Source organism: Biomphalaria glabrata, chromosome 6, assembly GCF_947242115.1.
Source record: "Biomphalaria glabrata chromosome 6, xgBioGlab47.1, whole genome shotgun sequence".
NCBI lineage: Eukaryota > Metazoa > Mollusca > Gastropoda > Planorbidae > Biomphalaria > Biomphalaria glabrata.
The window spans coordinates 54,533,220-54,594,167 of NC_074716.1; the positions used below are offsets into that span (position 1 = coordinate 54,533,220).

Below are 60,948 nucleotides of genomic sequence, written 5' to 3' on the forward strand. Positions count from 1 at the left end.
AGCAATTAATGAAGGAAAATTATATTATATCTTAAGTATTCATTCAAAGATACACACATTAATAAAACTAATAGCGTAACTCTGCGTAACATGAAGGCGCTACAATGGTATAGATAAAATATTGGGCACACTGTCCACAACTAGTAAGGCCTATGCAAAGCCTACAGAGCATCTCTACACAGTGGTCTACACCCAGATCAAGCCTGACAAAGTCCAAAGCCTGAGCCCATACAAGAGACAAATATGAACTCCTTATAATCACCACTTCACAGAAACTCTAATGGCAAACCAATAATGAGCAACTACATAAAGATAAAGTATAAATATCATTAGACATAGGTATAGACATTAGACTCTATAATGGGGAACAACAAAAAGGCAACAAAAAGAAACAGTAAGGCAAAAGCATCATAAACAATGACTGAAGTGTCCTTTGGTAACAGAGACTTCCTTTGCCCAATGTGTCAATAAAATACCCAATGAAACTTTCTTCATCTGCACACGACATCTTAATATATTTTTTTTGTCTTGGCTTTCTACTCTTCTAGTTAGTTAGTGACATATTCTTTTTTCGTTAGTTCACAGGGTAATTTTTATACACAGAATCTAATCCCCTACTACAGCAATTAACAAATATAAAAACCTTTTAAGAATCTTCAAATGTCAATATTCATGTTTTCTTACAGTCAGACATAGTCACATCATCACCACAACTTCTTCTTGAATCTACCAGCAAAGTTTGCATTTTGTTTGAGAAGCTAGATAAAATGAATCCCAAATCTGCAGAAAGACTACTCTCTGCCTTACAACCACTGCTAAAGCTTAGCCCATTCTTAAAAGATACGCTTATTTTAAACCTGAGAAAAGCCATGTTTTCAAGGTAAACATTTTATGACTTTATTTATAAGCTATTCATTTTAGCCTCCTACTCCACCATAACCCAACCCATGGATATTGTATTTCTGTTCTTTTCCATCTATGTTAATCTCTAAAAAAAAAAACTAACTAAAATACTATTAATAAGATGATACACAAACTGATAGGCAGCCTCAGTCATACTCTCACATTATATCATGAAGAAGCTCATCCACAACAGAGACTTGAACTAATGTGAGACCATTAAAAACATTAACAGATTTTATTGAGTGAAAATGGCGATCTTTGTCAACTTTTTTGAAATCTTTCTTTAGAATAAGCTCCTTAAAATGTAGATGAATCCATACATAGCAATCTTTTAGAGGTATGTTGTGTACAGATTACAGAAGAAGTGATAAACATAACATTTTTAAAACCAAATAAAACATTTTCACTTTTTTAGCTCTGTAGAGTCCAATCAAAATGTTATCAAAGAGCAGAATAACCTTTTAGTGTGAGATCTTCCCCAAAGCTTCAGAAAGCTTTTTTATTATTCTTTATATGTGCATGTGAAATAAACTTGTTTGATGTGTCCATTTAGTTTTATAAGAAATATTTTCCATCTATTTTTTTTTTAGATTAGTATACATGGCTCTTTATTTAGTTTTAGATCATCATTAAAGCTTATCTTAATTTATTTAGTATGTTCTTATCTTTGATTCAAAGACCTTTAGATTCACGCAAGATAGGTGCATTAGGATTTCTCATGATTTTGAAACATTTTCGTGTCGTTGGAGCACTTCCATCTAGTCAGATAAGTCAGCCAATCTCATTGAGTCAAGTAATTCATTCTTAATGCATTTATTTTATAGTTTAAGTTTTATTTTATAAATAAAGGTTTCTTTTTTGTATTATTATCTAATTGGTTCTCAACAAAAAAATATTTTGTTTATTCATTAGCTGACTCTAATTTATTGTCAATTATGTTGAAATTGTTAGATACAGGCAGATGTCCATTCAAGTTATAGCCCTGCCAGCAATGAAGCCTTGTGTTTGGAGATCATTGGTAACCTCTCCAGATGTTTGACTCAACATGTGGATGTCCGGTTAAATATATATCAGGTTAGTAGTGTCTTTAAATAAACAAATAGGCACTCTCTCTTTGCTTAGGAATTATACACAAATTTTTAAAATGGGAAATAGGAGATATCATTCTCATTATTGGTTGAGTTGTAAGCATTTCATTTTAGCTTTTCAATTAGCTGTTTATGCTTAATGGTATTGTTTTAATTTGTACAATTTTGTGTGTACTACAGCTTACAATTGTTTGCAATGATGGGCAATGAAAAATACTTTCTTATGTTTTTTTTTAACATTTTGTGAATTGTTGTTGCTCTGTCAGAGGAATTAAGATTTACCAATCTAGCTTTCTTCTTCTCTCTTTTAAAAAAAAGCAATCTTTATTGACCAAATAATTAAATAATGTTTCTCTTTTAAAATAAATTTTTCAAATTAATACTTTTTTTAACAAGTAAACAACAAAAAAATGTCCTTACTAATTTTGTTGATCAACTATTTTTTTTTACTTCAAACTTGAAATATTCACTTTTAAGATTTATATCATAATTGACAATTTAGGGTCTGTGTGAAGTTCTGCATAGGAATTCTGAGTTGATGAATCCAGTACTGGACTTGTTGTTTTTTCAGGTAAAATTAATGTCAGTGCATTTGTATAATATTTCTATCCTATGAAGCAATGAGAGACTTAAGTGTTCCTCACAGAATGCTATGTAGGTTTGAAAGACAAAAAGAGAAGCTCTGCCAATAAAACTTGATATTTAACTAGCATGAACACAGAAAGTAAAATAAGAATATTTTTTGACTCAACTGAATCTCTTTATATTAATTAGTTTTTTTTTATAAACAATAATTATAAACAATATACATAAAAATCAACTAAAAACATTCTTGAGTGCATTTTAAAATGTATTATTCAGCTGAAGAAATATGAATTCAATGAAGATGTAAAGCCACCACTACGATTAGAACCCTGCATTATTACCCATGGAGACAAAGTTTATTTAGCAGAGCCTTTGGTGAGTTAAAGTATCACAAATCTTAGTATATAACAGCACTTATGTCTAAAGCCTTTATACATAATAATAAAAATATGCATTGCTATTGCGTATTAGTGAATATTCATGTTAACCTTAGCTAAAAAGAACCTTTTGGAACATTTTTAATTATACTTTTATTTAGTGAGTCTTAGGCAGTGCCCACTACTCCAATGGTATTTGTGATCTGCTCTTAAAAACACAGCTTTGATCCAGTTAAAGCCATAATATAACATTCCTAGCATCCATCAGGATATTTAGACATTCCAGTAAGCAGACCATGTCCTACAAAGTAATTAGGTTTCTTTCATTGATGCAAAATTTCTTGTTTTGATGTTTTTGCAGTCATCATAAGGAAATTATTTTGAACAAAATGAAATTAAATTATTGCATTCTGTTGATTACAGGCCCATTTGGTTGGCTGTGCTCAACAATGCCTTAGAAAGTCTCAGGACATCCAGAGCCAAAAGAAGTCAACTGAAACTGAAGATGATGACCAAGATGGCTGTGAGGAGACATTCCAGAAACTTCAAAACTTGTTAGTTACTTTGACTAAGAGAGTTATTGAAGCAGAAATGGAAGATTTTGAATTGGTAAGTTGTGGTGGAATAGGCTTCTTCACTTAACAAAAATCAATGTTTATAAAGCAGGCTTCTTTACAGAACGTTTTCAGTAAAGGTGCCTTTGCTCCATAATGGGCATATAACCTTACAAATAACCATGTTCTGCTGGAGATCAATGTGGGCAGTAGGGAAGAAATACTTACCATTTGACTGCTGCACTTGGTCAGATATTTATCCCGCATGGGGGATGACCACATGCCAAAGGTGATCTTTCTTATGCGAGCTTAAAGGAGGACAGCTGCCCCCCCCCACACACACACACACATACACACAAATTTGAGGCCTAAAGAAAAAGCCTTATTATAGAAGACTGGTGCAGAAGATGTCCAAAAAAAAAAAAAAAAAAGACTTAAATAGACTCCTTACAGTTTTGTCTGCATCAGATGTGGGAAAATATGCAGGTTGCAACTGGATTTGCATACTCATGTGAAACACTGCACTCATTTTTAATGTTTGGAATCAAAGACATTGCCATTATAATAATGACTTGTTTATTGCTATCTGTAAGTTGGACAATTATCATTGCTGGAAAACTTGTTTCTTTTCTCCATCTCTGATGTTAAAATTCTGTTCTAGTCATTTACCATCCTGGACTATAATCAGGCCTGGATTATTTGGGCATATCATTTTGAAGACTCTTAAAGAGCATATGCTAATAGCAGATGAGCATTCCATGCATATTTTTTGTGAAATAGAGGTATTGAAATATCTAATCAAGGGGTAAAGGGTACAAAAAAAATGAGATGTGACAATCTATCTACACAAAGTATGAAGAATGATCTTTGCTTTGAAACTTGTATTTTGATTGGGTACATCAAAAAAGTATAAGATGTCAAATAAAAATTGCCACATTATTTTCTTTCAATAAAACAATTTTTTTTTCTTTAGGATTGGATTGGATGATAAAAATGTTAAATTAAATTACATTGCAAACTATAGAAATATTTTAGCACAGTTTGAAGATCTGCAAAAATATTATAACCTACTCAAGAGTTTCATATTCAATATTAATGCTTTTTTTTTCCCCTATAAACAGAATGTTACTTGTATAGATAACATTGTTGAACTGTAATAGAAATCACTTTTAGATCTACATTTACTATGAACAAATAATCTAGAAATGTAATCGTGACTTGCATTTTTATAAGCAATAGTAATAATTAAATAGCATTGAATTATGTAGAGTAAGAAGATTTTCATTGGTTTTCTGAAAATAAATGGTCTAGAAATATGATATCCAATCACACATTTTCCATTATCTACTAAAGGATATTGAACTTTAAAAAAAAATATAATTTATGTCTTTTTTTTAGGACAAGAGTGCTGATTTTTCACTAGCCACAGGTGTAGGTGTTAAAAATAATATCAATGCAATATTGCTTTTAGGACTTTATGAAGTTTTAATGGAATTTACCTTTGAAATGGGAAAATACAGGTGAGAGACTGTTCAGAAATAAGAAATGAAAATGATATTTCTACTTTTCTATTTTTATTTAAAAAAAAAATAGTATTCTAGTTTTGCAATCTTGTATTTAATGAGCTTGTCTGTGTAACAGCATTGAAAGTTGCAAGGAAGTGCTTCAGCTTTTCACCAAGCATGCTCAACTTAGTACAGTAGTGAAAGAAAAGTCTGCAGCATCTTCTGGCAAGAAAAACAAAACTTCCACAACCAAAACACCAAACAGTCTTATAGCTTTAAAATTTCTCACTGTCATTATATGGTAAACTTTTACATTAGTTCTTATTTTATTTTTAGAATCTGATAATGATCAAGTACTATTAATCTGATAATGATCAACATTTCATGAAAAATAATTTTTAGAAGTCTCATTGAACTAGAACAAATATTGCTCCATTTCATAAGGGCACATTTTGATGTTTGCCAGTTGACATGAAAACTTCAGAAAACATTTTGTTCATGCTTCTTGTGTTTACACTCTATATTGTCAATGACCTTATAATAGAACATTAATTAAATCTTCCTCCCAGTAGGCTTTGTTGTACACATGTACTTGAAACAATGAAATGCAAATTTTTTTTTTAATGAACAACTTTCCTTAAATATTTGAAATTCTACATCTGTAACATCATTGTTAATCACACTTATTCAAAATACATTATGTTATTACAGTGATGAGAGACCAGAACTGGAAGAAAATGGAATAGATCAGCTGATACAGAACAAAGATTTCCTGACCTATATATTAAGTATTGCTGTTCAAAAGCTAGGCCAAGTGGCAAGTAAGGGAACATGTGAGGGAGAAACTCAAAGCAAAGAAAAACTTTTAAAAGTGTGTTTTAATATTGGAAGGTGCGTTACTTTAACATTTGTTTTTTTAGAAACAGTGGTCCTTTTTTTTAAAAAATTATATGTAGATGTTAATATTAATTTGACTAATGTCATTAAATAGTAAGACTTTTGCATTGCACAAATATGTTTGGATTTTTCAGACTACTTTACATCAGTTATATTGATAACCAACAAAAAGGAGATAGCACAGATCAAAAAGAGAGAAAATTAAACAGCCAAATATTAGAAGGATTGAACTTGGTTATTGAAATGGCTTGTAAAAATGGGCAGAATGCAGTTCTTCAGTGTTTGTCCAGTTTAGGTGATTTAGTGTTGTTTTTTTACTTATTGATAAATAAAATAGAAATTACACTTGATTATGAATATTAAAAACAATGAAGCATTTTGTAATAATTTATGATCTATGTTATAATTTATAAGCTTTTGTTCAGTTCAGTTCATTGTGACATTTGTTTCCCTTTGTGTAGAGAAGGAAACAGAAATGAAAGAACGTTTAAGGACATCACAAAAAAATGAAAAGATTCACAATCACATTAAGAAGTTTCAGGTATTTAACATTAATGGTACAAATGTTATTCTTATGGTTTTAAGATAGATAAAATACTTGCTAATATTAGAGATAAGTCCATGGATGCTCAAAACATGCAAATTTATTAAAATTAAATTTTGAATATATATATATGAAAGTAATTTTTTTCACAATGCCTATATCAACTCACTCTGTCTGGTAAAATGTTTGTACTCATTATTTCTCCCACACCCAATCTCAGATCAAGTTGAAATTTCGCACAATTATTTCTAGTACCTGACAAACCAAGAATCAATAAAAAAAGAACCAATTAGTTAAATAACTATTGGTAATTATTTTGTTTGGTATTGAACAAGCGAAAGAAATCATACTTGACATGTGGTGGTATAAGTTGAATTAGTCCCCTTTGAGGAGGCTTGAACCCTGAGTGAACAAGTTGTTTCTTTTTAAATGCATTTAAAGAAGCGATCACAAAAAATTTCGCCCAGATACTCCTTTTTCTCCTCCTTTTTTTACTGGTCCAGACAAGTGATGGGATCATAGTGCATTGAGAGAAATAAAGCATGAAATTATGCTAAGCAAAAACAATTAGTACAAAGATTTCTAGATCTATTATAAATGTAATCACATGACTGATCGAAACTAATTGATACAATTGCACTTAATATAAGCTTTGTTGGTTGTTTTTTTAAAGTATTTTTTATGTATTCTTGTTTCATTGTGATATTGTAAAATGTATCAAAATTGAGTTCAGAGTTCAGGCTTAGGGTCTAGAAAGAATGAAAGTTACTGAAAATATAAAAGCAATTTTTTATCACAGAAAAAAACAGAGTAAGCGTGTAAGCAGTAAGAGTACCAAACATAATAAACAGAATTAACTTAGAAGTGAAAGATTTAGGAGGAGATATAACCGATACCACAAATCTTCATACAGTAATATGGCATGTATTGTTAAAACAACTTTTAACTGCTTTAATTTCATTTAATATATTCAGTTATTTTACCATTACATTTCTTTTCAACATTTAGAGATTGGTGGTCACTATTTTAAATGAAAATAAAAACTCACAGAATCTGAAGGAGGTCTTCACATTATTCTCTATCATTGCTCATTTAGTTCATCATCTGCCAAGTCATGGGGAGGAATACCAACAGACATTTAACTGGCTTCAAAAAGTTGCTATTGAGCACCCCATAGGTTAGTATATGATTATATTGTGTCAGTTACTGAATACCTGACTGGTTAATACTTGACTGTATATTATCCTTCCTATTATATAGCTGGTAATTACCAGCTTGTAGATTAAAATCAAAGTCTTATTGTAACTTTTTTGTGTGTGTTCCTATTTAGATGATGCAGCTACCTGTCGTCATTTAATTTCTTTAATGTTGCAACTCTCCAAACAGACTAAGTCTTTACCACAAATATTGTTAAGTCTTTGTCAAGATATTCACAGTCAATTAGGGGATATTGATCAGGTGAGTTACTGTTATTTCACACAATCCTTAAATAATCTCCTATAGATATATCTACAAATAATTTTTATTTACTTTATTGCTTATTAGGTATGTCAAGAAACCCAATACTTTTCAATTTCTTTTTTTCTTTGCTAATAGAATCCTTAGCCAAAATCTTTTTTGTTTTAGTCCTTTTTTTTCCAGTTAGTTCTTTTTTTTAGTCCAAGTTGTTTTAATATTTGAATAATTTAACTTTTTAGAATTGAGCTCCTGTGGTAATTTATACAAGGACTTTGTTTTTAAGGATTGTGAAGTTGAACAGAATACTCATTTCGCAGTAACTAAAGCCAACATTTGTCCCATCTCTGGCATACTGATTTTGACCTTGACATATCTGGAAGCTGATTTAGATGACATTGACAGTGTTATTAAATGTCACAAGGCAAATATGTTGGCTGCTAACACCTGTGTAGAGGAAGGTAAAATAAACTGATTTTTAAAACATTAGCCTGTAGATATATTTTTTTTTAAAATTATAATCTTGATTGTTAATTAATATTATCTTTTTAATCGTTCAAATGCTAAGGCCTATAGGCTTGTGAAACACAGGTTGGAATTCACAAATCGAAGTCAATGACTTACTAGAATGCAACAAAAAAAAAAAAAGATTTAACACTTTTCACTGACCAAAAAAAAATTCATAAAGGTATATTATTAAATTGATTGTTAATAAATAGATAAAAGACATACATATATGTCAAGTTCATGTTTTCATAGCCCGCATCATGTATCTAAGTAAATGTGTTCATAATATCCTGTCATTATTTCTGTGGGCTTATTACTTCCGTACCAAATGAGTCTCTAAATAATTTTTTTTTTTAAATGCAGAAACAGCAACCCAAGTTGAAACATTGGACAGATCTATCTGCATTAGACTTGGGCTGTTAATCAACAGTTTCATTGAGCTGACACACTCTGCAGTGACTACCAGCCCATGTATACATGCCATGTTAAAGACTGTTGACAAAACTCTTCAATGTTCTCACTTCACTTACCAAACATGTAAGTCATTGAGGCGAGCATGAATTTTTTCTGCATGTTTTCAGAACTTACTGTCATACACACACACACATTTAAGATCTTATAACATACAGCATGTTCATTTATGGAATTTTATTTTATTTTTAAAAAATTGTTCTTTTATTTGAATAAACAAGATTAGCCTCACACCATGTTTTGTGATCTCATTATAAGCAACTATGCACAAGTTTGATTGGTAAAATGTATGAAATATCGACATATCAAAGATACTTTTGTTTTTTTAAGTTATGATGATATATCTCTTAAATATATCAGTGCATAAAGACTCATTATTTATTTCTTGCCAGTATATTAGCTTGTATACTAACAAAGCCGGCCATCTTGGTAGTAGGTTTGAAAAATTAGTTCGACTTGTGAGTCAGCAACTTACACCCCAGACTTACAACATGATCATCTATGTCCAGGTGAGTCACTTAAATACTGACCATATGGCCACAAGATAGAACACTTGGCACATGCACTTCAGTCAAACTTAACATTAATAGTAAGACTTCAATTTGTAGTTTAATTTTTGTGTCTATAATTCAATGTGGTGAATGACATAGAACTTTTTTGAGCTTGACAAAAATCCAAAGACAAACAGTTGTATACAAATTTTACAGTAAAAAGTTATTGATGTTCAATATGTTATGTTCAAAATCTCAGTGGAAATAGACAGCTTTTTTGCCTAGAAGAAAATTAGTGCAAAAATTTGTGTTTATTGTGGGAAATATTTTTTAGCATTTCACTTTTATCAAGAGCCATAAACAAGTCCTTCTTTATCAGAAATATCCAAATTAAAATAGTTTTCTTAGTAGTAGATATTCATGTAATATTTTTTAGATATAGTAAATTAATTCATTTATGGTATATGAGGACCAGTTTTGTTATTCATGTGGGCCGTTTGGCACTGACACTGACTGTACTAGCAGTGCATGTGGCTTACAATGCCTCTTAATCAGGCTGCATTCTAAGTAAGGGAAAGATAGGGGATAAATAAGATAAGTGCTTCAGCAGCTCCTTTTCTGTTTCATTTCTGCTACAAGGGATCAGTTGTTGTTTTTAACTGAGTCATGGGCCAGATAGCTGCAGTATTTTTAATTAAGGGCTACATGTCAGAAACTGTATAAACTTGTGTAATATTGCAGATTATTAGACTCACTTCACTAATTCTCCTATCAGGAAGGTGATTTTAAAAAATACTAAATTTGAACCTGTTATAACTTATAATGCACTTCATGTCAAAACAACCTGCAATCAATTTTCTCAAATGTTTGTTTTAATGTAAAAAATGCAAAATAATACTTTTTTTTAAATCACTGCCTTGCAATTGTAAATATGTGTGAATACTGAGCTAGCTGAATATCTTCTTTTAATGGAGGTTGAAAAAATTAACTTTTGATAGAAACAAATTGATTTTTTTCCATGTATAAAATGGCTGTATGAAGGCGTGTGTTAATGTCCAGACAAAAAAGCTCTGGTCAAAATAAATAAAAATTTTCAGTGAAGTGTAGCACATGTATTTTCTACAACTAATGGATACAATTACAAATATTTTTTTTTTAAATGCTTACATAAGGGGTGTCCCTGCCTGTTTAATGGTTGAACAAAAAAACAACAAAGGGCTATAGAAATCCATTCCTGAAAGTGTGTGAATTATAATGTGAATTTTGAAGGTTGAAATAAAAACCTTGATATTATCTAGTTTTAAATCATGTTGAAAACTGCTTTGGAAAATGTTCACTTTTGCCAACTTATATATTGTTTTTTGGACATTACATTATTATACTCTATGTTATTTTCCTAATTTAACTGTTGTTTGAAGTCATAGATATTTTCTAATATCATGTGAAATAATTTTTAATTACGTACTTGCTTTCTTTTCTAAAACACTTTTTTTGTGTGTTTTATTTGTATGGAACATAAGCTTTCATTTATACGTACATTGCTACAAAAAATATAATTAATTTGTATGTTTTAGAATCAGATGTCTCTGAAGATAGTGAGAAAAAAGGAAAGAAAAAAAATACAACACATCAGAAAGGAATAGTTAAGTGACTTGTTACTCATTTAAAATTGTTGCATTAGTGAAATCCCCTATGAAAACATTTCTAAATTAACGTTGTGGTTTGTAGTTGTAAGATGATAGTGTTCTTGTTCTCAAATCTTGAGTTTGTAATTCTTTGGTACCCAGTCTCATTTGCACTATAGAGCTACTGGAAAAAATTCTTAATTCAACTGAGCAAAAAGTCCAAGGTATAGTTCTTAAAGAAATATCTTTATAATCTACATCTTGTATTGTCTCCAACTTTTGAGTTTAATCAAAACATTAGATCTACCTATACACTTAGATTACCACAGTAATTCATTGTTTATAAAGAATTAGCTTATAGCTAATACATCAAAACATAAACATTCATATTGCACCTATGTTTGTACCTTGTTTTTTACTACTATGCTTTTGCAAAAGAATCAGAGAATAACATTTCTTATATTGTCAGGTCAATTTAGCAGAGAATTTTAAAAGATCAACATCTCGAGATTTTCGCATCAATACAGAAACTGTGCATACAGCAGTTGAGCAGGGAATTTCTGATGACAGTGAAACTGAGGAAAATAATTCTAAAGAGCCAGAAGAAAATGAAGTTCAGGTCAGTTCTTATTTGAAGTAGTTTGGAAATAGCCCTGTAAAATAATTTTTTTACTCCCTTGAATATTTTATTGTGGTTTACTTCATATTTGGTTGGGGAAAAGTAAAGGCAGTTGGTGGTTACGCTGGCCATGACACCCTCGTTAACCACAGGCCGAAGAAACAGATGACCATTACATCATCTGCCCTATAGACCACAGGGTCTGAAAGGGGAACTTTACTTTTTTTTTGTACTTCCTATTTGCAATGTATTTCTTTGCACTATTCACTTCTCTTTGAGAAAGACAAGTCTGAATCAAAATGATCTAAATTATTTAGCCTTAGTGTATTAAATGTTTAAACTAAAAACATAAACATTCATATTACTTTTGTTGTTAGGACTTGCACCTAAGTTTTAGACTGAGCAAGTACCTTAAAACAGTGCCTTTATAAACTAATCCTGTGACATTAAATGTTGACAGGAGTCAAATGAGGATGATGATGATGATGAAGAAAACAAGAGACCAGTTGAAGAAGAGAAAAGTGAACATCAACCACCACAGAAAAAGAAAAAGACAACCAGAAACATTTAGCTATAGCTCATTTTTTTTTTTACTCTCTTCTGACTTTATTGTTGGTAAATAAATCAAATATCAAAATATATAAAAATATCAAAATTTGTGTTCAGTAAACATTATTTAATATTACATAGAGACACCTTCCAGAGATGTAATCAATGTTTGCCTACATTTGTATTTCCTTTGCTAACTTTAAAAGTGATGTATGGAGACATAACATGATTTTGTCAGCTTTGTTTATTCCATCATTTTAGTTGAACATTTGGAGTAATGGAAGTACTCTCAGTTTGGATCCTGTACATGACATTGACTTCACAGCAATTGGTGGTAAAGGTTTTTTCTGTAAACTGAAAAAGACAAAAGACTCAACCCTATTTACATGAATGTTGTTTTTTTTCTTACTAGACAACAAACTCACAGCAGTTCTATCTGAAAGTCAGATAGAACCTTGACCTACTTACTTGAGATATTTTCTTTGTTGTACAACTTTAGCTTTGCTTTTATCCAGTTCTTGTTGTTTCTTATTGCATTCAATGTCTTTTTGTTCTAAATCATAAATATTCATGTTGATCTCAGCTGTAAGTGCCTAGCATAAAAAGTTTTGCTTAATTAAATTTTACTGATTTAATCAAAAACTGTATCAATTCTTAGTTATCTTAAAAGCTTTATTATAAATAACTGACAGTTAAATGAAATGACAAAACTAATGCACAAGTATGATTTTGTAAAGATTTGAAATTCTTATTGTATTTGATTATATCAGAATTTTTGAGTTAGAAAAATATATTCTTTATCGTGGCTAAATAAAAAAAATACTATAAGCATCATTGAAATCTACTATAATTTTTCACAAATTTTTTTTCTAATTTCGGCCCTGTTCATAAAAATCTTATTAAATTTATAAAACTTTTATGAAATGCAGCTTTCTTCACAAACAGAAATTAAGGATTTTTTTTTGTAAAACTAAGCATTTTCTCTGCACTTTATGAACCTTTGAATTTCCTCTAACTAATAACTCTTTAAAAACAAATGATTACTTGGAAGTTTGATTTTGAATTTGGGATAAAATAACCAATTATCAATACAGAATTGACCTGCTAATAACAGAATCTCTAGAGCGAAGTGAGGCTAATTAGTAGTATTTTCCTAAATAAATGTATATTATGATTATTTATAAGTCTAAGCCAACCATTTTGCTGGGAATGTGTCTTCCCAATTCTGAAAAAAAAAGTCTGATTTTGTAAGTTTTCTAGTCCTTCCACTTTGAAGCTAATCCAATCAATGGTATTTTATAGATCCATAGCTCTTTGCAACATCATGTATGTATTTTTTTTTATGGCCTCACTATATTTAAAGTATAGAAATCTAGGAATGACTTACTTGCATTTGCTTACGTTGTTTTCTAATTATGGCTTTAGCCAGGGACATTTCAGCAGTCAGATTAGGATCTAAACGGCGCTCTAAAAGGGCTCGAAGCTCAAAAAAGCAAAGATCTTTTTTATGGATCATTTGTTCCTTCTCAACAACTTCAGTAGTTTTGTTAATGAGCCTTTAAGTGAGTCTGTTGATTTTGACATGAAGTTCATACTTGGATGGATCTGCAGCCTGGTCATAAAAAGTGGAAAGAAACTTTACATTTGACTATGATTTAAATGTCTTACTTGAATGTCATTTCTGGCGAGCTTTTTTTTTTTACACTTTATAAAGATTTTTTTTTCTCTAACTGAATGAAAGTTAAGGATACATTTTATTGTCTTTGCTCTATTAAATGACTAATCTGCTCACCAGCAGTGCTCTCCATCTGTGAACTATTGGTTCCTTAGTGGCCACTAGAGCAACATTTCTAGCTTTTTCTAGTTCTAATAACTTGGCAGTTTTGGAAAGCTCTTGTCTGTTGACAAGTTGAGAAAATAAAAAGTCTTAAGTCATCTGAGTTTTTGTAAGGAAATAAAATAAAATTCAACCTTTTAGCTACAGTGCATATTAATTTTTTTTTTGTTTAAAAAAAACAAAAACAGTATAGTTCTTAAAGTCAAGATTTAGAGTATGTTTTTGTGAAAAAAAATTTATTTAAAATTATTTACCTCAATGTAGTGATTGTGAATTCACACATCTCATGATTCTTCAGTTTTCTTCTCAAATTTTTTATTTCAAGTTTAAGCATATAAGAATCATTGTTCATATTAAGGTAGTCAGAGGCAGATGTCTTCATGACTTTTTCAATCCTATCAATTTTTCTTTTGAATAAACCAACATGAATGTTTGATTCTATTAGTCGGGCTCCAAAGAGATCTCTCTTTCTTCTCAGCTGAAAATTAAAGTCACAGTCTTCTGTTTCACTTATTCTATGAACAGCCAGGTTACACAATTATTGTTTTTAAAACAGTAATTTTGAATAAGTTTTGATACATAGATATGTACTGTAAGTTCGATAATGGACAAAATTGAGGATTCTACTAAAAAAATTGTAATGGCATTGTATCTTGAATACATTTTAATTGGTTGAAATTATACTTTTTAATGTATTGTAAATATGTAAAAGTTGAATATATTGGCAAAATGCAATGTTGGAAAGTATTTTTTTTTTCTCATAACTAAGTAAACATCCTTTTACTAATAACCATATTATCAACAAGTTTTTTACCATCAATTTTGAACTACATCTATAGAATAATTTGTTTCACATTATTGTACCTTTAGAGGTATAAAATATATATTTAAAAAAAGTAACTATATTAGGTCATTGCAGTTACTGTGTTAATTCTAAGCAACATGATTTATAAATTGCAATTATAATAAAATTACCATGTCAATGTAACACCTATATTCCTTTATAGTGGCCAGAGCTTTTCGTAATTGAGAAATCATAATTCTTATTTCTTCTGTCATAACCAATATTTTGGATTTTTTATCTTCCATAAGAGCTTTCAATTTATTACTTTCAGATTTCCTACATTAATTGGGTTAACCTTACTTTGAATGAAAAAATATATGAAAGTGTTAAAAAATCAATGATAATCACTGTTCATGAACCAGAAGTAAGTCCTAATCATTCTTCATTGTATTACTCAGGGTCTGTTCCATCACATCCAGTCAATAAAGGAATAATATCTATGATGTCAGACAACAATAAAGACCCATTTCTGTAGAAGAAGATCTCACTACCTTGAACACTCTAGGGCTAGGGTGAGTTGTGATAAAGACCTAAACAAACATTGCAAGGAGATGCTTAGTGTTAGGGTTGTGTTTTTACATATTAATGATCTCTTGGGGTTAGGCCTAGGCCCCCTGAAAGATGAGTTCACACAATATCAGGATAGCTCTAAACGGTAAACTTAAAAAAATATTAAATGCAATAATTTACAATAATGAGGATTAAATAGCAAAGTCATTTTAAAAAATGTTATACAAGCCATTAACTATGGTTGAGAGTTTGCACTCATGCATAAATCTATTTCAAATTAAGAACCATGCATATGTCAGCGTTAAGTGTGTGTTGACGTAGTATTATAATATTACACATAAGACTGGTTACTATTAATGCGAATGTCATGGAATACTAGTTAAGTGCTTCCTGGAGTCACACATGACAAACATAGATATGACAGACTGACTTAAATCCACTTTGGCAGACAAAATATAAAGTTTATTTGATGACAATAATTATACTCCACTCCTTGATATCACATTCACCAGATCCAGAAAAAAAACACTTCATGATGAATTTATGTCTAGTATTAGAATGTAGTGAGACAAGGACCTCCGTCTGGTGTAGTGCAATCCAGACCTCCGTCAAAAAGCACCTGGGGGGGGGGGAAGGTCCACTATTATTCACTTAGTGAAATGCAAGTGGAAAGGCAGTGGGGTAATTTGTGACTCCCTTGTTTTGTTTTGGAAGTTCCTTTAGAAATAAAGATTATTACGTTCGAGTCCAAACCTCCCACAGGAGTTGGAGGATGGCAGCGGGATGAGTTCAAACTTGTAATCATCATGATGACAGTCCACATCAACAAATAGCATCCATAGGTTTTTTGAATATTTTGAAAATACTGCTAAGGAAAAGATTATTTTGTATTAGCAACTAATTATCACTAGCAGTATTATTTAGGACACCTAAAAACCCCAGGATGGTCTGCCTAGTCGTGTGGTTTGTACGCTGGACTGTCGTTCAGATTTATTGATGATCCTGGGTTCAAACCCTACCCGCTCCCATTCCCCATCGTCCTGCAGGAGGTTTGGACTAGGAAGTAATTATCTTCAACTCTGAAAATATTTTACTTGTCATTATTTTATTATAATCTTGTTGAATATAATGAATACTTTTGACAATGGTAATAATCTGACAGCACAGAAATAACAATGGGAATCTTGTAATTGTCTCCAATGACCAAGTAGATTTTTTACTACTACTTCAAAGACTTGAAAATATTTGATAGATTTTGATGAAATGAACATGGGAATCATTGGATTACGACCAGAGGGATTTTTTTTCAAATAGTGACCTTGATCATTGGGATTGAGCTGAAATTAATTTCTTTTTTTATTTCCCCAGGGACATGATGCCAGTAAAATGAGAAAATAGAGTGGAAGAGAGTCCAAAGTTTGTTTTGCTCCCTATTCAATAGAGAACAAAGTTAAGATTAGCGATGGAGATAAAAGGAATCTCTAAAACAATAATTCTTATCAAAATCCAACAATCTCTATTCAAAATATTAATCTAAGAAGTAACATGACAACTAGTAAGTGGCTTCTTTTTTTTATGTACAATTTAAGAGATATTTCAATAAATGATTTTAATAAAACTCCATTAAGCTTTTTAAAGTAAGTATGGCAGGATCACTATGGAACAACCAGTTAACTCTCACCCTAAGATCAATGTTAGTCAACAGTCACAAAGAGGAGTGGTTCTGCCAATGGGCATCAGGAAACACAGGCAGAGCCATGTACAAAGAAATGACCATTCCAAACTAACTGAACAATATTAACTTCCTCCCCTGCAAAGAGCAATCTACAACCTTCCAACTAAGAACAGGACAAACACCTCTGTTAAATAAATCCCACTCCCCTACCTCTTTGTAGCCACTGCACCCACCCTTATGAAACTGTAAAACACATCCTCTTTGAATGCCCCTTCCTAATCCACCTTAGGCAGACCCTACTACCATTTCAAACCAACACCCTGTATGGCAGTGCTGAACAACTGAAGACAACAAAGCACTATTTTTCCTTGGCACAGTCTGCAAAAGAGCTCTGAGCTCAGCAGCAAAAAGCTGGCTAGAAAGAAGAAGTAGTATGTAAGTATAAATAAAAGTTCATTTAAGGAAAATGTACTAATCTGATGTAAGTTTATTTATAATGTTATAGTTTGAACCAAAGAGTGAAGGTCACGTGAGGACAGTTTTCAACATTAGAGTTACAGTACTAGTCCTCGGTGGAATCAAGGAGTCATTAAAGAATCATTCTGGAAGATCAAATCAATACAAGCACTGAACAGCAGGTGAAACCTTTGACATCTGATAACTACCATGTCAATAGCAAGTTATTTTTATTAAAGACTTCTTTAGTTATCCAAAACATTGATGCTTCTTTGAACCACTTTCTGGGTAAACAAAACTACATAAATAATTAGACTTTACATTTCTTATGTGTCAAAGTGCTCTATGCATTACTTTACCTTTACCTATCCCTTAGTCTATTGGACCATTGGGACACCATGCAAGACTCGTCGACCATTTTTCTCCATTCCTCTCTGTCTTTTGCCTTAGAACCTCTTTCAATGGCAGGCCTGTTCATTCTTTTATGTTATCCTCCCATCACTTTCTCTGTCTGCCTCTTCTTCTTTTTCCTGGTACTGTTCCCTGAAGGAAGTTCTTTGTGAGCCCCGAAGATCTTGTAATATGGCCATAGATTTTAAGCTTGCATTTTCTTACGATAGTTAGCAGGTCATCATGGGGTCCAATCACTGCAGTAACCCTGTCTTTAATCACTTGGTTTGTGATGCGGTCTCTGAATGTAATACCTAGGATTCTTCTGTTGTAATACCTAGGATTCTTCTGTAGCATCTCAATTCCATTGCTAGGATCCTCCTCTCTAGCTCTGCAGTCAGCGTCCAAGACTCACAAGCATATAAAAATGTGGCTATGACCAGAGAGCGCATCAGTCTGATTTTGGTGCCGAGGGCTAAGCCTTTGTCTTTCCATATTATTTTAAGTTTTGAAAGGGCTGCTGTGGACTGTCAGTAGTTTAGGTTTCGTTCCCTCATCTGAGACAATAGCTCCTAGGTATTTGAAGTGGGCCAAAATGCTCTTTTGAATTTAATAAAGACAAGCTACAGGTTTAATTATTGTTAACTGCATTTGTCAACTGGTTGTCAGTAAAACCAAGACTTGGTAGAATTTAAGATTCTATATATATTGTTACATGGTGCAGCTTTAGTGAAATCATTAATTGTAAATGTTTTTCAGATAATGATGCAGAGAATTTCCTGGTGATCAAGAATTAGGAGCTGCACACAGTTTAATGAAACCATATTTTAGGAACAGATAGAAAACAAAGAACTGCAGCAAAGATGGCCTGTTTTTATTCTTCTTCATGGCAAGTAGATTTTTTAAAGCATTATGATATAGTTTCCCTTTCAGACCTTGTGGTCCAAAGGGCAAATAATATAAAGTCATCTCTGTTTCTGTGGCCTACGGTTATGGTATAGCTATTTTAAATAGAACTTTCTATCTTTGAATGAATGCATAATAAAAAAAAAAAAAGGCAACATAAGAAATTAGATAGAGCCGCATCTGTGCTTTACATTCTGACTCTGTTCTGGGCTATTCCCCATCCATTTCCATCCTGCCAACTTTCCTTCTTGGTCTGCAGGTTTGATCTATGTTTGTGTCACAGATTCCCTATTATATTTATAATAATAACTCTATAGAATCTACCTTAGTTCTCGATATGTCTAGGTGTCCCTGGTTCAGTTCTAGTTAACGAAATAAAACAATGAAAGCACTAGATCAAACACATAAACTTTAATCAGCTTTACTGCATATCACACATGCTGGTCTCTGTCTAACAACCAACACACTTACGGTCATTCGCGCAGATTGTAAAAATAGATTATACATACATACACACATTCATCAGTGATAGTTTGCATGGGTCTACCAGACTTTCTCTTCCTCTCTGGGTTCCAGTCCAGTCTTGCAATGTTGTCTGCTGTTCTTCACATTGTGTGCCCAAAGCATCCCCATGTGCCTCATTTGATTTCTTGTTCTATCTCTGTTTACTTTTTTGTTTCCCATAGGCTGTAGTTTGATATTTTGGCTCAATGAATAAGGTTTATACCGTAATAATTTCAGTATTCTTCTCAAAAAGTTGGCTGATTGTTATCACAGATAATCCCAAACTAACTTATTTTATCATCAATATCATCAGCCAGGTGCTCCTGTGTATATGAAGACTGCTCCAAGTTAGCCACCCTTCCAAATCAGTCAATATTCTTGGCCCCAATATGTGTACTCCTCAAAAGTTTTATATGAAATAATTTGTTTTTAAAACAAAGCTAGACATTAAATTTCAGTTTTGATTGATTTCAGCCCACCGACACAAGGGACATACTTTTAGACTTAGATCCTCCCCCTCTGGCACATTGGGTAGCAAGCTGTCTCCAAAAAGATCTGTCATTGGCAGAAGCCTCTTCCCTCATACTTATAGAAATATAAAAATATGCTGACTTCTAGAAAAGAGAAAAATGGAAAGACAAACTAAACTTTGTCAATGTATTTAAAAAAAAACAATGTTGAACCAGCTAATAGTTTATGATGAGAAATGTCATCAGCCAGCCACCTTGGCATCAGTACCAAGATTGACTGCTATCCAAAAAACTGCCAAACCAAATGTTAGGCACTATCATCTTTGTCTTGTAGATGGCATTCAAAGAGGATGCAGTTTAAAGTTTCATAAGGGTAGCTGACAAAACATTAATGGGGAAGTGGACTCAAGATATGGATACCATCATTTATATTTATTTAACTTCTGCATTATACTTTTTATATTTTGCATTTAAAATGTAATTTTTATTTTTATTTTATCATTATTTTTTTTAGTTCAAAGGAATGTACATGCTGCTGATATAGAACAAGTTTCTGACTGCTTCCAGATCAGTGTTCTTAGTTCCGCTAATGATCTACTATTGCACGATAAATAAGCAAAGTCATGAAAAGCCTGCAGAATCTTGAAGCACACTTTAGTTAATAAGCAGGGTGTCATATGGCCTGCACAATGATCAACAGTTAGCAGTAAAGACATCCTTCAATGAAGCAGCCCTATTTACGCCAAGATAACAATGTCTTTTTTAGTACTGTATTGTATATTATTTTACACCTTAATTTTTAGTCTTAACTATTGGTCACTGTAAAAAAAAACTAAGTAAAATATTTTTAGAGCTATAGCGAGTATAATTTGTTTTTTTTTAAATCCAATGTAGATAGTTTTTTTTTTAATGGGATTGTTCATGTAAATATTTTTCACAGAGTTAAAGTAAAGGCATTTTCTGCATGGATAATAAAGGTGTTATTATTAATAGTAGTAATAGTATTATGAAATAAAAACTAAAGAATTATGTTAAGACATATTTTATATGGAAGCTCTTTAATAGCATTCAACAAATTACATAATTTACTAGTAGGAATACTATAAGTGTGCAGTATATTTGCTACACTGTAGCAAATAAAGGCCTACCATTATCTCTAATATTAAAAACAAAAATTTAAAAAAAAATGCCTTATAATATTAATAGCATTGTAACTAACTAAAAGCAATTAAACTATTATTGAATACACAACAACAGTATTGACCATCACTGTATTAGTTCACATTGTCACATTTTTAAGCTTAATTGAATACTATCAACTATTAATGCTTAACAGACATCATCATATTAAATTTTACATCCATAATAAAGAAAAGCAATTACACAAAATATTTTCCAAGACACACACAACACATAAGATTGTCAATAAAATGTATGGTTCTTATTTTTCTTAAAGACTTCTCTTTAAAGTTACAAATAGCTACATTGGAACCATTGGTTACTTTTAATAAACAATTACAAGCCACTTAGGTTAACACCATTTTTAAAGATAATTCTATCAATTACAAAATGATTAATCATTACTGACATCTCAAGATAAAATAAAACATCTAACTTCATAAATTGGTTTATTTTTGTTAAAGCTTATATCAACTCACTGTGATAAAAAGTTTGCACACTTATTTGTTGCACACCCTATCTTGGATCAAGTTGAAACTTTGCACAATTATTTATTGTACCTGAAATCAAGAATCAATTTTGTAAACTTTTGGAAATTAAATATTTTGTGTGGTATCAAACTAGGGAAAGAAATTGTACTTGATACATTTTTTTTAATTAAAAGCATTTTAAAAGCAACCATGGTAACATTCATAAGATACCCCCTATCTAACTGGTTCAGACAAGTGATAGGATCATAACCTTGAGAAAGCATGAAATTACACTAAATAAAAACAATTGTTAAAATTTCTAATAGCAGATGTATTGATGTTAGTCTAGAAAAGTGATGCTCAACTTAATTCAACCTGCAGGCCATTTTAATTTCCAACACTTGTGTCACGGGTCATATGATCTAAAAGGTAATAAAATAAAATTTAACTGAAACTTTTTTATTAGATACCAGTGGATCTAGTACTTACATTAATCAATATTTTTACACATCAGAAAATGGCTTCATTTATCTACTTAAAATATGAGCAACATTGTAGCTAACCTGACCACCTATTCATTTTATGGTCTCTTTTGATTAAATATTCCCATCGGTCCTCCAATCTATAGGCATAGTTTAACCATATTATATTCATGGCTCAAGCCAAAAATGTTGTCATGTTTGTTTTATAATGCCATTTATAGGTTGCTTTTTTTAAAAAAGAGACAATTTTTCTATACAAATTCAATTTGTTGGCTTATTATCTTGTAGGCCTACTGTGTCATTGACACAGGAAAAAATCCATAAAAATCAATTTGGGTCATCATGTATTTAAAGAAATATTTAGCAAGGCTTGCTTATTTAAAAAGCAGATGAAAGAAAGCATTTTAAATACGACTTCAGAAATTGAAAAAAAAGTAAATGTTCTTTCATTTTCAATAGAATTATTGGTCTGGTCTGTGAAGCATTACCCAAAAGTGCCACTTAATGTTTGCTCTAGACAATATTTTCAATTTATAATTAAGATTTACAACTTTTTTTATTTAATTGTGATTTAATTCAATCTGTGATTGTTATCCTGGTCAGAGCTCATCATTGAATATTAGGAGCATTTTTGGCACAGAGCTTAAAAATATATTTTTTTCAATTTCGACCTTTACAATGTGTGATGCACACAGGTTCTTGTTGGCACTGGATAGATCCACATGGAGAGAGAGCATAAAGGAAGGGTCTCGGATTGCAGATGCCATACACAACAGCAGCAGGAAGAAAGGTGACAATGCAATGGTGCCTGGTGATTACATGTGCTCAACCTGTGACTACAGCTGTGTATCAAGGATTGGCCTCTTTAGCCACACAAGAAGTTGCAAAGAGAAAAGATCTTTTCTCGAGAAGTAAAATTCCACAGACATGAAATCTTCAGGCAGCATCTAGAATCTAAATGATGTTGTCAGCATTAGAATCTATGTAGTAAATGTAAAGGCTGTTAGGGTTATTTTTCTTTCAGCAGCACTTGCAGGTAGTATTATTGGAGTTTCAGAAGTTGTTGATCTAGTTGTATTCAAAACAGGGCTGCAATCAAGAAAAAGAAATACAAAATGTTAATAAAAGAAATAATTCATTTTTCTGAAAGTAAACTTCTAAATATAATGTTCTTAAAAAAAATTATAGAATCTAGATCTAACATCAAGTCAGTTTTTAGTCAGTACATGAGTCATACTCTAGAAAATAGATCTAAGCCTAGAGTCGACTAAACACCTAATCTAGGCAAAAGACAAGAATGGAGAAAGACGTTCGATGAATCTTGCATGGTGCCCCAACGGTCCATTAGACTTACTGTAGTTCTTTAAAAACTATTGTTTATGCGTGAAGATATTTGACATTTCTACAAGTCTATAGATTGCATTTTAAGAATTATGTTTTATAATAATAATCAAATTAGAAAAGTCTAGATTTAGAATTAATAGATAGAGATATAGAATCTAGATCTAGCAAGTGAAAATGTAGGATACTAAACAAAAAAAGTTCAAGTCAGTTTTAGTCAGTGCAACATGAGTCATACTCTAGAAAATAGATTTTAAAAAAGCCTAGATTCGACTAAACGCCTAATCTGGGCAAAAGTCAGAGAGGAATGGAGAAAGAAGGTCGACGAATCTTGCATGGTGCCCCAACGGTCAATTAGACTAAGTGATAGGTAAAGGTATAAAGATCTTATATTATGTTGCTTGATAACATTGACTTCAACAACATCAAAGTTTCATAACTTATGATAATCTATGGATTCGTCTCTGTAATAGGTCAACTTATGATAATCTATGGATTCGTCTCTGTAATAGGTAGGCCTACTATAGAAACTGTCTACGAACATAAATCATGATAGCAGCATACAAGGACTGTCGTTAACTTCCAACCAACAATACAGACAATTAAAGATGCTGACAACAATGTTCAGGGTAGTATCAGAATCCACAGTATTGAACCAACGATGAAATAAAAAAAAAAAAAAACAGTGAAACCCTATTGAAATAAATAACAGATTCCAACGTCTAAAAGTACAAAGACGAACGAATCCGTTCAAAGAGTATCGTACAATATAAAATACAACTCACCCTAAACAGGAGTCAAATAGTCCTAACAAGAATTAATAGGCTAAAATCCAAGGCAGTTTGCTCAGGCTGGCCAGTAGTAAAAAAGACATGAATCATTCAGGACCACAAAAAAAAAGTACAACTTGTCTATCAATTACAATATGACGAAAATGCTCTCAAAATAAGAGCTGATAAATTACGTCACAACAAGACTATGCGACAAGGAAAAAAATACATAAAATATTAATACAACGAATGACGTCATCGCCTATTTGATTGTGTTCATTTTTACAAAAATACTCAACAACATTACTAACTGCGACAAGCTTAATGGACCTCATTCACCAATCGTAAACAAACAACATTTAGCCACTTGGTGCTTTATCTCTTCTATATAATTTACGATCTCATGTTTAATTCATGATGGTTGTCACGCGACAGTTTTTTTCATTGTTTTATCAATAAGATCACGTGACTAAATGTTGTTTGTTTACGATTGGTGAATGAGGTTCATTGGACAAAGTCTTAACTACATTGAATCACATATGTGTATGAGCTACTGTACGTAAGCGTTTATAGTGTATATTGTCTTCTCAAGTAGATCTGTAATGAAACTTGTAGAAGGTAGATATCTCCACAAAAGTCCTGCGTAGGACCTCCTGGCTCCACTAACACAAATCTTATCTGTAGGTTCTGCGCTAGCGTTTTAGTCAAGCATTCATACAAGAAGTTTTCGTCGAGCTGACTTTGGAAGCGACTCTGACCTTGTTATAATGACCTTCAACTTACACACACACACACACACACACACAAAAGGTAACAAAAACAAGGATCTACGAGGATACAATTTACATTAAACTAATACATTGAAAGACTCCTGAATAAATTTGAGGCACACATATAGGACGCTTTGCAGACCTCAATATGACGGACTCCAATGACCAGGGTGTCGACACACAAATCGATAAGCTTAAATATAGCTGGACGCCGTAAATGAATTCTGCTATCTGGGATCAACAATTAAAGATGACCTGTCTCTAGAAGAGGAGATAAAAAAAACGCATAGGGAAGGCTGCCTCGACCTTCGCTAGACTCAGACCAAGACTTTGGGAAAACAATAAGCTAACTACGGTGACCAAAATGGAAGTCTACAAGGCATGCGTTATGAGTACACTGCTGTATGGCAGTGAATCATGGACTACCTACGCAAAGCAAGAGAGAAAACTGAACTCCTTCCATTTGAGATGTCTCCGTAGGATCTTGAATGTTACATGGAAAGAAAAAGTGTGCAATACTGAGATCCTTGTGTGATCAGGTATTCGCAGCATCTTTACAGCCCTCAGACAAGGCAGTTTGCGCTGGCTTGGACATGTTCGCCGGATGGAGGACAAGCGCATCTCGAAAGTCATCCTGTATGGTCAACTCGCGACTGGCACAAGAAAAACTGGTCGCCCCCACCTCAGTTACATAGATATAATAAAACGTGACCTCAAATCAATGAACATCAATACTGACAATTGGGAAGACATAGTTCTGGACCGCAACAGATGGAGAGAGAGACAGTGACCAAGAAAGCTATGGTCAGTGAAAGTACATGGGTCTCAGCTCAGGGAGAAAAACGTACAATCCGAAAAACGGCCAGCTCCTCTACCACCGAAGCAAAAGGCACCTTAACCTGCGCTATCTGTGGACGAAAGTGTCTCTCCAAAATAGGGCTCCACAGCCACAGTGTGCTCTGAGATGAATCCATAGTCGTTCTACGACTGAAGGAGGCCAATGAATGAAAATATAGAAAATAGAATAATAAACACAGATAGGCTACAGCTCTGAGGCTATTAGGGAAGTTCCACCAGTCCAAAAACAAAACAAAAAAAAACAAACAACTGGGGTAACAAAAGATACTCCAACAAGCGATAACAGCTTGAAAAATTGTATGCCTACAACTCAAAATATGCCCTCCTTTTGATAAAGAACGAAATTTTAAAAAAAAAGCGAAGCAGCGAATAGAAAAACAAAATGTCACGAAATTTAGGAGGGACTGAACAAAAACAACAGTAAAAAAAAAAAAATAGCTTAGCGTACCAGCTGTAAAGGACCTCACACCCTCGAATAATTGTAAAACTAAAATAATACAGGCATATCGGCCAAAATTAAAACTGGCCAGTTCAGGTGTGTGGTCATTACTCGATCACTTGTAACTAAAATTGTTTATTCTACTTTGGCCTGCCACTTCGCAAAATGCCGGGTATTCCCTGGCCAATGCCCAATATGTGGATTCAAGTCTGTTAAGTAAGCGTACGGTTGCTGTAACGATAATTTTCAGCTTGCTGCTTTTTCAAGAAAATGCCCTGCCTTCGTCACATCTGTGTGTGTGTGTGTTGTTTTTTTTTTACTGCAGTTTTATTGTTAGTATTATTCCTCAGCTCGTGCGAAGCAGAACGTTTTGACACCGGGCATTTTGGTGCTCAATGTATTAGAATCATTATACATTTTCATTTATTATGTCTTTTAAAAAATGATCCTTTTCAATGTTTTGTATGTTTTCGGACGCCTCCAAGCGAGAGTGTGGCGGAAATGGAATAAATCGCCCTGGCTGTCTACAAAGATCAGTGTCTACCAAGAAGTGGTTCTCCCTACCCTTCTATAAAGATCGGAGAAATGGGTACTATACAGAAAGCAGATACTTCTTGAACGCTTTTCCCAATGACGTCTGCGCTCCTCCAGGAACATACGCTGGCAAGAGCCGCAAGACCGCATCACAAGCAGCGATGTTCTTGTGAATGCGATATGGACATGATAGAGGGATTGCTTATAATAGTTTGACAGCGACGTTGGGCAGGGCATGTATATCGTACGGGGGACGACCGTATGCCAAAGGCAATCTTTTGGTAAGACGAAAGATGGTTGGAGTCTTTGGAGCAAGTATACAGCCATGCTTCACGCCATTCTTTACAGAGAAATAAGCTGATATGTCACCATTGTATCTGATTTGTTTCTTTTGAGACTCGTGCTGTTGGTTCAAAATAGTAACTTGGAAGGCATCCGATCCAAGATAGTATCCTACACACGCCATCACGTACTCACTATGTGTCAGATGTTTTGGTAGTAGATTCTAGTAGTAGTAGTTTTTTGGTAGTAGATTCTATATTCATAGTAAATTTACAATAAAGGTCATTCATGCGAGAGATACCAAACATTGTATTGGCCGGGTTTCTTAATGTGTTAGCTTGATTTTTACATGAATTGTTTCAGACACGGGAAAAAAGTTTGACCTATTTTTAGTGAAAGCAGACGTGTTATTGCAGTTCATGCGCGCACATATTTCTTTTCGATCATCTACTTTTTTTTATAGAAATGTGCTTCAGTGAAGTTCAGATATTGGAATAATTAGATTCTTTAACAGATTGGATTATTATAATCATACGGGTATTACAGGCAAAGTTTGGATTATTTATTACGCAAAGGTAAGATTCTTTTTCTTAGAAGCTAAAAAAGAAATGACATGAACATCCAACTTCATGAAAAGATCTATTAAAAAATGTAGGCGTAAGTCAATATAAAAAAGACAACTTACAAATAATGAAAAAATAATAATACTGTATAAATGTCTCTGTCTCTCTTTCTATGTATAGGCCTATATAAAGCAATATATATACAGATCTATATACGCAGGGCTTTATTTGTGACGGAAGGCATCGATACGGCGTACCGGCACCTTTTTGAATGTGGGGAAACAATTATTACTTTTCTTGTATTTTAACGTATATTATTAATTTATTAGTTGTTAAAAGTTAGGCAATCAATCACTCAGTGAAATGCTTATTGTTCTATTATAGTACATTATTGACACGAGACATAAATTCGAAAATTATTTGCATTACAAAGAGAGCAAAAGATTCCAAACAGATGCATATATTCTACTATTCGCATACTATGAATAACAGCACAATAAACCACTTTTTTTAAAGGCAAAACAAATCAAAGTCGATTAAAACTATTTTGTCATCTCAAAAAATTGAGAAACTATTTTAAGCTTACTTTATTTATGTATCATCATTTGTAACTGTAAGTGTTCTTACATAGCTTATATCAATTCACCCTATCTTAATGTTTTCTTGAGTTGATTGCTGAAACCTAACCCTTCCTGCCATAAATAGGCCTACTGCCAGTGGAAGTGTATTTTCAATGTACATTGACAATCAGTGAGCGAAGGCTTAATCTAAGCCTGAAACATAAAAATAGTGATATTTCTCAAATACAACATAAGCCCTGATTGATAAACTGACAGTAGACTATAATTAGCTACTTTATTTCAATAGTCAACCCTTTTACTGCTTCGATCCTATGTGTAATTTGACTGCAGCAATTTGAATATTTCGGGTTTGATATAGCTAGTGTGTTGTTGTTTTTTTGTTTTGTTTTATCATTGTATGTGTGAAGTTTCAAGTTTTTTAACAAATAAATTGCATTGAACCCAATTACTTAGTTTTGCTATAGCTTAATTTCATAAAATCCAACTAAACTTGAAACCGAACTTTAGATCCGACCGAACCGAACATTAAATCGAATATCAGCATGTCAAAAAAATTGGGGCATCTCGATTCTTTATTCGTGGTTTTCATTCTGTGGTAATTATACGTTTCCAAAAGATTCAAAAGGGACTAATCAGCTTTTTAAGTTTCGGAAATTTTCTCTCCCGCCTTGTGTCCTTGACATCAAATGTGACACAGTCAACTTCTATCTGCATTGTGGGCAGTCTTCTTAGCCACTCGGGTGGAACCATGCTCTTAATTTAAGCATGTGTGGGTTGACCCGACGTTTTTGATTCGCAGAGAAATTGTGTCTATTTTAAGGAACTATACAAAAACATTAAACGATAATATGAAACACAACAAAGTGCGTTTATATAAGTGCTTGCTAGCAGTAGTGGAGGAAATGTTGCTTGAAAGAAGAATGCAGTTAAAACAATTACAAGGCGAGTGTAAATAAAAATAATTAAAAGTGGGGTTGGTGAATCTCGTAAAGCAACTCCGCTAAATTCTTGGTATTTGTTCGCGGTCTTTGTCAGGATTCTTTATTAATAAATCGGCTCGCAATCCCTCCCACAAAATATTTAGAGGTTTTAAGTAATTAATTAGCACCAAACTATACTTTGTTACTAACAGGAGAATCTTTGTTTTTATAGTTTCAACTTAAACAGATATATTATAGATAGGCCTAAACATTTGACAGATGGTTCGAAAGCGTTGGCTTATAGATCCTATAGTTTGCCGTATTGATATCTAGATTTATTGATCTACACAGACAGTTATATGCTCAGAGCATTCGGGTAATCAGCCCTAGGGAAAAAATGTAACACTTTCATCCACATCCCTCCCTCTCTGCTCTAAACTGAACACTAAAAGTTGGACAGTAGACCATTAGTGTGTTGGATTGGTCAGATAGGCCTAGCGTGTATAGTCGATGTCTCGATACGTTGACTAGTTGCTATAAATGATGAAAAGACTGCCTTGTATTGAGTAGCGAACAAATAACATTTGTCAAGGAAAAATCTAGATCTGGATGTAATAAAACGGTTGCCTGAGCTAGCCAGGAAAACCAGTGACTTGGCAGAATTTAGGTCACTGGTTAATATGCATGACTTAATGCATGATGTGTATGACGTAATCATCTTCTTTTTTTTTTTGAAGTAACGTCTGTATTATATAAAATAAGATAAAACGGGACCTCAAAACAGTGAAAATTGATACTGGGAAGACATAGCCCTAGAACGCACTACGTGGAGAGAGATGGTGACCAAGAAATGTATGGACAGTGAAAAATCATGGACCTCAGCTCTGGAAAATTAAGCGTGCTACACGAAAATGTCCGGCTCATCTAGATAGACCAACAAAGCGAAATATGCCACCTTAACCTGCGTAAAATGTGGACTGGAGTGTCTCCACAGTTATATACATGAAAAAGTGTTCTGCGAGAATAACCTTAGTCGTTGTACGACTGAAGGAGGCCAACACTTTTACACAGGTCAAATGTGTCTTACCCCGCCCTATTTTTGACAAAATGGATCTAGCGTGCAGCAGTTACGTGTGTGTAGGATTTTTGTAAATTTAAGATCTACTAGTGACTATTCTAATATAAGCTATCAGTAATACCGCGCTAAGATAATTATTTATTCTTAAACTGTATAATTATTACTGATTTTAAAAATAAAATTCGAAATTTGAAAAAAAAAATGACCACGCATTTCCCCTTTGTTAGCACCTCCTACCAGCACAGCTCTCTCTCTCTCTCTCTCTCAATACATATATATTGCCATAAAGCGCAATGTGTTGCAAAGACACTCCTTTGAAACAGATAATAATGTCATAACAAATGGATAAAATAATTCACTCAAACACAATAAGTCACTCTATTATTCTGTTTACACCCCCTTTCTCCTTACACAATTCCACTTTCCAACATTCTACACAGCCCCAAAACATTGCTCTAGTTTTATTGACAACAATGATGCTAGTGGGAGGAGCCAATTATTGATCGACCAAGTAGCTAAGGTCAAGCCGTTAATGAGGTCACAAACACTAAGCATGCTGGTACGTTGATGCTTTTTGTATGTGTGTGCGACAGACACTGAGCGTGCTCGAAGATACGTTTTTTTTTTTTTTTTGGTCATCCAGGTGGCTTGGAGAAGGCGGAATTTATCTAGATTTAGATGTATAGGTAACACAGTTCACAAGCTATCATAGCTTTTTAGCCCCCCCTCCGGAAAAATATTCAGTACTGACTTTGGGGCCTTATTCTTTTGTCAGACACTGACTGTGTTTAATATATATAGACTATATAGATTATAGATACTTAGAGTAAGATAGAGCAGCCCATGTTTTGTTTTTAGGTCAACCAGGTAAACTGATGTGTCCTCGAATGCCTAGGCCTAGGGGATGGCGGGATTATCTAGATCTAAATACTTAATATAGACTATAATCTATACGTAGTTCTAGATTAGATATATAGTCTATTTATAGTAGTCTAGATACTATAATACTAGATTTAGATATGTTCTTAGAATCTAGATCCAGAGCCAAATGCTACATTTAATTATTTTTAATCTAGATCTAGATGTATTGTATGTCTAAATCTAGAGCTAAATCATCCCCTTTGGGTGTCGAATGACTATTTGCGAGACCTTTTTTTTGGGTGGGGGGCTATTTTCATCGGAAGTTGTTTTTTTTTTTAAATATATTTCTGTGTGTCTCTAACGCAGCGGTTCTCAACCTTTTAAGTTCGGCGACCCCTTTTTACAATCCCCCACTCTGCCGCGACCCCCCCCACACACACACACATACAGCAATAGTAGAGTAGACAATAACAATCCATATTTTCGATGGTCTTAGGCGACCCCTGGCAAATGGTCAATCGACCCCCAAGGGGGTGGCGACCCACAGGTTGAGAACCCCTGCTCTAACGTGTTGTTACAAGCATATGTGTTCTATAGTCGAAATACATTTATACTTTTAGATGACGTTGGTTTGGAAAATCATTCAGATTATATTATTACTGGACAAATTATGAAACGATCGTCAAGTATCAATAACATAAAAAGTGGGAGTAATAGAGATAGATCTAAGAACACTGACAAATAGCCAGGAGATACGAATGACACTTAAGTGAATGTATCATCAATGAAAGTAGACGTGATTTTTATTGGTAGTTACTTCTTTCTTTTCTCTTTTATAATTGTTATTTGAAAATGTTTGTTGCGGACCACATCTTCGTTGTTGCAGTATACTTTTTCAACAACCGAAATTACTGTCGATTAATTGCATCGTAACGCCATTGCGGAATGAAATATTTCTATGGAGATGATCTAATCAGGTAAATCACATTTACCTCAGCCAATGAACGAAAAAGATTGTATGGTTGGGGTCGCCGTCTAGTTTAAAATTGGATTAGGGGGTCGAGGAGCTAAAAAGGTTGAGAACCGCTGGTCTAGTCTATATAGAATTATAGATCTAGATTCTAGATCTAGCTCTTTATCTCCCAAGCGACGATAATAGCGTCGGTCATTTTTGCAAAAGCCGATTAAGCGTCAACATTGTCGTCGGTGCAGTTAAACATCTTTGTTTCGTTCCTATTCTTGGTTAATGATTTTAAATGCTTATATTCTAAATCTACGTGATTTCCGCTTGCAGAAGAGTTCACGGTTTACTTCCTTCAACGTGGTTTTAATATTACAGAAAGTCGTCTTTTTTTTTGTTGTTGTTTATGTTTGGAAATGGGTCGATCCTCTAAAACTTGTAGATCTAAATTATATTCAGATCAACATGTAAAAGACCTTATTGATTCAGATAACAGTGATTTGTTTTAACTGTTCATTGTGATAGTTTTACTAGTTTTAGTGTCAGTGTTACTAAACTAATGACTAATCATGACTAATGAGTAGTAGATCTAGATCTAATACTAGTAATACTTTAATTAATAGTCTAACTGTCTAACTCTAATAACTGGTGACTGGTCTAATACTTATACTACTAACTTAGTCTTAGTAACTAGTAGTACTGTTAGATCTAGATTATTCTAGATCTAGATTTTTGATCTGAATCTGAAGGTTCATAAGCTGATGAACCTGCCACGACCCTCCTAAAAACTAGACTAGACATATTAGCGCAAAGAATACATCTAGATTTCTAGATTAATCTAGCTAGATTCTGGCCTGTTTCAACAAATTTGAAAAATGCAGAGATACGTACTAAAACAGAAAGCAATTTTACATACAGTAACATATATTCCTTCCAATAAGATTATAAGTCTAGATCTACTAATCAAGAACATTTTGCAAACTAGAACCTTGTTGATCATAGATCTAGATCCATTACTCTACTCTGGGCTACTCTTTTTTAATGTAGCCATGTCTGTGTCTGTATCACCAAACTAGAATTTAATATATTCTGGCTAGATTTATGCATGCCATATGCTTATCTGTATGTGTAAACAAAAAATATATTATTTTAAAATATTTACACTGTCTTCTTTCTTTTAAAATTTGATTATACTTGTGATAATGACATAACAGTGCATGCTATATCAAACATGATTATAGACTTTCTATATGGATTTTGCTCAGCAGATAGACTTACAATATATCAGGCTTTAAGCACCTAGCTGGATAAAAGAAGTAACAGAAATGGGCCTGTCTTTCTAAAATGAGTTTAGAGAGAAAAGTATTTTATCAGCAACTATATACCAGCTAGACCAAACTTTTTTTTGTCATTAGACCAAAGATGGCCCACATTTAATTATTTATAAGAAGTAAGAATGATTATCACATTGTGACATAATGGGGAAATAACTATTTTTGATTACTTGTATAGTTAGGAGTGATTCCCCTTATGTAGTTTATAAAAGGCCTTGCAAACTGTGTTTAGTTGCCACTTGCTCCTGAGTTACCAGCTTGACCACTGGACCTGTGTTGTGAATAGTATTTTTTTTCTGTTATTGGTCGTGTGTCATGATGTACTCGGAGAAGTGTGCCCTGCTCTGGAGATCTTTGGGCTAAGTATGTCTTTAGTATTATTGTATTTTATATAATGTATTTATTAATAGATATAGCCCCAAATGATTTCCAGGCAGTATATTTTTTTTACCCTGATGTTCTGCATCTTGGGGTACTCCCAAACGTGACATATTTTTGTAACCTTTTTCTGAGGGATTCAACCTGTATTGAATCATCAGATGGACTTTACATATTTTTATAGCCTTGTCTCTGAGGGATTCAACCTGTATTGAATCATCAGATGGGCTTTACCAAACGGATGGCTATAGGTGGGATTCTATGAAGTTTGTAGGCTCATAGGTTTCCCTGAAGCCTATAGTTCATCATGACCATTTTGTGTTTTTTTTGGCTAAAAGTGGCTAGTGTAAGCCTGAAGCCTGTAACCATAGTGTAGCCAAAAGTGGTCGTGTTTCGACCTGAGGCCTGTGACCTTCAGTTGGCTGTGTAAGCCGGAAGTTTGTAACCCAGTGGTCAAAAGTGGTCATGTGTTGACCTGAGGCCTGTGACCTGTATTTTTGATAACCAGAATGTGACGATAATGTACAGTTATTTTGATGTGCTCAAGATACTATACTCCCAAAAGGAAAAAGAAGGTCATGAAGCTACAACTCTTAGAGTGTAATTAGAAACATTCAACACCGTTGAAATGAAATGATAACGACCAGAATACCAATAACATGGCTTTATTCCACAAAATTAGACTACAGTAAACAGTGAATGAAACCAGCACGTCTCGCATAACACTGATGCAGTCTATACACACACATACACACTGGACATGAAACACACACACTGGGCATGACCTTCTGACATGCTGGACGCACGCAGAAAATCAACTCAGTTACACTACAACCTTATTTGTCAGCTTATCAAACTTAGCATAATGATTTTGAGGAGATGTATAATTCGATCTCCCTCATATGGCATGTTGGGGGCCGGATTGCATAGAAATGCCTGGGCCGGTTTTGACTTCCAGTCCGCCCCTGTACGCATCCATCAAAGACTTAACAGTTTATTAATATTCAATAATTTCCAAATTTATCAATATTGCTGATATTTATGTGTTGTTGTTTTTTTCAGTATAAAACACAATTAATGGAATTTTTAAAAACTTCTTTTACAGATGCTCAAGATGAAAGATGTCTTAAGGACAATTTACTTTTCAAACCTGAAACCTAAAAACCAAAATATAAATACTCGGAATCAGGTAATTGTAATGTATAATCAAAATAAAGTATGTTTTGAAGTTATGTCCTATTCAATTTATATGATGCATATGTCAATGTGTATTAGCAGATTGCAAACTAGAACTAAATTATGGACCGGTTTCCTTTTTCACCAGTAGTGACTTTCCTTTTATACACCATATCTGTGATCCAACCTTCAAAAGTAGCATCTTAGTCTTCGTACAAGTATTACTTCAGTCAGTACAAACACATTGTCCTTAACACAGATCAACATATTTTAATGTAAAATACAAATATTCCAAATTGCTTTCTCATCAGTAAGTTAGAAAAATATTCTACTAACATTTTGTAAAGGGATTCGATTAGGATAAGGTACTGTTATAGTCAATAGTTTTTGGCACATCAACATTTTATATAGATTGTAGAAATGATGCAGGGCTTAGAAAGGCAAAAACTGATCAAGTTTATATTCCTGTGTAAGATGCGTGTCATAGAGAGGGATGTAATCTAATAGAATTGAAGTTGTTATAACAAATTAGAATAAATCCATTCTAATCTGACTTCAGAATCCTATGCAACTTGAGCAAAGATTTAACATAGTAAAAGTAGATCTGAATAAGACTGATTTGGTTGTGTTTGTCAGGGTGAGAAAGTTTTTAGTTCATAATTATCAGCTTGCAAATTCTTCATAGGGTAAAAAAACAAATACTTGGGTGGACACAGATCTTGAAAACTGCTTTAACAATTTTCGTACAAATTTGACCATTTAAGTATAACTTGGGGAAAAGAATAATCAGCTAATTGGCGCACTTGAAAACTCTGGTTTGACCTTTATATTTTTCAAAATATAAATATCTTACAATTAAATTTGGTCTGGAGGTCTAGATAATCTATATCCTGAATACACATACATCAGCAAAGTATTCCTGCATATATTCATGTTTGTTTGTAAAATGTTTTACATGTTTCGGATGTTCCTTCAGAGTTGAAGATAATTACTTCCTAGTCCAAACCTCCCGCAGGACGACGGCAGATGGGAGTGGGCAGGGTTTGAACCTGAGACCATCGATAAGTCTGAACGACAGTCCAGCGTGCAAACCACATGACCAGGCAGCCATCCATCAAAGAGTTCAATTAATAGAATATTTTGCAAACTAGAACCTTGTAGATCATAGATCTAGATCTATTAAATGCTAGTCTAGGTTACTCTTTTTTAATTTTGCCATGTCTGTCTGTATCACCAAACTTGAGTTTTATATATTCTGACTAGATTTCCTGTGGCATTTTACGTCTAGAGAGACGATCTTTTCCCTTTGCAACTTCCTGCGATTGCAGGTTGGGCATATGTAATCACCATGCGCTGTTGCATTTTCACCCTTCTTTCTGCTTCTGTTGTGTATGACATCTGCAATCTGTGACCCTTCCTTTATGCTCTCTCCGTGTGGATCTATCCAGTGCCACCTCTTCCCAGCTGCTAGTGTCAATTTTGAAGAGCTTCATGTCGCGTTTGCATACATCCGTATAATGTAAAACTGGGTGACCAGCGGCTCTCCTGCCTTCTATTAGATCGCCATACAGAATGTCCTGTGGAAGTCGACCTACTGGCATTCTACGAACATAGCCAAGCCAGCCAAGGCGTCTGCTGCTGATAACAGAGCGGATGTCCTGGCACCCTGCTCTTCGTAGCACTTTTTCATTAATTATCTTATCTTGCCACCTTATTTTAAAGATGTGCCTTAGACCATGAGTAGGTTGACCATGTTTCACTTCCATACAGCAAGGTGCTCAACACACAGGTCCGGTAGATTAGGGCTTTTTAGTACTGTTAGTCAGCAATATGTTGTCCCAGACTCTTTTCTGCAACCGTGACATGGTGGCCATTGCCTTGGCTATCCTGTTATTAATGTCTTTATCCAGTAGAGTGTTGCTGGATATGATGAAGCCAAGGTAACAAAAGTGATCAACTATTTCTAGTGGTTGGCCATTAATGCTTACTTGAGGTGCAGTGTTTGTGTTTTGGACAAGTATCTTAGTTTTGCTTTGACTGATGTTTAAGCCGAACTTCTGGCAAGCAGCAGATAGTTTGTCAACCAGAGACTGTAGCTGAATATCAGAATCAGTCACAATAGCTGCATCATCAGCATACAAGAGTTCCCTGATGAGTAACTTCTTAACCTTGACTAGATTTATGCATGTGCTTAACAAGGATTTTTCAGGTATGGGGGGTGGGGTGCGCCTTGGGGCGGGTAAAAATTGTTCCTTTTTAAAAGATTTATTATCAGTAATTAAGAGCAAAGTAATTGCTCTTACAAGAAGTCATCAGCCCCATAAGAAAGAAAGTCTTTTTAAAAAAAAAATTGTTGTTTATTATTAAATCTCCTGTATGTGCCATGGAAGGTAATTTTATAATTTTAACTATTTTTAAAGGTATTAACTATCCACCTCTTGTGAAAACATTGGCTACTGTCAAGGCTTACATTGAATCTCTACCACTTTTAGATGAGCCAGAAATGTTTGGGCTCCATGAGAATGCAAACATAGCCTTTCAGTTGAATGAAACCAATGCTATACTTGGTAAGTCTTTGTTTTGCTAATGCTAGTATAGAAACATAAACAGGCGCAATTTACTGCTATATTATAATATACACACACTTACACTGGTTTTGTTCTGAAATACTTTAGTTTAGAAAATAATTCATTGTCATATAATCTTTTTTACACTGCTTTATTATGGCTTACAACATTGTAGCCATTGTTACATTTATATGTGTATTTATGTTTATGTATGTTGTGTGTGTGTTTGTTTGTTTTCTTGTAGTCTACCTTGTTCTATTGTTCAGTATGTTCACGGTTTACTCTTAAGTGTGTCAGTTGTGTGTATTCACTGTGTATTAGTCTCTGCTGGTTGTTCTCTCCTTGTTTCATGTTAATAAAAATGGAGTGTAAATTTTAAACATCAGTATTGTTAGTGTATTTAACATGGAGGCAGCTTTCTAAAAGTTCTAAAATGGAAGCTGTAAGTAAAACTAACTTTAAACCAAGAATTAACCCTCCACCTCCTTTAAGTGTGAAGAAAGGGTGTGAGGAATGGAAGCTTTTCAAGCAAATGTGGCTGAACTATTGCACTATAGAGAGAATAAACGATATAGATGAAGAGTATGCCAAAGCACTGTTCTTGCACACTATTGGCCCAGAGGCATTGGCAGTATACAACAGCATCACCTTTAAACCAAAGCACAATGTTCAAGACAATATGTGCATTTGAGCAATTTGCAATTTTTGCAACCATATGGAAGAGTCATTAATAAGAGACTGAATGGTAGTTGTTGGCATCAGAGACACAAGGACAAAGAAAGAACTCTTACAAGAACATAAACTAACACCCAAGACTTGTATAGAAATCTGCAAGGCAAATGAAGCTGCTGACTTGCAACTAAAGGTACTAGAAACAGGTACATCTGATGCCTCACCTCCTCAGGATGAGGCGTTCGCTGTTTTGTCTTGCAAAAATATTCTACAACAGAATGCTGCTCATAAACAGCGCAAATGTAAATTTTGTGGACAAAATCACCCATTTAAAAAGGAACTGTGTCCTGCATGGGGTAAAATATGTAATATCTGTAAACAAAAAAATTGTTTTGGCATTCAATGCAACCAAAAGAAACTGCAATGTGTACAGGAGGACAGTGATGATTGTTATTCATTATCTTCTAGTGATGAGGCTGTGCTTGCTGTACAAGGTGGACCAAACAATAAGATCATAAAAGCTGAAATGATCATAGCTGGTGAGAAGATTGTGTGTCAGATTGACTCAAGTGGAAAGGTACAACTCGTAGTACAAAATCCAAAGACCAACAAGAGATATCGTGTTGATTTCGTGGTTGTGAAAGATGACTTAACTCCCCTGTTAGGGAAGAAAACGTCAGAAAAAATGGGACTAATTACAATAAACTATCATACTTTTGAAAGTGTTGATAAGCCTCTACCAAGGTTATCGACAAAAATAGTTGAACAGTTCTCTGATGTATTAGATGATCAGCAGGGTGAATTACCTGGTGTTGTACACTTAGAAGTGAATCCTGTCATAACACCAGTTACATGTCCATCTGGTCGTGTACCTTTAGCTATGCAGGCTAAAGTAAAGTCTGAGTTAGAACTGCTAACAGAAAAAGGAATCATTGTGCCTGTTGATAAACTTACTGACTGGGTCAGTTGAATGTGATTGCAACTAAAAAATCTGGGAAACTCCGTATCTGTTTAGATCCTTGTCCTCTCAGCAAGGCACTTAAAAAATAATGTTTTTCCCTTCCAGTAATGGAAGACTTGCTTCCTAGAATATCTGAAATCCTTTTCATATGTTATACTTTTATGCAAACAAGGTTTACTATATAGTAACTAAAGAATTTTATATTTACTGATTTTTAAATTCATATTAGTTAAAAGATTATTGGATATTTGTACATCAAATCCATGTCTAATTTATAGATCATCTTTTTATGAACAATTATCAATACAAAAACAGAATAGTTTCACCAACTTACACTAGAATCCAACTAAAATTCTAATCAATTTACACTAGCATCCAACTCATATTCTTATCAATTTACACTAACATCAAACATATTTTGCTTTTGATCTTACTAGAAAAGTTTTTATGAATATTTACATCTTACAAATATCCATATGTTAAGCTTTACATGTTCATTAAAGACTTACTTTGCTAAGTTATTGGTTTTCCTTGTTGATTAGGCAACTCGTTCTTTGCTGTAATGGCACTAGGGAAGAAGAGCACTTTTTAAAAATTCATATGGGGAAATGTGACTTTCTGTGTATTTTATTAGATTGTGGTTTTTTTTTTTGATCTGACAAAGCTCATAAATATAATTGCTCTATAATTTAAAAAAACAACAACAAAGACTCACATATTTTAACTAAGTGCAGTGATAAAGAAATGGTTTTAAGCCATTAACCTTAGTCACTGTCTCATATCAAGAAACTTGTCATAAGTTTTTTTCAAAGAATCTTGTAAGAATTTACTTAAGTGTCATATTACTCTTTAAATTACAGGTCTTATGGTGTTGTCTTATGGGAACTGTTGACAGAAGAAGTACCCTACAAAGATGTGGATTCTTCTGCTATCATCTGGGGAGTGGGAAGCAATATCCTTCACCTTCCTGTTCCAGGCACTTGCCCAGAGGGCTTTAAATTGCTGATGAGGCAGTGCTGGTAAAGTATTTTTATCTGCTTATGATTTAAAGAACAGTTTCTTTTAAGATAACAAGCTAGAGATTAGAATGTTATGCAGTCTTAGGGGAGATCCTTTTTCCAGAAGCATGCTTTTTTTTTTGGGGTGGGGGGCTATATATGCTTGCAATCTAGCAATTCACAATAGCAAATACATTTTTAACAGCCATCCTATCAACAATTTATCCTGCCATTATAATTTTATAATTGAGACTTTAACATGTCTAGTTTTCCCTTTTTTTTGTTTCATTTTGTCAGATTAAATAAAAACAAACAAACATTGTCTTTCACATTAGAAAAATTTCAATACATAAAGATTAGAGGCTTAGGAAGCTCTAGAAATCACATTTTAGGATCAAGTTCTAGGATCATATTTCAGATCAAGCAGGTGCTTTGTAAACAAAATTCAGATTGAGTCAATTCTCAGATTTAAAATTCTAATCAAGCCCCTTTAGTTAGCTATCCAAGGGGTTTATGCCATAGAGCCACACATCCCACAATTTAGTATTAAGACATGTACATTAAAGGATGCAGCTTAGGATGAAACTCATTCATTAGTCACAAACATTATCCAAATATAAATCCCTAGTGCACCATGTCCTTCTTTCTTTTTGAAATTAATATAGATCATTGAGAAGGGATATAATGAGTAGATAGCATTGTATAAAAAAATGTACAAGATTTAAATTCATTTATTGATTAAAATGAAAGGATATGTGAAGTGTAATCACTTTTTTTTTCAATAAAATAATTTGCACACCAAACCAATGAGTAATACCAGAGAATGTAATTGTATTATCTTCCATAAAAAACATTAGCTTATAAAGATGGCAGGCTGATTCCTAATATTGTTTCATAAACTTTGCTATGAAAGTTATCAAAAAGATTTCCAAGGTTTACCTGTTTATTAATATCCTTGATTAAGAGAGAGTTAAAACAAATAATTAATAAGGGGAATATGTTATAATATGTATGAGACTAATCAGATATTAAAGAAACATCACAGATTTGAAAATTTGCCTTTTTTTTAAAATATTGTAAACTTTGTTTCAATAACCTGAATGATGACTGCAACCTAACTTGTATTATTTTCAGGTATTTTATGCCTCATGGTATTACAGCGGAACATCAAGGAAATATTTGGTTAACAGATGTAGCAATGCATCAGGTAAAACATTTCTTTGTTGTTCTTCTCAACATGTGTTAAACAAATTGAATTGATCTTATTGACAACATAAAAGCTTTAAAAAAAACACAAGAATTCTAACACTGAATATTATAGCACTTGATATCAGATGAAAAAAATGTAACAAAATAATTAATTTGTTTTAGTTATGTAAGATTGATTTCCTTCACTACTGTACTTTCTTTTGGTCTACAAATTAATATAATTTTGTTTCTCTTTAGGTTTTTAAAATACCACCAGGTCAGACTGTACCAAAAATGACACTAGGACAGAAGTTCCAACATGGTGAAGATACAAATCTTTTTTGTAAACCTACTGATGTAGCTGTTCTTATGTCTGGAGAGTTTTTTGTATCTGATGGGTAATACTAGGCTTTGCAATTAATTGTAATTATATATTGTGTCAGCAAATATTGCTTTAAATAAATGAGTCCATTGATACTGATTAGGCATTAAAAAATATATTTTAAATTTGAATTTTGAATTATGTAAAAATAATCAAATCTTGATTGTTTTATTACAAGCCTACTTTTTGTAAAACAGGTACTGTAATAGCAGAGTTCTGAAATTTTCCAAAGATGGAACTTTTTTGATGTCCTTTGGGAAAAGGAATGTTCAGTTTGGTGCAGGTAACTTCCTAAATATATATCTGATTATTAGTTTGATGTGCATGATTTTCAAGTCATGTTTCATGATAACAATTTAAAACTATAAAACCAGATACCATATGAATTGTATTCAATAGCCACATTTTGTGGTATGCCCTTCGAACTCATCAGGATTGTTTTGAGTTTGAACACTGCCATCCCCTGTCATCCTGCAGGAGGTTTGGGTTAGAACATAGTTATGTTTAGTTCTGAAGGAACATCCAGAACTTAAAAAAAATATTAAGCAAAATAAAGATTTTAAGCTAAATAAATTAGGTTACATAAATGTGCTTAGCTTGGTTGGTTTTTCCCCTTATCAGCATTTTATAAAGTTCAAACTATGTTTCTACTGGTACATAGCTAATAGAAGATGAGACTTCATTATTTTGTAAACAAAGAAAAATGTGACAATATCACCATTAATATTTTATTGTAGATTTTGGTCAGTAGTTTGCTGCATTATCAAACAGCTCATTTTTTGTTCTATAGGAGGTTTACTGTATGCTGTGAATGGTCCTGCTTTTGATGGCCCCATTGATACAACTGTCCAGGGTTTCACATCAGACATAAATACTGGAGATTTGTTGGAAATGTGGAATGTACCAGATGTAAAGTTCTATTTCATGTGACAACAAAACTCAGCTTAGTTTAACTACAAATAGCTAATCTCTCTCATTGTAACATAATTTATCAAAGTTATGTTTTATTTATTTATTCTTATTCAACTTTTACAAAGTAAAAATGTTTTGAATGTATTGACCTCGTGGGAAACTACATTAAAATCTCCACAATCTTTCAGAACATGCGAAACCCACATTATGTAGCAGCAGATCCAGTAACACATAGCATCTATGTAGGGGAATTGGACCCTGAAAGTGTTTGGAAGTTTAGCAGACCTGTTACAGTACAGTCAAGTTCACAGCATAACAAAGGTAAATAAGGAAGATTGCTTTCACATTCACCTGGTAATGAATGTTGATGTGAATGTTCATTTGTAAAGTCTGTTATTAGTTTATAATTGGCTGTTAAAAAGTTTGCATCAGTATTAATCTAAATATGTACTTGTGATCTGTACTACTCTCTGAATGAAACGTCCTGGACTCTTTTATTGTCTATAATTTTATCACTTTCCTTAGAGACATGTAAAAGCAAATTGAATCCGATTAGAAGTGCAAGCGATGATTGTAATACAGAAAGAAAATCTTTTCAATAATTGAATTTATTGTGTTGAGTGGTCATTGTGAACTACTAGCTTACTCTTTATTAGAGCAAAGAAAATGGTAGAAGTAAAATAACTTAGACTTTGCTTTGGCTCAACTGAAGTTTACAAATAGCTGTGTAGATTTTTCAAGAAATTTCCTAGTTTCATAAGGTGAAAAGTAACTTGTGTAGACATCTTAGGAAAAGCTACAATGCCTTAACTTTATTCAATTTTATGCCACAGTTGAGGAAAGTACTCAGAGCCAGTTACTGTCAGCAATCCATTGGACCAGAGTGAAACCAATACCACAGAGTTGTCTGAGGCTATCAAAGATAGCAGTGATGTCTCTCCCTCTGTCATCAATTGGCATCTTACTTGTGGTACCAGTCATCTTGTTGCTACTTCTAGTCAGGGCACATCAGTCTGGTGTTATACATTTTTTTTTAGTTTTAGTTTTTAGCTAGATTGAATGAAATTTAAAACATTTTTTATATTATTAAATTACAGAATTTTTAATCCTTTCCTCTAGTTTAATGATCAATACTCTAAAATGAAATAAAAATTATTGGGCGGTTTATAATATATTCAGGTCATTTAAAAACCTTTACAACATAACAGGCATTTAATTTTTTTAATTCTTTTTGTTAAAATTTGGATGTTTTCTACAATTTAATATTTGTTCTTTCTTTTTTTTTTTTCATTAGGAAAATTTAAATGTTATGGACATGGAAAGAAGGGAAAGGTTTTTAACCTTAAAGGCTTTACTTGGAATTCTCATAAAGGCTTTGATAGACTTAGTACTGAGGAAAGTGATCATGAGGTTGACCCAGATGATTTAGATGATAAAGACTATTTGACACCTCCCAAGACGAATAAAGCATAGCCTCAAGTTCAAGGCTGACTAAATTGTGTAAATTAATCTTTTTTTTTCTTTGTTATTAGTTGTTCATATCATAATATTCTGCCATTACAGTCAGGGTTTAAACTTGTTTACAAGTTGAATCTGATACCAACTAAATCTCATAAACACATAATTAACCATAGACCCACCTCATGTAAAAAAAAATGTTTTACATATTTCGGATGTTCTTTCAGAGTTGAAGATAGTTTACTTCCTAGTCCAAATCTCCCGCAGGACGACGGGGGATGGGAGCGGGCAGGGTTTGAACCCGGGACCATCGATAAATCCAAACGACAGTCCAGCGTGCAAACCGCACGACCAGGCAGCCATATTACATGTTATTAGTTGTAAGTTGTATTACAATAACTAAGTGATTTTGAGCTCATAAAATTTCAAAATAAAATTATAAAATGCTTTTGTCATTCTAAAAAAGAAAAAAAGATTACTATGTTGGATTTTTTTTGGATAGCAAAGGCTATTTGATCTTTTTATTTCAATATGTGATATCAAAATTTTTAATTCATTAATTTGTTCAATATTTGTCGAAAGTTTGCTTTTGAATAAAATATTTATCAGCATTATTATCATTTAATAAGTATATTTTGTTTTTTAATTTTATGAATGATTTGATGTTATAATGCCAGGTCATTTACAAAGCACACGCCTGCCAACTTTCTTTTTGCAATGATTCTCAAAACTTAATTAGCTACCAAATGATTGTTTGCTCACTTGGTTGTGATGATTCAACATTCCTGTTATGTTCCACCATTTCCTTCTTCAATTCTAAAGCTGGCTTTATTTCATCTAGTGAACGTACCATTAGTGTTAGTGACCCTGGCAAACTAGCCATTTTATGCACAATTTTAAAATGTTCATATGGATAATATGGTTAGTTTTTTTATAGCATTTTTGACTACATGGAGTTCCAGACAACTTTCCATGTTGCTGGTCCCTTTCTCATGTCATTATTAAATCTTATTTAAAAAACAAAAAAAAACTTGTTAGATGGTAACATTGTCCAAATTGTTACTAGTTTTATGTAATGTGTTTGAAAACTATGACTTCCTTAGATTGACTACTAGACTCTCATTCATGTATTGCATTTCTTTATTTTAAAATCTTGTTAAGGCTTGTTTAAAATCTCTCGACACTCAACTTTTTATGCCATATTACAATGTTTATTTGTTAATTCAATTGTTTAGTCAAATGTTTGTTTTCCAAAGTGTTACTATTTGGTGCAATCAAAATATTTAGTGGCATTTTACATACAAACACTGGTAGTTGAAATCAGTAGCACATTTTAGCTAATTTCTGATGAATCAAAATAAAAATGTCATGATATAAAAATAATTTTAAATTTAAAAACCTATATGAAAAAAATTGTATTTTTTGTAAATATAGTTACAGTTATATTGAATAGAATTATTTATGTTAGCAACTTTTGAATGCATCACATAATTTTAATTTGACACAGAAACTGAAAATCATTTCAATTAAAGATTGTTGACTGTTGTTTCACCTCAGATGAATTGATTACATTTTAAGAGGTTATCAGATATTTATATTTATGACATACAATCTTTTTGTTATGATATGAGTTGTTTTTGTTTTTATTTTCTACATGTTCAGGGTATAAAGTTCTAGTGCATACATACGTAGATTTCAACCCACATTTTTTTAGTTCTTACTTATGTATTTACATACATGTACTAAGAACTAATATGAAATTACAACTTAATCATTTTTTGTGTGATTTTTATGTATTCGAACCAATTTTTATTTTAAATTAGCACAAGTTAAATCTGTTGATCAGAATTTTTTTCCTTGGTAATAGTTATATTTATACTCAAACCCATTTGATGTTACTTCTGCAAAGATTTATAGACACTCAGAGGAAATGATATTAGCATGGTAGACACAATTAAACTTTTAAGGCAGAGTTTTGGAATTAAAGCTAAAATTTTAAAATAAATAAAAAACATTGATAAACAAGCTGTTTACTGCTAGTTTAGTGCATCAATCCATTGTCTGCTTTTGATTTAGTCTTTGGTTCTTGATTTCTATGCTGCACTGTGTCAATAACTTTACTTTTTTAGAGCAGTTCTATTAATCTCTTTCAAATACTATTTGCTTATACTAATCAGAATGTAAGATTTAATGGGTTTGATATTTGTTTCAACTGGTGATGGTCCCCCTAAAGTATTGTATTAGTACTTCAAAACTTACTTATGTACAGTTTCATTAATTAATTATATTTTTTAGGCTGTTGAAGGTTTATCAATTGATTTTTTTTTTATCTGGTGGAGACATTTAACCATTCTGTTTTTGCCACAAAAAAAAATTGAACTTGTCTGTTTTGAAAAATGAAATCAAAAGTGAATGATCACCTAGTCTTTGAAAGTTCAAAATATTTGTACTACTTTATTGATGTCATGTACTCACATAATATTTGTGTGTTAGTGTTTGTCTTAACATGTTGATGTTGTTTTGTGATATCTATATCAACATTGTCTCTTGTTGGTGGGGTATGCAAGACATTGGTTCTATGCTGTTGGTAAAAATTTCTCATCCTTCATTGACTTCCAATGTACTCCACCTTGCACTTAGAGTGTTTTATGGAGTGCTAGAAATCTAAAAAGTATCCCAGTCATAATAGAAGATTTTTAAAACTTACCACATTTAGAGCATTTCATTTTTACTTTGCTCTTTTTTTTTTTATTGTGTATGTTCTTAATTGTAATCAACATCTGACAGTGCTACATAATGTTTTATTTAATGACTGAGCATAATGCTTAATTTGATTTTAATGTGGCTAAGATTCAAGAAACATGTTTATAAGTTCATTGCTAAAAACACCTGGTGCAGAGTCCATGTGTATTTAATCTCTGAATGAAATGGGACTAACAATGACTTTCAAAATAGGGATGTCATTTGTTTCTCAAATGTTAGTAGCATAGAAAACATGGACTGTGGTCTATTTATCTTAATGTGTGTTTGATGTATTGTAAGTGATCATATGTAACAGTTATGGGTATAGAGAATAAAATACAAAATATTTAACTCATTATGTTGTTTCATTTTTCTTAAATAGATGACAAGACTTGAATTAATCCACCATTATGAAACTGCCAATCATACCTGCTTAAGCACAATTTAAGTTCCCTCAGACTGACTTTATTAAAGCTAATCTTGAGATAAAAAAAAAAACTTGATCATTTAGCTTTAAAAAAAATAATAACATGCTTCTCTTCAGGTTAAGAAATTAATATCTGATTAATAGTTAATGAATGTCAGGGTAGGTTATGTTGACAGTGCAGTGTGAATAATCAAGATCAAATAGCTCTTAGACCTGAGTTGAGTTATGTTTTGAAATTTCATACCTACATCATAATGAGAAAGTAATGTTCTCATTTCACTAATTAAATATTTGAACCACAAAGCAAGGAATCTTTAAATGCAGACAAATATCAAGTAATTTTTGTGATTATTTTACAAAAAGGAATGATAAATCTTCATTTTCATTTCTTAGTTGTAAAACATGTAAAGAGATTTAAGTCAATTTGAAACATGAGAGTTTTGATACCTGCTGCTGAAAAACCTCTTTACCTATTTTTAGTCTGTTGGACCATTGGGGCACCATGCAAGATTTGTTCACCATCTTTCTCCTTTCCACTAGTCTTTTACCTTAGTTAGAACCTCTTTCAATCGCAGGCCCATCTATTCTTTTATGTACTTTATCTTTCCATCACTTTCTTTCTGCCTCTTCTTCTTTTTCCTGGTACTGTTCCCTGAAGGAAGGTCTTAGCGAGCCTCGAAGACTTTGTAATATAGCCATAGATTTTTAGCTCAAGTTTTTTTATGATAGCAGGTCATCATGGGGTCTAATCGCTGCAGTAGCCCTGCCTCTAATATCTTTGTGATGCGGTTTTAAATGTGATACCTAGGATCCTTCTGTAGCAGCTCAATTCCATTGCTAGGATCCTCCTCTCTAGCTCTGCAGTCAGTGTCCAAGACTCACAAGCATATTGTTATAAACCTGGTGGTGGAACAGATGGGGGTAGTGGTGTGTGTGTAGTCAGCCGACGCAAATCGCCCCAGTCCAGCGCAGGACGAGCGGTCAACTGTGACCAGTGACAGTACATGCTAGTTCGGCAACGATCTGTGTGTAAATATTACGCACGCAAGTCACGGCGATTGTGATCATTCTGAGTGGTCAAGAACGTTCCATCCGATTCTAGAAGGCCAGTAGAGACAATATATAAGAGCGAGTGTGTCAGAAAGACTGGACTTCACGTTACCTCGCAATGTGACCAGTACGAGGCGAAGTTAGAAACAGTACGGTGTGTGAATTCAGGCGGAGCAAGGCTAGGTTTTTGGACAGTTTGTGTAATATTGTTGCCAACTGTAGAGTGTTGTATTGTATTTGAAATTAAATTGCTACTGTTACTTAGGAGCCCTGAGTTGTGAGGTTCTTTAAGTTCGTTGTGTCGTGTGGTGCAGTTTGAAGAAAGCCTGGATAGCGAGATTCGTAACAATATAAAACACTTGCAGGTAAACATTGAAAAGTAGGCATGCTGATGCCTTGGTAGTAAGGGCACCTTAATTCCCTAAGTAATGCTGCCTATAATATAGCTTTAAAAAGAAAAGGACAATGGGCATTGGTGAAATCGAAATTTTCAAAACAGGATCCTTTCTTTACATTCAGCAGCTCAAAGGTAGATCCAAAACATTTTTTATGGGTCGAAAGTCGAGAGGCACTGAAGAAAGGGTCGTCCAAAGCAAAGCTGGCTGCACAAGGAAAAAAGGCCACTCTTTGGACATCCTGCTAATAATAATAAGGCTAGTCTTAGAGTCCTAAGATCAGTGAGGAATGCAGTATTTCCCATATTTTGCCACATCCAGGCAAAGCATAACCATTGTCCGCAGATGGTCGATTTAGATTTTCTTTTCGCCGTCTGCGTTTGTCCTCGACAGCAGATTTTCTTTTGGTTTTAAAATGTGTATCCCGCTGCCTTCGTAAGTGACCTCCAGCTGTCTCGTTCTGAGGCCGCATGCAACCAGGTGCTCTCTTCTGTCAGCCAAGGAAAGTTGACGCCTAACCTGGTCTTTGAAGCGTTTCCGCGGAAAAAAAAATGGGGGTGGGGAGGATTTAGATCTAGTTGCGCCATACATCTAGAATCTATGTAAGAAGAATAGATCTACAGAAAACTGACAAAGAAAATGAAATTCGGGATATTAAAATACGTTTAATCTTTAAATTAAATAAAACCTATTGATGTATTGAAAAATATCCTTGGTAACTGATGGTAACTGATAATTTAGTTTAATTTCGTGGCTTTTAAAAAGAAAAAACTTTTTAAGCTTACATACAGTCAACTCATTTGTTTTGAAATTAGGAATAGACCTAGTCTCCTACTCCTAGGTAGATTCCTTTCATGATTCATGATTGAGATTAGTAAACAGATTCTAACAGACGCCACTGACGGCAATTAACTGACGAATTACTGACGATTTCGGTAATAAATTTTAAATGAATCTGGTAGATGTAGTTAGATCATCTGATCTATTACTATTACTAGACTCTATAGTCATCTGGTCTAAATAAACTAAATACTAAGTCTAAGTATTAAGTAGATCTAGTAACTAGTAGTAGTACTACTTACCAGTACTAGTACCGTGAGTGCGTGAGTAGTTGTACTACTACTAGTACTAGCCTCATACTCATAATTAAATATTACAATATTACTAGTCTCAAGTCTGGTCTAGTTGTAGAAATGTAATCTAAATGATTCTAGATCTAGTAAAAAAAAATCTAGAGTAGAGACTAGACAGGATACTCCAAGATCTAGGTCTAGATAATATGATAGCAGATTAATTTTTAAATTGCAATTTTCATTAGATGATTAGATCTATTAGACATTTTATAATTGAGCAGTGTGGTAGCTGAGTTTTAATGTGCTTGGCTTCTGAACCAAGAGGTTTTGGGTTCAAATCTCAGTAAAGGCAGGTGTTTGAACTTACTTCTGAACTGGATTTTTAGGACGCCTCTGAATCCACCCAACCCTAATCATATGGGTAGGCCTACTTGACATTAATTGGGGAAAGTAAATGTGGTTGGTTGGTTGTTGTGCTGGCCACCTGACACCCTTGTTAACTGTTGGCCATAGAATTAGATGATACTTACATCATCTGCTCTATAGATCACAAGGTCTGAAAAGGAGTACTACAAACTTTTTTTTACTCTATTGATTGGGATTTTTTTATATTGTTTCTAAAATTTAGCAGATTTTATTCTATTTAAGCTGTGAGCAGACCTGCCTACCGTTACGCAAAATGCTTATTCATTACGCAAAATCTCCCAAAAATGACCGTCAGTACGCAAATACGCATTTAACCCGTCGCTTTACGCATTTCGTATCCTTTTTTTTTCTTCCCTCTCTTGACTAGCTTACGAGCGGTCACGGATGTCACGCTAAGCCGTCCTGTTGGGTCACGGAGGTCATGGTTGGGGGGGGGGGGGAGGAACAGAAAAGGTGGGGGAACACATTGTGTCTAGATCTATACGTTGATTGGTTCTTAAAAGCAATTAGATTTAGTCTAGAAATGAAGAACGCGAGAGTGAGGGAGTGGCGGGTTGGTACTGTCAGTTAGCTGATACACCAACGTGACTTTTTTTTTTTTTTGTAAGTTCATTAGTAGAAATTAATTATGTTGAATCCCTGATTCTCGTATTCATTTGTATAGAAAAATGTAATCTGTTACCCTTATTAGACATTTGAAACAATAATATTAAGTTATAATTTTGTTTGTTAAATGTCGTGTGTTAAATGATTAAATAGTACATGTTATCAACTTAAAACATGACAAGTCTGTGAAGCCACATGTTCTTTACCTGTATGTTGATATATGTGCATGCTGCTAGTAAAATTAATGGTAAAAAAAAACAACACTTGGGCATCTGTTTGTGAAAAACATTCATAAGAAAGAAAAAACATTTTAGAAATAAAAAGCACCCTAGAGTCAGGATTTTGTCATTTTACCATCACGAGACACTCATTACAAAGACAAACAGACAGAAAAACTCCTTGCATTCAAATCATTAAATACATTTCAACTATCTGATAAAAATATTTCACAAAATGTATATTTTGTTTTCTATAGTTATAAATTTTTGTGTGTAATGCTCAATTTGTAAGACAAAATTCCTTATGGATAATAAAGATTATTATTATCACTGTGCACAACTGCAGGAAATGTCCAGTGCTTTTGGAAGAGAGGTTTTAAGTCTCTCAAACACACTAATGAAATTTGACGGTGATCAACTTAAAATATAAAATTAATTCATTTACATGATTTTTAAAACATAAACTATTTTTGTACCTTGTAGTTATCTTTAAAAAAAACATGGATGGTCTACTCTGACAATCTGGAAGTTTATAAGACAAATATTTGTATTAATCAAACTAACATGTAATTAAATTTATGGGCTTTTAAAATTTTCATAGAAAGAAAATGATGATTGTTTTTACTATTTCTGACATTCTGTTTCTTAGACATCAATGAATGTAAAGATAATTTGACATGTCCACAAGGATGTGAAAACACTGTTGGATCCTACATTTGTAGCTGTAACATTGGTTTCAGATTGAATACACTCAACACAAGCATTTGTGATGGTAACATTTGTATTGTTTTCTATTTCTATGAATTAATAGTGGTAAAATTGTAAACTAGATCTATTTGGACCCCATATTTTGGCTGTTTGATTTTTTTCTGTGCTAGATATCAATGAATGTGAAGAGAACATAGATGACTGCTCACAAACTTGTGTCAATGCAATTGGAAGTTACTCTTGTAATTGTTTCAATGGATATACTCTCCAAAGTGGAGTTTGTGAAAAAAGTAAGCTGAAGATAAAATATTTTTTTTTCTTTTGATGCTTATTGATTTGTACTAATTTTGAAAACTTCAAGGCCCTAATATATTGTATTTTGAGTTGCTCACATCTATTGTTATCTTCAAAAACTTGGCAAACTTAACTTGTCTTATATTATAACATGCATGTACATGTTTGTGCATATTTTCACACCACTAACAAAATGCTCAGCATTTCATTATTACGATAATTCTAAGCATTCTTTCTAAGATAAAGAGAGAAAACAAAATTTAACTGCAAATGTAATTTTATTCTTTCATATTAAAAACATTCATTATATATATATATATATATATATATATATATATATATATATATATATATATATATATAATTAATATATATATATATATATATATATATATATATATTATTGAATAATACTTGTAGTTGCTTGTTAATATTGCTCAACCTAAAATAACTTACAGATTCAAGTAATGTAGAGCTGTGCCAAGCCCTGAATTGTTCCCAGCTATGTTTTGTTAACAATGGTACAGCAAGGTGTGATTGTCAAGTGGGGTTTGCACTTCAGGGAGATAACAAAACATGCACAAGTAAATATAAAATACAATTATAAGTTTTCTTGCATTATACAAAATTAGATGACAAAACAATCAGAAATGTATTTCTTATATGATCTTTTCTTATATATTAGACTAAGTGTAATTTCTGATTTCTTAATTTGTTTTATGTAGGGTTTATACATCTTTTTCTTTATATTATCTTTTTGTAAGCATCATAAAATAATTTAGGAATATTTTTAAGATCAATATTATATGTTGCAAAATTGATAATAAATTATTTGGAATTCTTAACTGCAATTACAAAATAAAAAGCTCTCTTCCTCTTCAGATATAGATGAATGCAGTCTTGCCAAGAAGCCCTGTAGTCAAATTTGTACAGACACTTATGGCAGATTTACTTGTTCATGTTATGCTGGTTTTAAACTAGCAGCAGATAGAACTTCTTGTACAGGTTGGCATTTATTTTAGTACATTAATAGTCAAATATATTGGCAAAAATAAAAACACTCTTTCCATTTGTTCTGAAGTTGTTTTTTTTTCTTCATTTTATTGGGAAAGAAAAAAAAAAGCTTTTAAAATTCAATTTGAAGAATTATTTACATTTGCAATAAGTGTTCTCTAATGTCTTATAAAAGTCATTTATTAATGCTATCATCCCATGATAAATGCTGTGTTTAAAATGTAAAATTTATAATAGCTATAAAAATACACATTTATGATGATGTTTGCAAGCACTGTTTTCTGGAAATGTTCAAAGTAACTGTGTGATTTTAACCAAACAAAATATTAATGAATAGTAATTTACATGCTAACTCCATTGAAATCCAAGGATAATAAATTGCTTTTTTTTTTCTGTCAAGCTTTTTACTTAATAAGAAAGGTCTACACATTTCAGCTTTTGAGAAGTCCTTCTATGGTGTCAACTGCAATCAATCCTATCAGTGTAGTGGGCACGGGACATGTGATCCTGTCAGAGGCTGTGTATGTGACATAGGCTGGGAGGGAGTCAACTGCAACAATGATATTGATGAGTGTACACTAAGGACAGACAACTGTTTGATTGGTGATGTTTGTGTTAATGCTTTGGGAAGCTATTCCTGTGTTTGCCCTATTGGATATGTTAGAAATGGAACTTGTCAAGGTCAGTACTTTTGACTACTAATACTACATTACTAATGATGTTGTCTTTTAAGCTTTTTTTTCCTTTTTTTTTAAAGTCATTTAGGGCTGTATGAATTATTACTTTAAACAGATTTGTTGATACTTCCTTTAACTCTTTCTCTTTGTAATTATTTTTCACATTTTGCTGAAATTATCCATTTTGTTCATTAGTATTTCACTACCCTGTTATAATTAAACTTCAATTACTTTTTTGTTTGTTGTCAGAAAATGTTTTGTTTGATAGAGAAGTGAATGCATGCCATTTTTATTTAAAACAAATTAATGTTTAGAAAACTAAATTTTAATTTAATTTTTGATTATGGAATTTAAAAATGAAGTAGATCTAGACAATATGTAGTTAATATTTTAAAATCCAAATTAAAATAAAAGTATTATTATGATAGATATTAATATTTTCATGAAATTTAAATTATAACATGCCTAAATCATAAAAATTCTTGTCTTGAGCTCATTATCCCATGTCACTACTATCCAGAAAATTAATCAAAAGAAAATAGAGCATTTTTTAACCTCTATTCTTTAGGTATATCTAAAGAGATTACTTTCACTTAACATAATCAGCCAGGATGATGGCTGCCTTGGTATATAGCATGTGTTTAGGATTGTCGTTTTGATGGCCATAGGTGCGAAATTTGCTTGTCGCCATCCTGCAGGAGGTTTGGACTAAGACATAATAATCTTAATGCCCGATGGAACATCTGAAACTTATAAATTTATGTCCAACAGAAAATTCTTTCCTCATTCCTGGAACAACGTCTCATCTCCTCAAATACTATAAAAATATAACAACGTATACATTTATCACTACTGCCTAAAAATGCTATATTTGTTTCTATTCTATTTTGTTTTAGATATAAATGAATGTGTTGATCCTGCCCTAAACAACTGCAACCCACTTATTGAAGATTGTGTCAATAACTTTGGTAGTCATGTCTGCAACTGTAAGCCTGGATATGCAAGAAATGATAAAGGGGACTGCATTAGTATGTTTCACATCAAATAATTGACACAGATTTATTTTCTTGATAAACTTCATTATCAATTTAGACATTAATTCTAGAGCTAATAAAATGTTTTAGAAATCATTGAATCCAAAAAAAAAAACTCAAGTTGCTCTGTTACAATCTCCTCAGATATCAATGAATGTGCTAATGGGGACCATCAATGTCAACAAATCTGTGTTGATGTGCCTGGAAAATACAACTGTGATTGTAACTACGGGTATAGATTAAATGATGATAGGCTAACATGTCTACTAGGTAATTATTAAGTATATCTATCCCTGACTCTCTCTTTCTCTACTCCAACTTTCTTTTTCTCTCTCTCTCTCTCTGTTTATATAGTTCGTCCATTGTGGTTTGATGATGACCACTTTTGTCATCCAGGTTGGGGGGGGGGGGGGGGGCTGAGGGCTTTGCACTGGTTTTTTTTTTTTGCCTCCTCATGTGGCTGGTGAGACCTATGTGAGCCCAGAATGTTCGGCTGCACACTGGGCAGGTTATTCAAGCTGGAGCTAGTGTCATTGGCCTTGCATTTTTTTCTTTTATTTTTTTAATAGTTACTTTAAGTATTATAATGTTCAAATAAAAAGCTAATGAATTTTTTTGACACTTCCAGTGAAAGATGTATGCAGTGATTTTGAGAAACTGAACTGCTCTCAAGGATGCACAGTAGACTTTCAACAGAACACTTCATATTGTTTTTGTGCTGATGGTTACAATCTAGTTGGCAAAGACACATGTGAAGGTAAGGTTTATCTTAATTATGTCATTAGTGTATAACTGGAATCTTTTCTAGGATAGGAAGTTTTAAAATGAGATTAACATTCACTGTCACAATTTGGTTACAGACATCAATGAATGTGAAGTATCAACAAAGAACTTGTGCAGCTTCAAGTCTGGATGTGTTAACAGAGTACCAGGATACAGCTGTTCATGTCCCCCTGGGTCAAGTTTGGACAATGATGGACGCAACTGCAATAGTATAACAAATCTTAAATACTATTTATAAAACAATGGTTAAAAACTCTTATGGAAATGCTTTCAAATGCTTTTTTTGGTGATCTGTGATATTTTTTAAATAGAAATGTTTCATTTCTTGTTATGTTATATTGATTTTTTTTACAAAGCTTATATCAACTCATTCTGTCTGTCTTTCTGGTAAAAAGTTATTTCTCCCATACCCAATCTCGGATCAAGCTTATTTCTTTTACCTGACAACACAAGAATCAATTTAAAAAATTAACCGATTAGTTAATTAACTATGGGTAATTAATTTTTTTGTTTTGTATCTCAAACAAGGGAAATAAATTGTAATTGGCTGAAGGGGTGTTATAAGCTGAATTAGTCTACTTTGTAGGTCATTGTCTGAGTGAACACAAACCTGAAAAATAGGTCGAGACTATAGAAACAATAGATAACTATACATTTTTTGTGTTCATAAGCTCTCCACTAGCAGAATGGTTATCATGTTGGCTTAAGCCATGAGTTCCCTCTTCCCCTCCTTTCCTTTTTTTTTTTATAAATGCTTTTTTATTGTTAGTCTAGATCTATTACGATTTTAATTACATGACTGACCCAAACTAATTGATAAACCTATGCTTAATATAAGCTTGGTTTTTTTTTTTTAAGTAATATAAATATATTTTCTTGTTTAAATAAAATACATTTGTTGTGTTTAATGTTTCAAGACATTGATTCCAATGTTTCCTGCTTACAGACTGTAGTAGCACAACTTGGGGAGTCAATTGTTCAAGATCTTGTTCTTGTTCTACTGGAGCATTAAGATGTGATAATGTTAGAGGATGTATTTGTAGACCTGGATATATAGGTATATACAAGATTATAATGCTATGTTAACTCTGTGCTCTGGATAGAAATTCTTATTTATTTCTGTAAGAGTTTAGGCTAGGATGTAATTATATTCAAATCTGAAGGAACATCCAAAACTTGTAAAACAAATCAATGACATTGTGATGTAAGATTCATTGTATTTTTTATTATCCTTTATTTATTGTTATGAATGTAAAATCAGATTTAATGAACATATAAATAATACTTTTTTCTCACAAGAAAACACTTAAAATGCGACTAAATAAATCTACCAAGAACTAGATCTAATTATTCCATCTTATTTCCCAACCCTAGGAGTTTTCTGTGATGTGGATGTGAACCAGTGTACCAATGGGGAATTACAGTGTAATGACAGACAGGATTGTGTGAGTCGTATAGGTCCTGATTCATGTGTTTGCAAATCTGGTTACAGACTTAATGGCACATTGTGTGAAGGTCAGTAAACAAAATAATTGATATGAACTTTTTCTTACAAGAACTGTTTCTTAAAAAAAAGATTTAAGAGAAATTTATCAAAACAAATTTTTATCTAGTTGTAAGAAACCACAGATAGTTCAATGTCATTTCATAAAAAAAATAAAATAATTGTAGTTAACTCTTATTATGAATGTTTGAAAACTTTTCCTAAATGTTCATTCAACAAATTGTATTAATTAATTAACATATTGTTCCTTTATTTATTTATTTAGTGTACCGTAACTTTATGTGTGATATGTCATAAATGTTGCTTGAACTCTTTAGATGTCAATGAATGTTTGGATCCAAGGTTAAACACTTGTCAGCAGACATGTCAGAACTCTGTTGGTAGCTACAGCTGTGGCTGTTATAAAGGATTTGCTTATAATGCATCAACTAACACATGTGATGGTAGGAAATACCTTTTGTTTTATAGCCTTTGTTTTAATTTGATTGGTAATTTATAAGAAGTGTGGTTCAGCACACTCACTAGTTAAGTTTAGTTTAGTTTTGAAAAATGTAACTTTTTTTTTCTAATAATGATCTATGTTAGTAGATCCTCTAAAAGATAACATGCATCTAATCTAGTGTTTCAGTATTTTGGTACTCAGATATCAATGAATGTGCTCGACAAATAGACAGATGTACAAGTGTATGTATCAACACATTGGGCAACTACAGGTGTTCATGCACACCTGGCTATGTCCTCAACAGAGATGGATATACATGTGATGGTAAGATTATCTTATTTGTGAAAAACAATCGATTTTCCTGGCTTTTATTAGATAATAGTTGAGACTTTGAATGAGATGTTGGCTCCTTAGTAGCAGTGAAGTTGAAAAAAGAAATAGTACTGATTCCTTTAAACATTTATATGCAATTACAAAATGAAGAATGTTATTAATTATTGTAATTGATTTGGAAATGCGATGGATAATAGCTAAAACACTCTGCTTTTATCTGTAATATGAGTCTTGCTTTAGAAATACATTAAATCAGGTTTTTAGACTGTACTGAGTTTGAGTTCTAAAGGATGTGCATGATATGTTAGGGAAAGAGAAGAAAAGAATCATTGTGCTGATCAGGCCACTTCATTAACTGTCAACCACAAATAATCCATGAGCTCTACATATTCTAATCTTTATGATATTAGATCTCTAAAGGGAACTTTTTCTTGGTTTTTAATCATAATTACCTCAATTTTTAAAAATGGATATCTTGTCCATTCATCTTTATTGATAGGTCATTTTAAAATTTGAGTTTCATTCTGATGGTAATCTTTTTTTGTTCAGTGACCAGTGTGTGCACCAACAGTTCACTTTGTCAGTAAGAGTGTATTAATGTCAATGGCAATGAAACTTGTTTCTGTCCTAAAGGACAAGCTTTAAACAGTGATTTGAGAACCTGTAGAGGTTTTTTTTTTTTTTTTTTTATATTTTCTGCAAAATGATTGAGGCTTAGGTTTAAATAATGTTTTACTATTTTTGTTTCTAATATATTTCTTTTTTTCATTTCATATTTAGTGATGTCTTTATATAGAAATTGTATTATTTGTATCAGATGTAGACTTGTGCAGCTCTAGTTCCTGTAGTGATCTGTGCAGTGAAACACCTGACAATACAAGTGTTATATGTTCCTGCCCTCCTGGTAAATCTTTGGCTGCCAATGGAATTATTTGCCAGTGTAAGTGTATCATATAGTCTCTTAAAGTATTTTCTTTATTTTAGAATAATATTTATAGACAGTTGTCACGTCCTTAAAATTTTAATAACAATGAATAAATTATTATAATATAACTACTTATATAGCCTATCTATAATATGAAGCAGAAAGTAAGGCGTATGTATATATGTATGTCCCAAATAGAAATCAAAACCGTTAGACCAATTTTGATAAAAACTTGGCATAAATGTTCCTTGGATACTAACTGGAAAAGTAACATGTAAAGTAACTCTAAAACAAACTTAAGACCCTCAAAAAAAAGTTGCCCAACTCTATGAAAGTATTACTATGTCATGGATCTAGATCATATAGCCATGTTTACATGAGACAAGACACAGGTCACACATGCGCGGAACAGAAAATCTCTCTAAGCCTAGATCTTATTCTAAGATGATAGATCTGCTCTTCGCAAATATTTTTTTTAACTATAACACGAGCATACAAAATATAGTCCATTCATTTCATTAATAAAATTAACCTTCAAATTTGTGTTTCAAAAGTTTTTACAAAAATTTGTTCCCTAATGCAGCAACTTATTCGTCTACATTTAAAAGCCATTCATGATATTGTGTGTTTATTACATACTAGACACTACCGAAAGGTCACGCATATGCAAAACATAACATTATTACATTCACGCATTTGCTTCATTTATAACATTATTATTTTGTTTCATTGTTTCTAATACACTATATCAGTGATAAAATCAGTGATAACACAAATAAAGACCCATGGGTAATATATATATATGTGAGTTGCAGCTTTTCTTTTAAGTAAAGGTCCTCTTTCTAACAAAATGAAAATGATACGATGGGCAGGACATGTCTGCAGAATGGAAGATCACTGCATCCCTAAACGACTCTTGTATGGCCAACTAAGCAAAGGAAAGCGCTGGCAAGGTGGTCAAAGAAAGTGCTTCAGGGACACCCTCAAAGCTTCACTGAAGGCGTTCAGCATAGACTCAGCCACCTGGGAGACAGAGGCACATGACAGAGCATCATGGGGTCGCGCTGTAAAAACTGGCACACAGGTTGCTGAGGAAAAGAGAACCACGCTGGCAGAAGAAAAATGCCAGAGAAGAAAAGCAAAGTCCATGACTCTAGCTCCAGCTGGAATAACCTGCCCAGTGTGCAGCTGAACATTCCAGGCTCACATAGGACACACCAGCCACATGAGGAAGCATAAAACCCCTGTGCAAAGCCCTCAGCCCCCTGGATGACAAAGTGATCATCATAGAACCACGATGGACGAACTATATATATTTATACCTGACATGAACATTTCATTTGAGCTGAACATAGGAGTTGTACTGATACTATATTTGGTCTCAATACCAAAAGTATTGCAATCTGGTCACTGTGCATACTTATAGTGATTATCCTGTTGAATTTAGTATATTATTGAATTAAAGATTTAAATACTAACATGATTTATATTTTGATTAAATACATTTCAGTGTGGGATATTTAAACAAGAGGCTAAGTAAGCTAGAGCTTGGCTTAGCTACATAGCAAAGGAGCTAGAGGTTTGATACCCAACTCGAGTTGAGCTGTGTTTACTGAGTGCCTAAAGGCAGCACAGAAAACCATCTCCCGGATCCCCCCTTCCCCACTGATCTAAAAATGAATACTCCGAGCATCATATTAGCATGAATGTGGGTCTATATAAAAGCTATTTTAAAAAATTAATATATGTACAAGAACATATCTATTTTATTTTACTAAGTTTATACTAAATGTTTTGTGTTAAAAAGCTTCTTGTTGGCTCTTTAGTATAGCTTCGAAATCGGACTGAAGAAGAAGAATAGTGATTAAATAATTGTCACAATTAATATTACTAGTGACAAGATTCATATGTATCTCCACAGCTTGCAGTGACAACTTCTATGGTAAAGACTGTAGCCAACAGTGTAACTGTAACAGCTTTCATTCAACTTGTGACAAAACAAATGGAACTTGTCTCTGTAACAAGGGATGGACTGGTCCAACATGTGATGATGATGTAGATGAGTGTACAAATACCAGTAGCTGCAATAGTCTGAAGAATGAAAAGTGTGTTAACACACCAGGAAGTTATTCATGTTCATGCCAAACTGGGTATTACAGACCAATTGCAACACAAGACTGCACAGGTAAGGATTATATATATATACCGGTACATTAAACCAATGTTAAGTAGAAATACATATATAGTGTTCAAATCTTGAAATCTTTACTATAAAAGCCAAACATAATAGAAATAGCAGGTTAGCAAGCTTTACAGAAAGACTTGTTACAGATGTTGATATACAGGGTGACCCAAAAGTAAGTTTACAGTTATTAAACTACCTTTCATATGGTGGAAGCTACTTGCTTAGTAATACCAAT

At 32.9% G+C, this 60,948-nt stretch overlaps 3 protein-coding genes, 1 long non-coding RNA gene and 1 pseudogene across 15 annotated transcripts; 3 read left to right on the forward strand and 2 right to left on the reverse strand.

Moving 5' to 3' along the window:
• The first annotated feature begins 360 nt into the window (after window positions 1-360).
• Window positions 361-18,771, forward strand: LOC106053830 (Fanconi anemia group I protein-like; annotated as a pseudogene).
• On the reverse strand, window positions 13,558-15,248 carry LOC129926759 (cilia- and flagella-associated protein 58-like). Its single transcript, XM_056032623.1, has 4 exons — window positions 14,983-15,248; window positions 14,262-14,485; window positions 13,963-14,068; window positions 13,558-13,782 (listed from the first exon to the last, which is right to left on the reverse strand). The coding sequence occupies exons 1-4, from the start codon at window positions 15,094-15,096 to the stop codon at window positions 13,729-13,731; spliced, it is 498 nt and encodes a 165-aa protein (XP_055888598.1). The 5' UTR covers window positions 15,097-15,248; the 3' UTR covers window positions 13,558-13,728.
• A 2,028-nt stretch (window positions 18,772-20,799) lies between the features above and the next one.
• On the reverse strand, window positions 20,800-24,307 carry LOC129926770 (uncharacterized). The gene is made up of 2 exons (XR_008778507.1): window positions 24,020-24,307; window positions 20,800-22,982 (listed from the first exon to the last, which is right to left on the reverse strand). It is a non-coding gene; the product is annotated as an uncharacterized LOC129926770 (long non-coding RNA).
• Window positions 24,308-30,696: 6,389 nt separating this feature from the next.
• Window positions 30,697-46,970, forward strand: LOC129926758 (peptidyl-glycine alpha-amidating monooxygenase B-like). 11 transcript variants are annotated; one of them, XM_056032613.1, is made up of 12 exons: window positions 32,184-32,318; window positions 33,120-33,301; window positions 34,669-34,752; window positions 37,160-37,306; window positions 39,800-39,958; window positions 41,072-41,144; window positions 41,384-41,523; window positions 41,705-41,790; window positions 42,298-42,416; window positions 42,608-42,740; window positions 43,253-43,389; window positions 43,714-46,970. In XM_056032613.1, exons 5-12 carry the CDS (start codon window positions 39,945-39,947, stop codon window positions 43,846-43,848), a joined length of 837 nt encoding a protein of 278 aa, XP_055888588.1. In that variant the 5' UTR covers window positions 32,184-32,318; window positions 33,120-33,301; window positions 34,669-34,752; window positions 37,160-37,306; window positions 39,800-39,944; the 3' UTR covers window positions 43,849-46,970. The 11 variants fall into 11 exon arrangements, 10 of the variants coding, with proteins under 10 accessions (XP_055888593.1, XP_055888594.1, XP_055888590.1 ...); XM_056032612.1 differs by having other exon boundaries at window positions 32,188-32,318; window positions 33,117-33,301; XM_056032614.1 differs by having other exon boundaries at window positions 32,199-32,346.
• Window positions 46,971-51,098: 4,128 nt separating this feature from the next.
• LOC129926615 (fibrillin-3-like) lies at window positions 51,099-60,466 on the forward strand. 2 transcript variants are annotated; one of them, XM_056031602.1, is made up of 17 exons: window positions 51,099-51,224; window positions 51,464-51,586; window positions 51,693-51,812; window positions 52,275-52,400; window positions 52,699-52,821; window positions 53,266-53,511; window positions 54,404-54,535; window positions 54,686-54,811; window positions 55,170-55,298; window positions 55,402-55,533; window positions 56,271-56,381; window positions 56,699-56,839; window positions 57,146-57,271; window positions 57,472-57,594; window positions 58,153-58,272; window positions 58,421-58,543; window positions 60,450-60,466. In XM_056031602.1, exons 1-15 carry the CDS (start codon window positions 51,119-51,121, stop codon window positions 58,188-58,190), a joined length of 1,902 nt encoding a protein of 633 aa, XP_055887577.1. In that variant the 5' UTR covers window positions 51,099-51,118; the 3' UTR covers window positions 58,191-58,272; window positions 58,421-58,543; window positions 60,450-60,466. The 2 variants fall into 2 exon arrangements, with proteins under 2 accessions (XP_055887577.1, XP_055887578.1); XM_056031603.1 differs by lacking the exons at window positions 58,153-58,272; window positions 60,450-60,466 and having other exon boundaries at window positions 57,449-57,594.
• The last annotated feature ends 482 nt before the right edge of the window (window positions 60,467-60,948 follow it).

Coding starts and splice junctions, on each gene's coding strand:
- LOC129926615 (XM_056031602.1), top strand. CDS start 51,119: ATGGATAATAAAGATTATTATTATCACTGTGCACAACTGCAGGAAATG. Junction 51,587..51,692: donor CAACACAAGCATTTGTGATG/GTAACATTTGTA, acceptor TTTCTGTGCTAG/ATATCAATGAATGTGAAGAG. Junction 57,272..57,471: donor ATCAACTAACACATGTGATG/GTAGGAAATACC, acceptor TTTGGTACTCAG/ATATCAATGAATGTGCTCGA.
- LOC129926758 (XM_056032618.1), top strand. Junction 42,417..42,607: donor AAATGTGGAATGTACCAGAT/GTAAAGTTCTAT, acceptor ACAATCTTTCAG/AACATGCGAAACCCACATTA. Junction 42,741..43,252: donor AAGTTCACAGCATAACAAAG/GTAAATAAGGAA, acceptor TTTATGCCACAG/TTGAGGAAAGTACTCAGAGC.
- LOC129926759 (XM_056032623.1), bottom strand. CDS start 15,096: ATGGAAGATAAAAAATCCAAAATATTGGTTATGACAGAAGAAATAAGA. Junction 14,486..14,982: donor ATAGGTGTTACATTGACATG/GTAATTTTATTA, acceptor TTTAATTTTCAG/CTGAGAAGAAAGAGAGATCT. Junction 14,069..14,261: donor TTCACAATCACTACATTGAG/GTAAATAATTTT, acceptor ACTTGTCAACAG/ACAAGAGCTTTCCAAAACTG.